The 72089-nt window shown below is 42.0% G+C and overlaps 1 protein-coding gene across 1 annotated transcript; it reads right to left on the reverse strand.

Moving 5' to 3' along the window:
• Window positions 1–28182: 28182 nt before the first annotated feature.
• Window positions 28183–33791, reverse strand: EN2 (engrailed homeobox 2). The gene is made up of 2 exons (XM_021009653.2): window positions 33020–33791; window positions 28183–28499 (listed from the first exon to the last, which is right to left on the reverse strand). Exons 1-2 carry the CDS (start codon window positions 33789–33791, stop codon window positions 28183–28185), a joined length of 1089 nt encoding a protein of 362 aa, XP_020865312.1.
• Between the last annotated feature and the right edge of the window lie 38298 nt (window positions 33792–72089).

A 72089-nucleotide genomic window follows, 5' to 3' on the forward strand; every position in this document is an offset into this window, starting at 1 on the left:
GGGAACTTAGAAGAGATACCGTGATAGGCCCTCCCTAGGGCCCTCCTTTCCATGATGAATTTCCCAAGGTTATGGAACTAGGACTTGAATTCCTGATTCCTAGTCTAGTACTCTTTTCACTCTATTCTACTCTAAGGTCACAAAACACCCTTGTCTGGTCATTCTCTTTCTTATCCCCTTTCTTATTTGTGAATGATGCTGACCTCTCACAAACAAGGTATCTGTCTTGAGATGAGTTCAAGTTTGACCTCTGACACATACTGGCTGTATGACCCTGTTCCAAACCGGTAGAGGGAGTTATGACTAATATGGAAACTGCTCCAAGTATGTAAGGTTGAACCTGACCCTGGAGGACACTAGATGAGCCTCTGCCCTCTGCCCCATTCCCTGAGCAGTCATCTCCAGAACTGACCATGGGTATGGAAACACTACTTTCCTTCCCAAATAGGACTGCCTGACAAATGCTTGCCTTGTGTGTCTGATAGGATTTTAAGTGGTCCTAGTGTAGACTCTAGAATGACCAAAAGATGATCAGGAAAGGACAGGGCTTTCCAATCCCCATGACCATGAATGACCAGATGACTTTACTGTACTTTTGCAAGAGCAGGTCTGGCAAGCAAGCTGTGGGCAAAATTGTGAAACCTGAAAAATATTTCTCAAGCAAAAGTCACCCTTGACACATGCACACATACTTATATACACACCTGTTGGCTCTTGACTGCCCACAGCCTCCAGTGGGCACCCAACCTGGACACCCAAACTCGCCACTACTGCTCCATCTCCCCTATTTTTCCCAACCCTGTCCCTATCAAATTTTTCTTGGTCTTTTCCCTCCTTGTCCCACTTTCTGCTAGGTCTGAGCTAATGTGATAAACTAATGTAGGGTATAGTGTTAGTTGGTCCCAATATTTTCTGGGCACATATGACTCTCAGCAATATGTAGAAAATATGCACATTATAACATGATTTAAGAAATATTAGGGAAATTCACAACTGCTCTTCTGGTTAAATCAGGGCAGCCTCTTCTGAGCTGGCAGTATCATCAGGCACTTTCTAAACTCCCAACTGCATCAAAATGTATCGAGGATGAATCTGCACTTTGGAGTGCAAGACCAGGTTGACTTTAAATCTGGATAGCAAGAGTTCTTAGCCTTTTTTGGGGTTATAGACCCCCTTTGCAGTCTGATAAAGACTATGGAGAGTTTTAAATGACTAAAATAAAATGTATAGGATTACTAAGGACATCAATTATATTGAAATACTATTTTCAAAATATTTTTTAAATGGCAAGTTCATTAACTTCTTAACCTTAACCCAGGTTAAGAACCCCTATTCTATCATGGATCCAGCCCTCTTCCTTGCTAACCTATTTTAGGTAGGAACACCCCCTGTGATACTGAAGGAAGAGCTACCTAAGTGGTATCAGTGCCTTGAGTGCTCAAATTTACATCTCTGCCAATACAAGATGTCCTTTTGCAGTTCAGCTTGGGACTTCATCTCAGGGATGCTTAAGAAGCTAATAGTCAGTGTAATTAGGGCTGTTGTTTTCCTGGACCCAAAGGCCATAGAGATGTTTATACCATCACAAAATTAAGAAGTATTACATTATTGTAGTACTACTATTATTGTAGTACTAGGACAATGGTCAAGGTCATTTAGCACAGCAGTTAAGTACTGCCACACAGATGTGGTCAAACATCTTTCTGCTAATAAAAAGCTGATTGTGTGGCCAAAGATGTGGTTTACATAAGTGCCAGAGGCAGAATTTATATCATAGATTGACAGCAGTTCCTCAGGATGATCATGTACTTCAAGGGCACACACTGCATGATGCATTTCTCCTCTTGCCCCCTTGCTCCCTCTATTTGTTAAAAGAAAATTCTAGCATTAAAAAAAAAGATGGCGTCTATGAGAAAGGAGGGAATCAAGACAGACCTTTTGGAGGCCATTTGAATTCATTTACACATTATAGGTATTACTTGTTACTAATACTAATTAGTGCTTAATAAATGTTTATTGACTGACTACTATTATTGCATATACTGTCAAACAGTCTGACTTCACCATTCTTGTTCTGCAGGATGCAACAACTCTCAGAAGCCAGGAAGGGAAGAAACTCTCTTGGCTTCTTCTGTCTAGAGAGAGAACTGAAATTTGCTCCCTTACCCAGATAGAAAGAAACACAAGCATCTGTTATGAAACCTAGAGTGTTTTCCAATGCCGTTCTAGTTTTTGATCCATGGATACAGAATTAGATTCAATTATTATCAAGGCAGCTGTGATGCAATAGAAATGTCATAGACTTTTTAAAATTTTAATTTAATTTTTTCAATAAAAGAAAATCTAACTTCTCTCCCATATACCCTTCCCCTCCCTCCTTTTCTCTCACCATTGAAAAAGAAAGAAAACAAACCTGTTGTAACAATATCCATAATCATGCTAAGCAAATTCCCACATTGGCTATGTCCAAAAAATATATATGTCTAGTCTGCACCTTGCTCTAATCCATCACCTCTTTATTAGGAGATAGATAGCATGTTTTATCAGGAGTCCTCTGGAATTATGGTTGGTCATTGTGTTGATCAAGTTCTTAAGTCTTTTAAAATGGCTTGTCTTTATGATGTTGTTGTTATTGTATAAATTGTTCTCCTGGTCCTGGTCACTTCACTAGGTATCTATTCATATGTCTTCCTAGTTTTCTATGAAATGTCTTTCTACATAATTTCTTAGAGTACAGTAGTATTCCATCACTTTCATATATCATAACTTCAGTCATTCTCCAATTGAAGGGCATCCCCTTAGTTTCCAGGGGGGGTTTTTTGCCATCACAAAAAGAGCTAATGTAAATATTTTTGAACGTATGGGTTCTTTCCCTCTTTTTTGATATCTTTAAGGTATAGATTTAGTAGTGCTATTGATGAATCAAAGGGTATGCAAGGTTTAGTACTTTGTGGGGCATAGTTCCAAGTTGCATTCCAGAAGAGTTAGACCAAGTCATAGTTGCACCAAAAATGCATCAATGCACCTGTTTCTCCACAATCTCTCCAATGTTTTCCTTTTTTGGTCAACTTTGTCAGTCTTATAGATGTGAGGTAGAGTCTCAAAGATGTTTTAATTTGCATTTCTGTAATTATTAGTAATTTGAAACATTTTTTTCATAACTTGAATTTCTTCCTCAGAAAACTACCTGATTATATCCTTTGAAAATTTATCAACTGGGGAATGGCTTTTATTCTTTTAAATTTAACCCCTTCACTTAACTGAAACTTCATTCTACAAAGTCACTTAACTCCAATTGACTTGAAAGAAAGGAAGGAAGGAAGGAAGGAAGGAAGGAAGGAAGGAACAAAGGAAGGAAGGAAAGGAGAAAGGAAGGGAGAAAACAAGCATTTATTAAGTGCCTATACTGTGCTAAGTACTTTACAGCTTTTATCTCATTTGATCTTCATGACAACCCTGGGGAGTAGGTGCTATTATGATCCCCATTTCACAATTATGGAAATGGAGGCAAACATAAATGAGGTGACTTGCCCAGATGAGGCCAGATTTGAACTCAGGTCTTCCTACACTAGATCCCTTTATTCACTGTGCCATCTGGCTGCCCCATGTTAGTAGTTTCAATGACAGACATCCAAAGTCCTATCAAATCTTGCTTTGTGGGGCAGCTAAGTGGCGCAGTGGATAGAACACCCACCCTGAAGTCAGGACGACCTGAGTTCAAATCCAGCCTCGGACCAAACACTTGACACTTACTAGCTGTGTGACCCTGGGCAAGTCACTTAACCCCAGTTGCCTAAAAAAAAAAATCTTGCTTTGTAATGCTTTTAGTATCTATTTGTTCCTTTCCATTTTCAATGTCCCTACCCATCCTACTTCAAGCCCTAAAAAATTTCACACCTGGGTAATTACAGTTGTTTCCTAAGGATTCCCTGTGGAAAACACACTTAATTAAAGGCAGAAGAACTTGGGTTGAAGTCCTTCCTTTGCTACTCACTAATAAACACAACTTGGCCAAGTCATCTCACCTTTCAGGGTCTCAGTTTCCTGTGGTCTATGAACTTGTGGTTTTAATTTTTTTTAGATTCCATTTTTTATTGTTTGTTAATTTCTAACTTTTTTTTAAATTTTGAGTTACAAATATCTCTCCTCTTTCCCCTCTCCTACCCATGAAGAGCAAGCAATATGATACCCATTATATATGCGAAGTCATGCAAAACATATTTCCACATTTGCCATTTTGCCCAAATAAATAAATAAATAAATAAATAAATAAAAAGGCAAGAAAAATAAAGAAAGTGGAAAACCATGTGTTTCAATTTGCACTCAGAGTTCATCAGTTCTCTTTCTGGAAGTGGAGACCATTTTTCATTGTGATTCCTTTGGAATTGTTTTGGATCATTATCTTGATCAGAGTAGCTAAGTCATCCACAGCTGATCATCATACAATGTTGCTGTTGCTGTGCACTATGTTTTCCTGGTTCTGCTCACTTCACTTTGCATCAGTTCATATGTCTTCCCCGGTTTTTCTGAACTCATCCACCTCATCATTTCTTAAAGCACAATAGTGTTCCATCACAATCACATACCACAACTTGTTTATCCATTCCCCAATTGATGGGCATCCCCTAAATTTCCAATTCTTTGCCACTTCAAAACAGCTGCTATAAATATTTTTGTACAAATAGATCCTTCTCCTTTTTCTTTGCTCTCTTCAGGATATAGATCTAGGAGTGTATCAAAGGGTATACACAGTTTGATAACACTTTGGGCATACATGAACTTATATTTTTTTTTTGGCTTTTTGGGTTTTTTTTTTTTTGGCTCAGCAGTGGGGTTAAGTGACTTGCCCAGGGTCACACAGCTAGTAAGTGTTATGTGTCTAAGGCTGGATTTGAACTCAGGTCCTCCTGAATCCAGGGCCAGTGCTCTATCCACTGCACCACCTAGCTGCCCCATGAACTTGTATTTTTAAAAATATTTTGATAACTGCATTTTCATATAATTGTTTTCCTCTGTGATCCAATGTATTTTATTTTGTACATTTAAAACCCTTATTCTGAGAAAGCTTCACCTGTCTGCCAGAGGGGTTCACGACACACACACAGAAAAGGTTAAGAACTAGATTAGATAACATTTTATGTCTTTTTTCAGCTCTAAATTCCTGTTGTCCTAACAGTTATCCTTTCCTTCAGTTTCTCCAGTCTATTGTGTATGTTGCCATCAGATCAATCTTCCTGAGGCACTACTTTGATCATGTCACTCCTCTCTGCTCTAATGCCAACCACCATTCCAAGTCTTCTGTGATTGGGATCCAATTTACCTTTCAGCTTATCCCTTATAAAAACCTTATGCTATAACCAATCTGGACTCTTTTCTTTTCAAATCCACTTTGTGCCTTCCTGACTCTGGGTCTTTGCTTATGCCATTTATCTCTCTGCTTTGAATACCCTATTTATACATTAAAATTCTATCCATCCTTCAGGGCTCAGCTCAAATGTCACCTACTCCATGATGCCTTCGAAGATCTCTCAAGCTAAAAATTCAAGAGCCCCCTTTAGTAATCCATGCCGTGATGCACAGTTAGTTTTTTTTAATCACTTATGTGATACTTATCACACATTCTACTCTGTACTGCAGCTATTTGTACAAGTCACTTTCTCCCTTACTATATGGTAAGCTCTTTGAATACAGGACAAATGTCTTACACAACTTTGTATATGCAGTGGCCTGCATGGTGCATTAAATCAAACGTTGTTGGTAGAATGACTGAATGAGTGATTCCACAATTCTACTTGACAAAAGCTTGCTAGGGAGAAGATGAATTGTAAGTGTTCTGAACAAGAAGTCCTTCTGAGTTACTCATGGCAGAACTGGATCTCATGTTCTAGTCCAAGAGAGGTGGACAAAAAGAGGGAAATTGGCAGGGAGTGGGGGAGGAGGAAATGAACCCAGAAAATCAGGTCACAGAGTGATAGGATTTTAGAGTTGGAAGGAACTTTAGAGGATCAACTAGTCCAACATCTTTGTTTTATAAACTGAGAAGTAAAGTTACTAACCCAGGGTCACACAGGTTATGTGACAGAACTAAAACTAAAATCCAAATTTTCTGGCTTCAGTTCCTGTGCTCTTTTCCCTCCCCTTCTACATAGTGGGTGCTTGGTATACTCAGTAGATATTTGCTAAATAAATGGATAAATGATCATTATCCCCACTCAGTCCTTCAATAACCCACAGCTCAAAACTCACAGCTCAAGAGTTTAGGGGTGAGACAAGAATAGAGAATCTTTTGAGCCAAGTGGGAAAAAAGAATCACCAAATTCTGTGGATTTGATTTGTCCATACCACCCCCCTGCTCCCATTGGGACAAAGAAACAAGAGTGGCAGTACCAGTTTCCAGGTTCCTTTGGTGGCATTGGGGAATGAATTCGATGGATAGCAGAACACCCTACTTAGATGTATGTCAACTCTTGGGTGAGCAGAACCTAACTTTGGTAGTGGGATGATACCTTGTAAAAATGTATACCATGATAAAAGCCAAAAGAGAACAAAAAAAAATTTTTTTAAAGGATACCAAGCAAGACCTTTGCTTCAAAAACAATGTTTTTTTCCCTTTATTGGGAAGACAAGGGAGACAACAGGTTTGACTTGATTCTTTGAGGTAGAAGAATCCCCAAATGATTAGTTCCAGATGATTTTTTAAAGATTCTCTCACTTTAAAGGCTTTCTATGTAAAAATGGAAATGAGAGAAGCACTTAGTTTGTTTCTCTAAGGTGGGGGGTAGAGTGGTGACAAAGGATGGAGAGAAAGACTATTAGTTCCTTTCCATGGGAAAACAATTCAGGATGATCTCTCCTATAGAGTGTGATTGAATATACTTTCAAATAGTGTCCACATGAGCAACCATTTGGGAGAATCCGAAGTAAGCGTCCTGCCATGTCATATTTGATGAATGCAGACTTAAAGACAGAAATCAATCCCTTTCTACCTATTCCTTCTTGATCATGTAAATTTCCATTTTCCTTTTGAAATGAAACATAGAGCACAGCATCCACCCTTACATGGCTAAACGTAAATATTCAGTGTGTGCACCATCCTTGAAAATGATTTTTTTATGAATTAAGATGTTATTCATTGCAGAGTGTTGCTTCCCACCAATACCCCCCCCTTTTTTTTTCTTTTCTTTTCCACTCTTTTGCATCTCCAGCTGTCTGGGCCCGATTCCATCTTGCTTATGTAGGCACAATTCCCATTAAGTTCCCAAAGAGGTCAGAATATGTAAGGGGCAGGATGGGCAGCATAGGGTTTGGTCACTTGCCCCTTTGCCCACTATCCATCAGTCAAATAGCCGTTTTTCCTTTTTTTTTCTTTGACAATATCTGCCCAGCACAAATGGAAGTGGAGATTTGGCGATTATCTGGTTAATTGGATCAAGGCTATGGCCTGGATTATGGGGTTTGGCTGTGCACATTGATCAGGTTAACTAGATCTCTGCCACGTCTCCCTTTTCCTTTGCATTGGGTAGCTGTGGCTTGTTGAGAGATTCTGTATAAATTTTTGGAAAGATCATTTATTCATGTTCATCTCACAGATCAGACTTCCCTTTTTGATGGAAAACTGAGAAACAAAAGACTCTGAAGCCATTTAATGAGTATTTGTTACAGTCCTGCAACATGTGAAGCACTATATCGAGAAGTCTGGTTATTTTAATTAGGGGCTTTCCTTTCAAGTAGACATACCCTCATAGGCAAAGAATATCAGGATATTTTGTAAATCTTAAGACCTTGGGATTACTTTAGTGTAAAGATGGGCATCTCTACTAACCTAAAGCTCTAGTAAATACAGAGCCTCCAGTATCCTGGCTTTATGACCCCATTTTAAGGATAATAGCGATCTGCCTTTAGGAATAGCTATCACTTGCTATTTGGGAGCCCTGATCATCCATCCCATATTCCATTTACATTTCTCTTACTATCCGTCTGATTTCCTCTGCAACCAAATGAATGACTCATCTAGTTAAAGTTCAAGGCAAACTAACTTGAGGGAGGAGGGGAGATGAATGTTTTAATACCTTTGATATGTTATGAGAACACAACCTACCATTCATCCTTGCCTGGTCCTGGGATGAGTCACAAATCTAGCAAGGAATATCTTCAAGTCTATAATGAGATTGTAAAAAGAATACCTTTTCTTGAAATCTCCAGGCAGGAAACATTCCCTCAAAGTTACATCAAATGTCTAACAAACTGAAAAGGAAGAACAATTCTTAATTTCTCTCCTTAGCATACCTTTTGTTGGAAATAGAAGCCACCCTAGGAAACATCTAACAAAAGAATCAAGGCAAACTTTAATCTTAAACTTCTTCTTTTGTGCCTTAAAGATGGGCTCAAACCCTGGCTAAGAGCCTTCAGAGTGTTAAATTCACAGCCCTTTCCCCAAAGGGTGTCATCTGTTTTCAAATACTGGAACCACGTTTCAGCAGTATGGAGCATGAACTTTTAGGTCATACATCTTCTGATATAACAATTATAATTCAAATCTTAAAAAGGTAAGAAGAAAGCCTTTTATGAGAAAAAAAATATTCCTCTTGAAATAGCCAGGCTCTGTCTGTATGAACATATTCAGTTGGACAACTGAGGCAATTATCTGGCTAATTTAGGTCAAAACTGTGTTGCAGATATCCCTTTGGAAATTAGATATTTCAGTCACAAAAATATTGGGGTCTGAATTAATGATCTAACTTCCTTAATTGTCCTATTGCCTTCAGAAATACTTCCAAAGAAACATTTTCTATTTGCATGAATAAAGGTATTTCTCATACCTGAAATTAATAACTTCATTCTTAATTTTGTCATTATACTTAATGCCCTAGTTATCTAAAAACTTTTTTTTAAACCTGAATTATGTGGATTATTTATCTTAAGGCTTTCATTTTCTTTTTTCTTTCAGAAATGCGGGTAAATTCTGAAAATTCTTTTCTAACATTCTGACATGTTCTTGAAAATATTACTATTTATTATTTTTATCTGTAATGACTGAATAAACGAACTAATAAAATAAATTATCTTAGCTTCCCTAACTCTCAGCATTGTATTACAGAAAAATTGGAAATTTTTTGTTCCTATATTTGCAATTATGATTAATGTACTAGTACATATATTTAAGAGCACAAATTAAGAGGGCTAGAATAAGGGTCTATGGAATCTGAACCCCGAATGCCAAGAAAGAAAGGGGCCCCAGGCTTCTCATACTGAACATTGTCATTTTATAGGTGTCTCATATTAGAACTTAAATCAGGCCCTCCCTACTTTTACATGTTAAATTTGATTAATGATTTATTGCTTTAATTAACATTTGATTTATGTATTCATTGTTCAAAGTATGAGGGGTGACCAAATTCCTAAGTACTCTGGACCCTCCAGTTGCTTAATTTGTTCTTGTATATGTGAAAGACACTGGCACTTTATTAAAATACCTAGACCTGATTTACCTAAAAATATTAATATTATTCAGTTGTTCTGACTAGGAAAGCGGCTAACTGAGAGAAATCTATTTAAATCTGCCTTTTCTCTGGCTCCCAACCAAGTACGTCCATGAGAATCTTGTATGAATATTAGGTCCTAGACTTAGCCTGTCGAGTTATGTTGGATAAAATTCAAGTTCCTGAATGTCTTAAAAACGTTTTTTGTTAAGCATATTTTTCAGGAGAGGGGACTGAGTGTCAATGCCAAAGCTTCAAAAGGTACAAAATCTCAAAATAAATTAAGATGTTGCTTGATTTTCTATTTTTTCTAGGGGTGGGAGAGAAACAATGAAACTTTAATTTATAAGAGAAGCAGCAGGAAATAGAAGAAAGAGGGCTGAATTTGGAGTCAGGGGACTAGGGTTCAGATCAAACAAATCACTTCATGTCTTTGGGCCTCAGCTTCCCTATCTGTAAAATGAGATGGTTGGGCTGGTGTGGCCTTCTGATGTTGCTTTCATCTCTAAGTATGTTTATAGAGTGCTTAAAAAATTATTTTACAATTTTAACAAGGCCCAAATGGATTCAGACTTTTCATTCGGATATTAATGATGCCAGTTCATTGTAGGCTGAGAGCTGGAAAGGGCCTCAGAGATCATCAGGCCCATCCTCGCATCATTAGATATATGAGGAAAATTGTGGCCCAAGATCAGACAGTTGGTAACTGGTGGAGCTGGAAATTGAGCCTGAATCCTAGAGAGACTCCAAATCCAGGACTCATTCCCCTAGATTATTACACTTTTCTATTGGTTAAAGTTTGTATCCGTTATACTTTGCAAAGCAAACACAAATCAATTCCATTGAACCTTTCCCACTGTCAGAGAATTTCAAAAATGCTCATTTTCGTAGTATACAACACAAGCAAACAGCCTTTCCCCCGCCCCCAAGGCCAGAGGGATAGATCACAGACAAGTAGCTATACTCTAGAATGATTCTGGACTCTGGGACTAAACTTGATTTATAGTCAAGCTCCATAGAATCTCAAGAATAGTTTCTATTCTTGGCTCAAAGATGGACAAGAAATCACAAAATAGGTGATAAGAGCTACTGTGACATTGGGTGTTTTTTCTACTACACTCTCATATCATTACCAAAATCATTTCTGGGGGCAGCTAGGTGGTGCAGTGGATAGAGCGCCGGCCCTGAAGTCAGGAGGACCCGAGTTCAAATCCGACCTCAGACCAAACACTTGACACTTATTAGCTGTGTGACCCTAGGCAAGTCACTTAACCCCAATTGCCCAAAAACAAAAACAAAAAAATCATTTCCGGTGCTTATATGTCTGCCCATGTTTCTATTCATTGATAACCTCTAGAGTCAGGACAATAGCACATACAAAAAATATTTTACACCCATCTTGACTTCTGTCAATGACTATGGCTTTCTGATACTACAAGATCTTGGAAACTCTAATACCAGGTCAACGCAACAAAAAGGGGAGGAGAGATTTGAAATTATCTAGTGAATCTGGACAATATAAACAGTCAGTGATGGATTCAATTCATAAAAAAAAAAAGTTGGTTTCTTTTTTTTTTTTTAAAGCACATATATATAAACACTATGGTAATCCAGAGAGATGCAAAAATGACACAAGCCCTTGCCCTAGCTCCCCACCCATTGGTCAAGCTGAAACAGAAGGCTTCCAAACTGAAATAAAGTAACTGGAGGAATCATCCAGTCCCACTGACTCATTTTGGGGATGAGAAAACTGAGGCCCCAGAGATATTAAGTGATTTGGTTAAGTAGTAGTTACCATGAAAAGAGGAGTAAGGGAACTTGGGTTCAAGTCCGGAACAGTGTAATCTTGGACAACTCTGGCCCTCAGTGTTTTCACCTCTAAAATCAGAAGGTTGGGCTCAGTGGCCCCTAAATTCTCTTCTAGCTTTCCATCCAAGATCCCAAGGCCATACAGTTAGTAACATAATCAAGGACTAGAATTTCGAGTCCCTCACTCCCAGTCTGGTGCTCATTCCAATAAACCAAAATTTCTGCTCCAATTATTTGGGGAAAACAGGCCAAATTCCCCTCCTTGATTCCTATTAAGTGGAGAGTTGTATTTGGGGAAGCTTCCAGTTCTGAAATGCAGGAAGCCTCTGATTCTGACATTTACAATTTGTTAGAACAGATCTGGGTCAGAAACCATGATTCCTAAAATAGCTAAGAAGCCATAAACAAAGAGTTTTTAAAAGCAGGGTATCTAGGCCCGAGATGGTGTGTTAGAATATGTTCCAAGATCTATTGTTGTGTTCATCATGATTTAACAGCCTTAAGAATGATTAAAAGAGCACATTTACTTTTGACACTCAGACGAAAACAATGGTAAATAGCACTAATGGATTCTGTGGTGGACAGAATTGGTTAAATTTACAGGTAACGCTGAACAAAGAGTATGGTAAACACCATTGAGAGCAGAAAATATAATTGGAAATATAGAGGTTAGAAATGTGAGAAGTAAACAACCAGCTGGAATTCGGAAAAGCAAAGTTAGTGAAGGATGATCATTTCTAATACTCCAGAGATCATCCCCAAAACACTGAGATGTAGGGATACAAATTCCAAGAGAGACTTAGGAGTTATAGTGGATAGGTTCACCTCAAGGCTTCAAGGAATCAAAATGGTAATACTGACATGGGCATGTGCAAATCACATTCGCCTTATAGAGTGAAAGTATTTTAAAGATCCATTTGGCATGCCTTCACCAATTGGGGACACTGTGGTATCTGAGAATGGAAAAAAAAGTCTTAAACTTTTTCCTAAAAAAAGTTACCAAAATTGTCTCTTTAAGCAGATATATCAGTAACAGTTGCCTTTGTCTTTTAATCATCAAGTAAATAACTTTCCAAAAGAGAGAACCCTTTATGCCACAATGACTGCTTGGGCAACACCCTTAGGTGGCCATCCTTGTCTACTCCAGTCTGTATAACAATGTTGAGGGTTTTGGGGGAAGGGAATCAGGAGGATGGGGGCAGGAGTAGACCATAAGGGTGAAATGTCAAGGGTCAGAAAGATAATTCTCACCCTTGGTCAGCAACTGGGTGTTTAGCAGAGGTGGGGAACCTGTGGCCTTCTAGGTCCTCAGCCTTTTGACTGAGTCCAAGTTTTACAAAATGAATTCTTTTATTAAAGATCATATAATTGTATTACATAATTATACATTATATTGTATAATATTACATCATATCATATCATATTATTGCCCACTCTTGGTAATGTTTCTGTAGGGCTGATAGAGAGTGATTCGATGTCTGCCAACAAGGCATTTCGCACCTTCCTAAATCTCTCTCCTGTGGGCCCTGAAATTCCCACTTACTGATTCATAGGCTCATAGATGTAGAGTTATATAAAACCTTAGAAGTCATCTAACCCAGTCTCCTTATTTTTACAGATGAGGGTACTAAGGCACAGATAGGTTAAGCGACCTGCCCACAGTCACACAGGTATTAACTGAGCTGGGATTCAAATAGAGCCCTTCTGATTCCAAACCCAGCACTCTTTCCTACTACACCACATTGTAAGTTAACTGCTACTCTCTTCTTTTGGGACTTTTCTAAAATACAAACACTCCTTTGGCGGAAAACACATGCAGTACTGTTGGTGGGAATGAGTTTGTCGGCTCACTTTCTTCCATGCTTAAGGGAGGCTGGAGGAATATCCAAAAACAACTCAGAGAGTAGAAGGAGGGGCTTGCCCAGAGAGAGAGAGGGAAAGCTGCCGAATGAATTCGAGAGCCCAGAGAAGGTAGAGGACACCAATCCTCAACTTCTCTGACCTACCTCACAATTTCCCAGCCACCAGCAAGGCGTCTCAGCGTGACCCCTGGGGGAGCTGGAATTGGAAGAGGACCCACCATCTTAGACGTTGTTGTGACCTGGTCCTTCCTCAGAACAGACCAAAGCTGTAGCCAACAAGGGGAAGGCAAGTCTCTCCTTTGTGTTCACACCAAGTGGGTACAAGCCTGATTGTGGGGCTGTCCCTCTATACACAACTGACGTGTGACATGTGAAGGCAACTGAGCAAAATACAAGGGTGATAACGTACATATATACAGATGACTCTCATAGCATATTGACAACTATCTCTATCCTAAGCAGAATGTAAGCTTCTTGAGAGCAGGGACTGTGTTCATTTTTGGCTCTGTGTCCCTAGCAACCAGCACAGCACTTGGCACGTAGTACGTGTTTAATAAATGCATGTTGAATTAAATTGACTTGCCCACTGGCTCTTTTCCATATTGTTCCTGGTTTATCAATTCAAGAAACATTTATTAATCACCTTTGATGTGTAACACGCTATTCTAAGCACTTGTCAATGAAAAGAATAATTTCCAATGAGTAAAAATTAAAAATTAAATCCTCTGTAAGCCATGTCAATGAATGTAGTCAACACATCAACTACTATTTCTTGACTATCCAGTATGTCTCTAGAACATTGTGTTGCCAATGGAGCATAAAGCAATTTTTTTCCAAAAATTTAGTCTTGTTATGGAAATAAGACTTAAATATCTGCAGCAATTGGATCACAGAACAAAACCACGTAGAGAACATTTTGTTGATGTTACGCGGTCCTATGCTCGACCAATCTAAAAAAAATACAAAAACAAAATACCCCAGAAAAGATCACCACAAAGTAGTTTGGAAGATTGCCTAAAAGGCAGAAGTTGAATATAGTAATTCCTTCAGTAATTATATAATTGAATATATAATTGGGCCCTATTCTGATGTCTTATGGTGAAGCCAAGGTGACCCTGAGTTGATGGAAGCAATACAAACAAAGCATACACTCTGGAAAATGTTACCAAGTTGGAATGGCTTCCATTATGGAAGTACAACCATTAGAGGGCCAGCCTGCCTAGGTTCAGGGGGGCCCCTCACCAGATTGGCTGAAATATTTTGATCACAGCAACTCATGAAAGTTAGCTACTAAGCTATAGCAGGATTTAGATCTGTATCCAGGGGAAGGAGAACCCACACTGATAAAATCTTGGATATTTGGAGAATAATATTATTGGGAAGCTCTAACAAACTAAATATTAGGGTAACTTGACAACCCAAACAGAAGTATCACACTATTGTTTGCCTTTCAAGAGAAATGATTGGTGGACGCTCTGTAATTAACATGACTATTATTCCAAGACACACAAAAGAACTATATAAATACAACTACAAACCACTGTTTACAGAAATAAAGACCTAAGTAATTGGAGAACTATTCATTGCTCCTAGGTAGAAGCCAACTTAATTTATTTTTTTCAATGCCGTACCAATCAAAGGATTGCTTTATAGAGCTAGAAAAGATAATAATGAAATTCATAGAAAGACCTAAAAGGTCAAGAATCTCAAGGGAAATAAAAGAAAAAAGAGTGGGAACAAAGGGGCCAGGAAGCACCACCTCTCAAACTACACTACAAAACAATAATTCTCAAAACATGATTATTAACATAATAAAAATTAACATTTATGTAACACGATGTATCAGGCACTGTGCTAAGCATTTCACAATTATCTCATTTCACCCTCACGATAACTCTGGGAGGTAGGTGCTATTATTATCCCCATTTTACTGATGAGGAGGCTGAGGCAGACAGACGTTAAGTGACTTGCCCAGAGTCACCCAGCTAGGAAGTATCTGAGGCTAGATTTGAACTGTATTCCTGACTCTAGATCCAGCACTCTGAACTATGGCGCCACCTACCTCCTTCTGATGTAAGGCAACTTTATTAATATAATGTTGAATAACATTTTACATTTTTATAGCAATCAGTCAAGCATTTATTAATCACCTACAATGTACCAAGCACTGAGCTAAGTTCTGGGGTCACAAGAACAAAAGCAGAATGGTCCCTCCCCTCGAGGGCCTTGAAATCTTTTGGAGGAAACAACATCTATGCATATAAGTAAATAAAACATCAGATATGTACAATATAAATGCAAAGTAATTGGGGGCACACTAGTAGCTGGGGGATTAGAGAAAGGCCCCATGTAGGAGATAAAGTATGACGGAATTCCAAAAGTTGTAGCCAGACAGGAAGTGCCTTCCAGGTATGGTGAATAGTCTATAACACAGAGGGGTATTTGCAGCCTCGAGGCTACATGTGGCCTTCCAGGTCCTTGGGTGCAGCCTTTTGACAGAGTCCAAATTTTAGAGATAAATCCTTTTATTAAGGGGAGTTTGAGTTCAAAAGGCCGCACTGGAGGACTCAGAGGCCACAGGTTCCCCACCCCTGGTCTATACAAAGACCTGAAGGTAGAAGATGGAAGGTTTTGTACGCAGACCAGCTAGGGCCAGGCTGGCTAGAAAGTAGAATACATGAACAAGAAGACTGTGTAATAAGCCTGGAAAAGGTAGAATGAAGCCAAATGGTGAGTGGCTTTAGATGCCAAGCAGAGGAGTGTAGATATTTTACTCTAGAGGCAATAGAGAGTTAAGAGAGGTTTTTGAGCCAGAGAATGAGAATGGTCAGACCTGTCAGGAAAATCACTTTGGTAGCTATGCAGAAGGATTGGAAAGGGGAAAGATTTTGCAGGAGGGAAACCAATTAGGAGTCCATTGCAACAACATGTTGCACATGAGAAGCAGCTGCTGGAAACTATGGTCATACTTAGCATGGTTAATACAACATAAGGAGTATTATTAAATTGCCTCACATTTTCACAGTAATTCAGAGAATGCTTTTACAAATGTTTTCCCATTTGATTCTTGCAACAGTGTGAGGTATTATTATCTCCATTTTACAGAAGAGGAAACAGGCTCAGAGAGGCTGAGCCGTTTCTCCATCATCCAGCCCACATTCAAATCCAGGACATCTGACTCCAGGTCGGGTGCTCTTTCCAGTAGTGGTATCTGGCAATTTAAACCTGGAGGACAAAACAGGAAAAGAGTCTACTTCTTACGACTCCTGCTCACAAAGCTGAAATTTTGAGAGCTAAAATGTATTATTTACTTACATCAATTATCATTGTTTCTGCTTGCTCAGGAACCTTTAGATACATTAATAAAGTTACACTTTGGAAGGGGGTGTGGGGAGCCATTCCTAACCCTTGAAAACTAGGGCCTTGTTAAACACCCTGACAAACTTTGAAACAATTCCTTGAAGCTCAAGGTACCAGAGAGCTCTGAAAGGAAGGGAAAAGGCTATTGGCTTTACCAGTGAGCCTTGCCAATCATCACAACGGTTTAGTATTAGTCTCTGAAGAAAGCTATGCGTTGGCTTTCCCTGCTGAAGCATATGAACCACATGTTTCTACAGGGACTGGGTTCAAGAAGAGCAAAGGATGATCTTTAGAATGAAGGGATGTAATGCATATTTTGGTTGGAGTCGGGTATTATGCCTGAGGCAGTGGGAATTCTAACACACACAAACAGAAATACAGAAATTGCCTTTTAGATAGCTGCCATCAGCAATATTTAACAGGCAGGCTCTCACCGTGTAGTTTAACCTTGTGTAACCTTACAGAGAAGCCACGATAAAGAGAAATGTATGAAATAGATAGGTACACAGGCATGTACTGATAATTCACATATTATAACAAGTATCGCATCTATTACATACAACATAAAGAATGTCTATTTATGTACACACACAAAAATAATTTCACCCATTATAACATAATCGCTGGACCTATGAGTTGGGAGTTATTTTGTGGAAGAGGTAATTTACATGGGGAGGTGAGACTTTAAGCAGCAAGAGTCTGAGCGCTTTGTGCACGTCAGAATGGGGCCAAATGCACTGTTGGCGTCCAACAAATAATTAATAGTAATGAAAACTGGCATTGTAAAAATTAAAGTGAGGGCGCTGATAAAAAGGAATTGGCTTGGCTGTCAAACCTTAGGCTTAAAGGGGAACAGATTGCTTTGGAGAATCTTTTAATTAATTTCAGTTTCCCTGCTTCTTTCCCCAAATTGAGAAGAGTTCCTTGCCGGGCCCTTCATTTACTAAGCAGAGGAGGCAAAGGCTAGGGGAGGGGGCAGGTTGTGGTAAGGCTAGGCCCTTACCATCCTGGGAACCTTTGAAATGCCTCCCCTCCTTTCAAAGAGAGTGGAAGGTGGGGGTGATGCGGGATTGTCCGGGGGTTCATTTTGTAAATTTACTTTTATGAAGTATGAATACGCCAGGAGGTCTGCCTCATTCCTAGCTAAAGTAAAGATGGATCTCTACAGTCTGACAAAGTTCAGCCACTGAGCTGCAGCATTAACTTGTATTCTAACAAGATTAAAATATATTTGTCCTGGGGATTAGCATACTTAAGTCCCCTTTTGCCTTTTTAGCAGTGGTAGGGCACTTTGATCTGTGTTGCATGGCAAGAGCAAGGCTTGGGCCCAGCCATCCGAGTGCCAACTGTGAAATCGGCCTGATGTCATCCCCATTCTTCATCTTTTACATCTTTCACCAGTTTAATTATATTTCCGCCACAAAGCTCTGGAGCTTCATTGCATATTCAAGTTTGACTAGGAAGCATTTAAAAAAAAAAGTATGGATGAAATAGTCCTGTGGGGGGAAGGGACAGAGAGCTGCAAATCTTATTGAGAAAAGGCAACAAGGTCTAACATTTGATTTGTCTCTAATAGATTTTCTCACCTGTGTGGAGAGGTCTGTTTAACTTTTCTGTGGATGTGCACTCTGCGGTGGAGGGCACAAAGTGCGCTGTAACTGGTATGCCCTAGGAGTGAGGTTGGGTTGGCTTATGACTCCAGTGGGCTTGCATGACACTCATTCTTTAACCCAGTGTTTTTGTTTCCTTAAGGCTGGGGGATCTTAGGGTTGGGTAGTCTTCCTGCCTCTGTCCTGCACAAAGACATTCTTCCCTCCACCCCCAACCCTACACCCCTTCACTGTTAATAAGGATTCATCCACTGGCAGAATTGTTAACTTTAAACCAAAATGCGGTGAGATCATAGAGGTACTAGGCTTTAACCAGGACCCCAAATGGAATACATCCGCCTTTTCTTGCCTGACTCCCTGAGAATATTTTAAAAATTAAACCCTAGTGTCTACGGCCTCTTTACAAAGAGACCCTTTGCATCACCCTTAAGAGCTGACCAATGGACAGGATGAGATATGGGGCTGATTCAGGCTGGCATTTCTTTGGCTCTTTCATGAAAAGAAATTCCATCAGAAATTTTTGACTAGAATGAAAAGAAAAAGAAAAAAAGAGAGAAAGGAAAGGAAGTCTTTTGTAAGGTCTTACATAAAGGCAGATCAGCCGGTCAATTCTTAGTCAGTCTGGAGTGGGTATCACCTCAGAGGTAGAGATATGTTTTGGGGGAGAGGAAATGAACCACCTGCAGTGATGCTGGGGGGCTTTGACCTTCACCCCAGTCTTCTGGATGCAGACTCCATTCATACTAAGTTAGAGTGTCTCTGAGACACAGGCCATTCTCCCTGAGGCTCATCGAGTCAGGGACCGTTGGGCGTTACTTCCACATACAAGCTGGACAGAATAGAAATGCAGATCAGGTTCTTTAGCATTTGAGAGCGGGTCAATGCTGGGAAATGCTCTTCTCAGACAGCCCCTTTTGTCTGTGATTTTCCAGTGTTTTCCACTTTCTAGATATGAGCATAGACAGGTAATGGGAGAATGGATGCAATAAGTTTATGCTCACATGTGATCATTTAGGGGAAAGAAGAAACAACCTGAGAGGCCTTTCACATGTTCTAAATTAATGAGAATTTTACTTTGAATCATCACTCCCATTTAAAATCTGCAGTTAACAATGCATTGCTTTTTAAATTGAATTGATATAATTATAAAATTATCTCCACATAATTAACTCAGGATTATGTTTGATTCTATTTAGCATGTAATCAAAGCCCATTATGTTTTAGCTATAGGAGCAGCATTAATTTTAAAGGGTTGCTTAGACTCATTGCTATTTAGACAAAATAGCTTATCATGCCATTAGTGCACCCATGCATTCCTTGAAGAAAAGATATCCAGTAGGCTAACATACATGTATATAAACAGCCTTATACATGCCAATGTAACTATGCATTCTTTGACTTTCTAGGTTTCACTACATAACTTCATTTGTTTGTTAGTAAAAGGCTGCCTGGGAGGACTCTAACACTGTGTTTGGGTTCAGTTTGCATAATGACTCAGCTATAATCTTTCAGTTAGTTTATTTTCACCTAGAGGAGGACATAGTTCTTTGGCTTCTGTCTGGTGGGCATATAGAAGAGAACTTTTTTTTTTTATCCTGGCTCAGGAGAAGTTTGCAGAGAAAAATCTCTGAATGAAGAGAGGGCAAGTGTGTTAATATTCATCACATAAATAAAGGGAAAAAAATAACATTGCAATAAAGGTCTTCCTGGTTGAAATGTACTGTTTGTTGTCTTTCATTCCTCGTTAAAAATTTTATAGTCATATAATTGTCTTCTCTAGTAGATACTACATTCTCTAATGCATTTCTAAAAGAAGTGCTTTGATGGACATTGTTAACAAGAGATCTGGGGAATAAGTGATGGGATACAGAATTCTCTGAGCATAGCATGGGTTGCAGGAGCATGGAAAAGAATTCTAAGGAATTATGCTGGACCTATAGTAAAGGTTCTTAACTTTTTTTGTGTGTTGTAGACCACTCTGGCAGTCTGGTATAGACTATGGATCCCTTCCCAGTATACTCTTTTTAAATGAATAAAGTATAATATATGAGTTTACAAAGGAAGCTAATTGTATTACAATATAGTTTCCAAACAACAACAACAACAACTTTTTAAGCTCGTGGACTCCAGGTTAAGAAACCCTGGTCTATAGGATCAAAAGGCACCTCGCTGAAAAAAGTAAAGTTAAGGCAATCATCAGAATGAACAATATTCAGGAAACTAAACAATCAGATTATCTCCCTAAAGTTTGCTTCTAAGTCTTCAACCTGTTTCCAAATGCTCTGATGTTTGGCAGCCTACAGATCAATTTTCCAAGCAATTTGATTGAATTTTTCCATTCTTTGATCAAATGTTTTGGCGTTAGGCAAAATAGCCTGAATGGTAAGTATTGGAAAGGAAATTATTGATTGGGGGAATTTTGACTATATTATTATCTTCATCATTAACAACAACAACAATATTGTAAACTGTTCAATGATTTGTCAGGCAGAGAGAACCTTTAATTTTGTTCTTATGAGCTCTGTCAGTTCCACCACTACCTCTGAACCAAATAATGCAAGATTTTCAAAGCCCAAGAGTACATGGACTTTGGGAAGGAAGTGGAAAGAGTGAGACTTTGAAAACTCCACAAAACCTCTGAATCACAGAGTTTTAGCTGAAGTGAAATGACAGCTAAAACAAGAAACCAAATTTAGACTGGATGTCCATTCACCAGAAAAGGAAGGGCAAAGATCTGAAGGAGACAGAGAAGCCATTATGAAGTTAAGAGGATACTGTCTAATCACACACACACACACACACACACACACACACACACACACACACACACACAACTTCTTCTGAGTATCTTGGCAACTGGATTCAGGGACTACCCATTCAAACTGAAAAAAAAAGGCATATATGAAGGAAAGGAAGTGGAGGGGGACAAAGGATAGGGAAAGAAAGAGGGCAAACTACCACAGTGTACCTTCATAGTCCCTTTTACAGAAGAAGGAGAAAGAATAGGGGAATTAGATATGAGACCACCCAAAGGAATAGATACATATGGACAAAGACATAGACCTACAAAGTGTAGGTTACACTCATGGTGTAGAAATTTACTTTGTTCAAAATAGAGGCTCTATCTACTATCCTTCCTTTTAAACCTTCTAATGTTAACTCCTATATCTGAAATGACACACTCAACATGTACAATGCAAGACTGTGGAAAGATCAATGAATTTGGAACTGAATGGTCTGTGTGCAAATCTTAGTAACTGTGTGACCTTGGACAAGTCATTTAAACTCTTTAATACTTATTTTCATTTGTTAAATAAGGTTAAAATTCAGGACCTCTACAATCCTATAAGACTCTTAAAAAATTAGACTGAAGTTCCTTCCATCATCCCGTTCCAGAAGAAGTTTTTAAAAAAAAAAGAGGAGGAGGAAGGAGGAGAAATTCTATTGACGCATTTTTCTGGCCTATTCCAACCCACCACTTTATTTTTAATCTCTCCTTGGTGAGAAATGTGTGGTGGGAGAGGGGTATCCCAGTAGAGATTATGTTGCCTGGGGGTGGCAATAGGAAACTGTGGGAACCACAGTCTTTAGAGTTCGGCATGTCTTTGTTTCTGGTCTGGTCTCTGGCAAATGGGGGGGGCGCGTGGGGAGGGGGGAGACCAGAAGGTAAAGGATAGGGGTTGTAGAGTTGGAGCCCAATCAAAGTTTTCCCTAGCTAAGAAAAACTAGACATCCTCTGTTCAGGGCCCAGAGACAGGGAAAGGGGCAAAGGTACTTTTTGATTGGGAGAGAACAGGTCACTGTTCTTCTCAACTGAAATAGCCTTTGTCTTGGAGACGGGTGGGGGCAGAAGGTGAGGAGAGAGAAAAACGGAGGCGAGGAGAGGCTCTTCTTACCTGTTGAGTCACATCATTCCAAATAGAGCTGCCCCTCCTTTGTGATCCCCAAATCTTTCTTCGAGGGTCTCCAGCCTAAATCGGGAGTCAGGATCCATTGGGCCCTGCTGCGGCCGTGATGAGCACCGTCATCCAAACGCATAATGATGAGAATATTAATAACAACAACAATAATAACACTATCATTATCGGCTGCACGTGCAAGAGCAGGGAGTGCTGGCGCACCACGCTTGATTAAATCAAGTAATTACGAGGCAGTTTAATGAAATATTATTACATTTGTAGGGGATTTTGAAAGTGGTCTTTTTTTTTAAAGGGCTGGCAGCGTTGATGTAATGAAGTATTTGAGATTATTAATAAAAAATGATCTACACGAAACCTAACCCATCCAGCACGGGCTGGCATGCACTCACACCACGTGTTTTCTTTCCCAGACCCTAAATTAAAATTAATTTCTTCCCTGGGCCATGAGTTCCTCCGGGCACCAACCAAAACCTTCAAAAACTCTGGCCTCCTTTTGCGGGGAAGGACTTCCCCAAACCTCTGGTCGCCCGCCCTCCTTTTTGCTATTTCGTGGCCTAAAAATGATTCTCCCTTCCAGCTAAGAGATGGGACAAAGGATGGGAGGGAAAAGTGTCACTGTGGATGGGGTGGGGGGAGGGAGGAAAGGAGGAAGAGGAGGAAAAAGGTGGGTGGTGTCCGTGCGTAAGGTTGTTTTCTTCTCTAGCCCAACGCAAATCTGCTTTTCAAAATTGAGCTGTGGTCCTTTGTCAACAATTGCTATTAACCTTCTTCCGTTGAGCAGCTCAGACTCACAGGCGCGAGTTGCTGGCGGAGCCCAGACCATCCCAGGGGCGCTTTTGGGAGCTGGTTGGGCGGGGGAGTGAGTGTTGAGGTCGGATATTAAATCAGCGGGAGACAGAATTACTTTTTAGCAGAACCCGAGCGAGCAAAATACTCCTTCTCAACCCCCCACCCGTCCGCCCCCCTCCATCTCTGCCTCCCCCCAACTCAGATATGCATTACACCCTCAATGGCGAGGACATTTGCATATATAGTGCCTGGATATTTGTTTTGTATGCTGTATGCCTGGGCACACCTGTGATATCCTGCGTTGGAGCTGCTATCGATTTGCACTTTTCAGTCAAGGAAAGAAAAAAAATACAGCATGCTTTCGTACTTAGACACAGGCTCAACTAAGCGTCTCTATTTCTTTTTCTTTGGGAAAATAAAGCGCATCTGTTTTGGACCACGTCGGTAAAGTAATAAGCTATCTTTATTCTGAGGCCCTGAATATCTCCAACTAGCTTTGTCAAACCCCTACTTACTGGTCTATCTCCTGTTGAGATGCAGCAGCAGCTAACACGTGGTTAGATGGGGCGGGGGCTGGAAGACCGTGCTGAAGGACGGTGGAGGTGGGGGTGGGAGCTCGAGAACCAGGATAGGGACCAGTCAACTGCGCCCATCCATCTCTACAGAGGAAGACGCTTCAGTGCAGGGACAGAGTGATGGTGCCCCATGCACATCGTCTTAAGTCCTCTCCCATACCTGCCGTCTGGCTCTATGTACTACTATGTGGAAGGGTGGTGGGTACACTGAGGGACGTCCTTGGGATCTAACGGTTCCCCTGTTCTTCTCAAGTCGAGCCTCCCGAGGTTTTTGCGGAATTAAACGACACGCGCAGCACGACGAATGTCTGCATGCACTCCCATCTGGCCAGTGACACGTACAGGCAGGCCTGGCGGCCCTAAGAGACAGAAGGGCGCTAGTTTTTAGGAGGGCTAGAGACCCAGTAAAGTGAGTCCTTTAAGGTTCCAGAGGCAGTGGCAATAAATTCCTTAAAAAAAGCTTTCATTTTGCTCACACACACTCATGCATTCGCAGCCTTTGGTACTAGTTTTGTATGAAAACAGAAAAAAAAATGAGAGAGAGAGAGAGAGAGAGAACCTATTAAGAGAACCCCTCTTTTACAGTATGCAATGGATTACCAGATTAAAGGACTGGAGGATTAGCAAAAATGAAAGCAAAGGAGTAGATTGAATTTAAAAACCTAAAAAGGAAGCAGTTTGGGGTTTTCAACAGAAAGGCCAGATCCAGGACCTTTCTATCACTTTAAGAGAGAACTGGCTTTCCATTCGAAAGGGTAGCTAGAACTGCCCTGTTTTCTGGTGTGGCTTTGCTTTCTTTCCATTGCTGGTTTAAATGGCAGGAATTATGGGGTTGTATTACATACAATTATTCTTATTGGCAGCAGTGGTGCTGGTTCTTAAAAAGTCCAAAAGTTCCAATCCATTGCCTTAAGTTTAAAAAAGATTTTTTAAGGTCCCCAAACCTTTAGACCCTGTACTCCCCCAGCTACCTAACTGGGCAGCTAGTCTGGAGACTGGACAGATTGCTGTAGACGACAGGTGTAATCCAGGCCTCCCTTATTATCCCCGGGCCTCCAGAGAACCTCACTGTATCCCCGTTTGACCCAGGCATGTTCCCAAAGGCCCTGAACACAAGACACGTTCAATACATTGGAAACCTAATCTCTTCGCTCTTTGTTTCCCACACTACCAAATATTCACTTTCTCCACATACACACACCTTTCCCTACTCTCTAGTTTTTCCTGCCTCTCCAGTCTCCCTTCCTATTTCCTCAGTTTATCTCTCCTTATGCCTCATTTAAATCAATAAAAATATTTCATCTAACTGGCATGGATATAGTGCTTTAAGATTTGCAAAATGCCGTCATGCATTTACTTGCTTAATCTATCTACCAAAAGTTTTAAAAATGTTTTCTTTTGCCTCCTTTGAGGTTAAATCTAACAACTACCAGCACCTTATGTAGAACTGGCTGCCCTGGGAAATCAATGCCTGAGCTTCCATCTGACAGCAGAACTAGCTAAATAGCTTCACAGTGCCAGATCTGAACCCAAATCACCAAAACTTTGTCTTTGACAGAATGAGTTGTCCTTTACTCATTTAAATGTATGTATATAGCTTTAAAGGAAAATATGCTTGAGACGGGGCAAAGTCTGGATAACAAGAAACTAGACATACAAAGAAGTATCTTCCTTTTCTAGGAATGGGGGTGGGGTGGTGTGACGACTTACACTACTCTCTTAGATTGAACAGACTACTCGGTACAAACAGCAACTGATGTTTTCTATCTCAAAGTTTAAACCTAGAGGAAACAGAATATTTCCCCTGATAATTTCAGAGGTCTTTTTGAAGGTATCCCCCCCTCAAAAAAAAATTAAAAAATCAACTCAACAACATAATGATTGTCTCTGTCCAGGCACCAGCCTGTCCAGATGCACAATAACTGGCTTGAGGTACCTTCACCCAAATGTCTTCAAAAAAAAAATGCAAGCAAGATTCCTTTTGAAGCTGAAAAGGGAGACCTGTTGAGCTCTGTGGGATTAAACATTTTTTTAAAATGCAGTATCCTATTTTAAGCATTTCCTCCCGGTAAAGGAATGGGGATTTAAAATACTTTGGCAGTTCTGTGTTCACATTTGAGGTGTCAAAAGTGTCTTCCTTATTCAAGAAATTGATTAAATGTCTGGCTGCAAAATTATCCACCCCCTACACTTCAATGGCACCAATAGAAATCTCTTTACACCTCCACATTGATCATCCGGGTTCCGCACTCGGTTCACAAGACTCAGAAATACACTTTAGAAGGACTAAAGTCCTTCCACATGCCGCATTGTGTATTTTATAATAAAGTGTTTTTATTTAATGTAATCTTCAAGAATTTAAACACACAAAAATGCAGTGAGAATATTCACAATCTTGATACCACAGTTGTAAATAGAAACATTCATTTTTCATAAGATTATAAATATTTGATACTGCAATTGTAAAATGCACATGTTTTATAAACTGAGGGGGGAAAAATCTTTGCTTCCTGCTAAAAAGGCATGTCATCTTGTCTCCTAAGCAGCAGATGATTATTCACAGAATTTAAAATTACAGCTTCTGTTTTATAGTTTTCTTTTTTTTCTTTTAAGGTTTATACTAATATGTACAACGTGTCTATTATAGCTGCGAAATAAAGAGGTTTAAGGCAAAGAGATCTAAGAGAACCCTCCATTATCAGGGATACAACCCTGAATCATTGAACAACACACACATACACACCCTCCCCTGTCTGGGTTCCACAGGTTGACATTTGGACACAATTCTTTCCCCTCATACCAAACAGAAGACAGTGTCAAAATATACATATAATGTGTGTATATATAATATATTAAAATTGATGGGATAGGGGATATATTTGTTTATTACATTATATCACATCTTTAAATCAGAAGAAAATGTATTTTTTAGCTAGAAGTGTTTCCTCCCCCCCCAAAAAAAACCCAAAAGTGACAAGGAATGATTATTTACACTGACTTTACTTTCCTATAGATCTGTGGAGTACTACAGTTAAGTTCCCCTGAAAATCACAACAGTTGCACTTTCCAAACTTTGGGCTGACGTAACTATATTTGTATTCATAGTGGGGAAAATAACACTCCATAGCAAACGGAAGGTACTAGGATTTGTTTTGATTAAATTAAAATACTAACTACCTGTTTTGGAGCCTGCAGAGTGCAGCGGGCAATGTTTGTGTTTTGGGGCCCTATCAAGTTGACAGCCTGTAAAGTCTGGCACAGGAATTTCTGGATCCCAAAGGCGTCAGGGTTGCTTTTAGCCCAGGGCTTGGAGCGGGAAGAGGCAGGGAAAGACCAGTGTGTGTAAGTGTGAAAGTGGGGAGTGAGCCAGAAGAAAAGTTTCACCCCAGAAGCTCCCTAGATCACCAATCTTGGCTACCCCACATATCTACATACACAAAGCCTAAAATCACTAGATATGAACCTATCATTACTCCCAGAAAATAGACCCCGAGCTCAGCAGATGGTGGGCAGAGCAGGGGGAAAAATTTTTATTTTCCAAACTGTATGGGAGCTAAGATGGGGAACTAGCAGCTTGTGTGAGTGTGTGATGTGTTATATCTGTGTATGTAAGAGAAAGACAGACAGGCACAGAGACGGAGAGAAGGAGAAAGAGAGAGATTGAGAGAGACGAGGGATGAGAGATTGAGAGATGAGAAAACACACATGGAAGGACCAGGGCCTCAGAAAAAGGGGTGTGCGGAGAGGAGAGAACAAGAGAGAGTAGAGGAGCAGAGAGAGAGGGCAAGGAAGAGTATCCACGTTGAACAGAGTGAAAGAAGGAGAAGGAGGATGTAAAATGTTTTTTCTTCCTCTCCCCCATTCGCCTAACTTCCCACTGCATGGCCCCGGAAGTCGTGATGCTGACTTCACACAAGACAAGATATCAGGACCTCGTCCAAACAGTCCTGAGAAAGGAAAATAGGGAAGGAAAGTCCCCCAAGCGGCTTCTCGGTGCACTCCCACCTTCTCCCTTCTCTGCCTAGCACCACTGGACCCTAGAGCCCACAAACTCGGGGACAGGGGTGGGGGAGGGGGGAGGGGACCCGAGGGCAGGGGGCTGAGCCGGGACAACCCAACCCGAAAGAAGGAGCAGTTAAGAACAAAGTTAGAGAAGCTCCCCATGCCCCAGGCGCTAGGGGGTGGGGCGGGGGACGAAGACTAGGTCCTAGAGAGTATCCTTTCCTGCTTTTGTCCCCCACCCCAAAAGCCAACACAAAGAAAGTGTAGAACTCATAGAACAAATAGGAGCTATTTATTCGGTTCACAGTTGTGTGAAATGCAGCAATAAAAATCTTTGGACTTCAGCAAGTTGTTTTAATCTTTTTTTTTTCTTCTCTTGAATTAAAAAAAAATAGTGTATAATGTCCCTTAAGGGCGCTTAGGGAATTTAAAAAAAGATGTAACTCTAAGCACCCCAAAAAAGTCATAAAGATAATATCTAAAATCCCATAAACACAAAAAAACTCAAAAAAATACTTTATAATCAGATATTTCAGATTTTACAACACCTGTAAATTATATACATAGAATATTGCAGAATCATACCGAATACACAATATCTTCACTATTAATGCTGGTATAATCTTTTTACACTGGCCCTTTTTTTTTTTTATTAAATTATTGCATTGTTTAACTTGGACTGAAAATTGGATTCCCCGGGTCCCTCTCCCTCCCCGCTCTGTATCCTCCCCACCCCCCACGCCACCCCCTTCCCCACCGCCCCCCTCTTCCTTCCTCTACTCGCTGTCCGACTTGCCATCTTTCGCCGTGGTCGAATGGTTGTACAGTCCCTGCGCCATGAGATGAACAGCCAGCGTATTCTTGTTGCCCGTGGCCTTCTTTATCTTGGCCCGCTTGTTCTGAAACCAGATCTTGATCTGGGACTCGTTGAGGCTGAGCTCTTGGGCCAGACTTTGCCTCCGCTGCTCGGTCAAGTACCTGTTTGTCTGAAATTCCGCTTTCAGTCTTTGCAGCTGTTCGGCAGTGAAGGCGGTCCGGGGCCGCTTGTCCTCTTTGTTCGGATTCTTCTTCTTTGGTTTTCGAGACCTGGGACCTGAAGAAGGAGTCCAGGGTGGCGGGGATGGGGCAGTGACGGGATGTAGGAGTAGGGAAAATAGAGAAAGAGAGAGAGAGAGAGAGAGAAGCCAATGACCAACTATCCCCTATTGCTGAATAATTGAGGGGGTGTTGCAAGTTAGAAAAGAGAAACAAAAGCGAGCCCCCGAACACCAACCAACAGTCGAACTAGCCCTTTGCAAATAAATTTGGAGAGATGAAATCTAGGGGTATGGCTTAATTTTGTATGGGGACTGGGTGAGTGAAGAGACTGTGAGGGAAGAGGTGATTGCGTGCAAAGGGGAGTAATGAGTGGCTGGGGGTAGTGAGAAGAGAGAGGAGTAGGGATTAGGGTCACAGGAGGAGGAGGGGTCCCGAATGGAAGGATCTTCAGCTAAAAGTTACATTAGAGGAGAGTTGTGGAAGAAATCAAAGTCGTACTCTTTCCTGACCTTGTTGGATGATAACAAGAGGAAAGGAGGAAGGAGAGAAAGAGGGGAGGTGGGGAGAGAGAAAGAGACAGACAGAGAGACAGAGACAGAGACCGGTGGGAGCGTGGGGTGGAAGTGGGGTAGCTAAGAGAGGAAGGAGATCTTAAGCGTAATGGGAGAATGACTGCCCTGAGGATCTCACAGTCTCTTTGCAAAGAGCAAAAAGGGGTGGTGGGTCCCCAGTGAAGGGAGATATGAAAAAGAAGAGGACCCAGGGCATTTCCTACTTCTAACTAAATCCTCTTGCTTCCCCTAGGGAGGCACAATCCGCTCAAGTTCACTGTTTCATTTAATGACCCTGGTAGCCGTGGACTCCGAAGCTTTCCAGGGCCTAGACAGCTAATGGTTCCATAGCAATTCCCTCCCAAGAGTCTTTCTGGGTCCTGGGGCACCTGAGATGGGTAGGGGTATAACACAGACCAATTCCCAGCTCCCAGAACAGCCAAGTGTTTCCTCAGCCCTGTTCCTTTTTCTCGTCGACTCCCCTCCCTCTTGCTGAAAAACAAGCTTACCTACAGGTGCTACCTTCTTGACTTCTCTCCTCTCAGACCAGGATAAACACCTCATGGCTGGGACATTTGACAGTCCTGAAGGTGATCTACAAGTGCTCACCACAGCCCAGTCTGCCCCCACCTTCTCCCATTACTCTGGTGTCTTCAAACTTCACAAGGTTCTGATTTAGTGATAATGGGATTCTCCTAGGGAGGGGGGTGTCATTTGTTCCTTTAAAAATCTTGATGTAGGGCAACTTAACTAAAACTTAAGGTGGCTATAAAGTTACACACACACACACACACACACACACACAGAAAAGGACATCAAGGGGAAGGGAAAGAAGAAAAAAGAGTGGGAAGGAAGGGAAAGGAAAGGAAAAGTAGGGAAGAGGAAAAGGGATTTCTTTTTTTGGTTGGTGACAAGTAGTCAAAATGCTGGGCCAGTTCTTGGATGAAAGAAAATAGATAAGGGTAGAAAAGGGACAGAAAAGGAGCTTTTGGACATAAAGTGTCCTTATGCCAGATTTTATAAATCTCAACATTTGTTTATAAACTTTAGTGCATGACTATTCCCCCAGAGCTTGGTCAAGCAAGTTTTATGAAGCTAGACAGGAAAAAGGCTGGGGGAAAAATTTGATTTCATTTTCAATATCCAAGGAAGGACCAGCATTCTCTCAACACTTATTCCTCTCCCCATCTTTTTCCTTCCCAACCTCTACCCCTCCACTGCCACAGGGACCCCATTACAGGGCTTTCAGTGAACTGTCTAGGACAGTATATCTAATAATAAAAAACTAATTTTCACAAAGAATAAGGACAAATTTTGACCTTGGGTGGAGCTCTCTTTTCAGGGAGGGGAAAACTCTGCACCCCAAGGAAATGGGAGGACAGGATGAAGATAAGAGAAGGGAAGGATAAATATTGGCATGGGAGAAGGAGGTCAAGTAGACAGACAGCAGAGATCTCAGAATGCTTTAATTTTGGTAACTCGTAAAAATTAAACTGTGTTTCTCTCTGAATCAAGTTAAAGATGGGAGGGGAAGGAGAGGAGGAAGGGAAGGAGGAAGAGAGGAAGAAAGGATGGTGAAAGCAGTTCTACTCTGACACTCTTGAATTTTCAAAATCGAATACACAAGAAAGGTGGAGTGAGAATTGCTTTCCAGCTTGGCCTTGTTTGCTAATCATCTTCCCTTTCACTTTCCCAGGCTAAAGTGGTAGTATCTGGATAGAGATGTGGAAAATAAAAGTAGCCATTTTCTGCCCCCCCCAATTTGATCTCAAAAAGTCCATGTGAATGCAGTTTCTATGGTTTGGGGTGGGAGGGCAGTTATCTTTTTGCCTTTCTCTCTCCCCTCCTCATCTCTTACACAAATCTATCCTCAAAAGTTCCTTATATAGGTACAGACATATCCACCCCCATAGCTACATGCATATTTTAAAAGAACAACAACAAAAGAAGAAGCTCCCCCCACCCCCAACCCTCACATCAAATCCAGTCCCATTCTGAAATCTCCAAGTTCTCTCTCCACTCATGAAAAGTAATGAAGGAGCTAAGAAAGAGACATCGGTCCCTCCTTAAAACGAAGGGTGGAGGGGTAACTGGGGGAGGGAGCGTAGATAAAGATAAGAAGCAAACTCTTCCCTTATCCATGTCATATGCATTTATTAAATATAAGCATTGTTGTTTAGGTTTTAAAATGGAGGGTGGTTGTTAATACTGAATTATCCTGGTGACAATTTCTTGAGGCTCCTTGCTGAGTTGGAAAGGAAAAATCCTGATTTTTATTTTTTTGGTCTGGGCACAAAGCACAGGCGAGGAGGTTTCTCACCCTGGCCTGTGCCATTGTGAGGATATATGTTAATTAAATATTAACAAAGGAAGGGAGTCGAGAACAATGGAGTAAATTTCAATTCTGGCTGGTAATATTATTTTACCCTAATTATTCATTTTTAGGATGAGGGAAGGGGTGTCGAAGAATTCTTTTCAAATGTTGCAAACTCGTTCTTAGGTAAACTAAAACACACTTTCCCCAAAAAGTCAATATAATTGGTAGGGTACTGAAGAGGGGGGTATCTAATACAACAGGGGACACATTATTATAAATATTATTTTATTATGAATACTATTTACAAATGGAGATTATTTCCTGTAGCTTTTCCCAGACCTGAAACTACATTTCAGATGCTTAATGATTTCAAAGTTCCTATGGATTTTTTGAAGAAGGAAAAAAAATGTATGGAATACAGACCCTTCTAACTTCCCCCAAGCTTCTCACTTACACATATTTGTCTCCCACCATCCTATTTCTCAGTAGTGTAAAACAGCAAAGAAATCTTTTTGGACGGAAGGTTCTTTTCTAAAGGATTTTAGAAACTGTGAAAGAGTCCCAGACAGCCAGCCGCCTGCCCCCACCTAATTCTCCCCTTTTCCAGTCTGAATGGAAGTTGTCCTTCCCCTTAACCGAAATCTGAGCCATCTTTATCCCGGGGAGTGAAAATAAAAGATGATAAAAAGCAGAGAAAAGGACATCACTTCTGTTTCTAACCCTTGCACCCTTTCCTTACACATCCCCCACAGGTTCATACTCGGTGCCCGCTCTGTCTAGGCCTAAAGAAAAGAGTGCCTATATACGTAGAGTTTCAACAGTTTTGGTGTCTTAACCCCAACCAAATCACCCAATTATTGGATTGGGAAGAAGGGTGGAGGGAGGGGAATCCAGATTCTGGAGCTAGTCTGAGCTCACTTGGAAGAAGACGGAACAGGAGAGTAAGGGGATGGTTGCAAAGAAAAAACTCTTTTATCTGGGCCTCTTCCTTATTTTCCCGTTTTCTCTCTTTCTCTGTTTATAAATGACCAGAAACATAACCCTCAAACAGATCTTGCCTGCTGACTCAGGCTTCAAAGCAATTTTATACTTCAAGGATGAGATCTAGTGGAAGTGATTAGAAAAGGAAGGCCCCTTTCAGGACCTCTCCCCCTTCCTTTCCACCCTCCCCCACCCCCACCCCACCCCCAGTCTGTATTTACAGTCTCATCCTTTCCTCTCTGCTCCTCGCCACTCCCCAGAAAAGCCCGCCGGGGGGGGATAAAACCTCCATCCACTCAAAATCCATTTGTGGGTTAAGTTTTCCTCGCCCTCTCTTGCCGCTCTGGACTTCGCCTCTAGTTTTCAATTTAGGTCGAGTGTGTGTGCTTTCACTACCACTCCCCCTTCCCCACTGGGCAGTAATTTAGACCCTTTCCAGTTTCCACTCCCAAACTACCAATCTTTTTTTTTTTCCGAAAGAACAGCTACAAGAGACAGTGGTGGCCCAGCCATTTGGCTGGGATTAAAGAGAAAGGAAGGAGTCAAGGGAGCCTGGTGCAGGGATGAGGGAAGGAAGGAGGGAGCCAGATGAAGGGTGAAGGGATGGAGGGAGTAGAGAGTGGCTGAGGAGGGGTGACGGATTCCAAAGGTTTCAAATTTGCCAGATTGACACCTTGGGGCTCAATGGTAGCAGAAGTAGTATCGGAAAAGAAACGTCGTCTTTACCTGAAGAAGGCCTGTCCGAGTAACGGGTGCAGTAAACCCAGGCGGGCCAGAGCATGGGTTGATTGCCGGGGTTGGAGCTGGCTTGGGAGCTGTCCGAGTCCGAGCTCACTGACAGATCGCCGCCGCTCAAGCCCCTAGACTTCAGGGCTCCTTCCAATGGTCCCCCTGGCTCTCCTCCCTTCTTGACCCCGCCTCCGTGCAAGGAGAGCGCTTTGGAGCCGCCTTCGCCGTCCCCGGGAGAGCCTCCCCCGCCTCCGGGCAGCTGCCCGCCCGCTCCCGGCGCCGAGGTGGAGCTCCGATGCTCCCGGTTGGAGAGAAGCCGATCCGGGCTGCCTCCGCTGCCCCCGCCACCTCCTCCTCCTCCTCCACCGCCGCCACCTCCTCCTCCTCCTCCCTCTCCTCCTCCTGCACTTCCTCCTCCTCCTCCTTCTTCTCCTCCTCCTCCTCCTCTTCCTCCCCCTCCGCTGCTGCAGCAGGTCCCGGCTTCCTTTCTTCTGCCGAACTCCGGCCGCAAGATGTTGTCGATGAAAAAGTTAGTAATCCGGTGCGGATGCTGGTGGTTCCCGGGCGCCTGCAACACCACGGGCAATATCAGAGCCCTCCTCCGGCCAGTGTCTCCATCGCTGGGGCTGCCGCCGCCGCCGCCGCCGCCCGATTCCTGCTGCTGCTGCGGCTGCTGTTGCTGCCTCTGGTCCTCACTCGCTGCCGCCGCCGCAGTAGCTGCTGCTGCTGCTGCCGCTGCTTCGCTGTGGCTCTGCTCATTCTCCTCCATGCTGTACACAACAAATCCCAAAATGTTTCTCTCCGGGTTAAAAAAAAAAAGCTACACTCCCACCCCCTCCAAAAAATCCCACCCCCTCCCCTTCGCACATACAGCCCCACACCCGTCCGCCTTCCTCCTCTCTTCAGTATCTTCAGTGTATGTTTCTGAAGCCGCCTCTGGCTGCTGTGGCCACTGCGGCGGGTCCTGTTGTTAAAGGAGTGTCTGGCTCCACTCGGAGCGATAGCCACGTTCACATCCACATCCAGAGAGTTGGTTTGGTGAGGGGGGGGGAATACCCACCCGCGGAGACACCGAGAGATTTGGAAGATAGGGTATTATTTTTTTTTAAAACAACAACCTAACAGGCACCCACGGCACCGTAACAATAGTCGGAGTCGTGTTAACAGAGACGCCGATAATTCTTCTCCCCCTTCACCCCCTCCGCTTTTAAAAAACCTTCCTTTCCTCTCTGTCTCTGTGTATCTTTCCTTTTTTCTTCCTCCTCGTCCTCCTTTCTGCTGCCGCGCTATCACTGCCGGTCAAGGTTTTAATTCTGGACACCAAAGCATCTTTTTCTCCCAAAGGCATTCATCACTCCACTTTCCTGCCCACCTCCCAGCTCCCACCCACCCCACCCATCCCTATCCCCTCCCCCTTACCCCAGCTCCCGGTAAGAGCGCAGTCTCCTAAAAGGTGAGGATCGGTCAGAGGGAAAGCCACCGCAGCTGCACGCACGCACATGGAGGAGCGCGAGTCAAAATAACCACAACAAGATGCAATATTCCACCTACACGCAGCACCCCCTGCTCGCGGACAGAGACGAGCGCAAGAAGCATGAGTAGAGCCTGCTGCCGCCTCGCTTTCCCCCCTTTGAGTTCAATATTCCAAGTTGCACGGGCGAGGGGAAGGGGGAAAGGGAGGGGGGGGCGAGTGGGTGGGTGTGGGGGGGATGTCTCCTCTGTTTCTCCCTCTCCCTGTTTCTCCCAGTCTCGGTCTTTCTCTGGGTGTCCTTTTATCTAGTGTGGGTGTAAATTTGGAAGCCACTTAACTGAACCTGAAATACTTTCACTCTGGATTTTTGTTCTTATTTTTAATAGAACCCCTCAAGTGACGTTGCAAGCCCGGTATCCTAGACACGTGCCTGCGGCCAATGGCAAAGCCGCCGCGTCCACACGTGACGCCGCGGCTGGCTGGTAAGTGACAGGAGAGAACGCGGCAGCAACCTCCCCCTTTCCCTCAGTGTCCCCCTCCCACCACCCCCTCTCATTCTCAATCTCCTCCTCCTCTCCCCGCCTTGCCTCCATCTCCCTTAAAGCTACAGCACCTTCTCCACTCAAGAGTGCATTAAAATGGGGATGGCCGGAAAGCGGTCCCCTAAAGCAAGGATGGACCCCAAGACCACTGGTCTCTCAAGCCAGTTGGCTGATTATCCCTTAAGCTTTATCCCGCTTATTGATAATTTTAAAAAATCAAAGCAAAGCTCCATTAGGCATTTATGTACACATACGATATAAGAATCTATTTTTAAATTTCCATATTGTTTACCGTGTGCGGGGGGAATCCCACAATTCCTTGCACAAAATGCATAAATAATATTAAATGAGCCGCGGCGATACAAAGGGACTTTTGTGTGGCGGTTTTATTTGTTGGAACGGAGTGAAATTGTCACTTACTTTTTTTTTTCTGCCCTAACCTCGGCTTCTTCCAGTTCTAAAATGCAGGGTAGACTCGAATCTTTCCCCAACCTACCCCCTCATATACTTATTATAAGTATGAGCGTACGAATAGACGGTAGAATTCCACCTGGAGTTCTCTTATCTTCAAGAAACATGTATATAGATCAGGAGGAGACCGATGGAGGGCTGTGGGGCATGATTCGAGAAATAAAGTAGTTGTGGATGGAAGGTAAGATCGTTCTTTTGGAAAGAGGAAGCGCGCTTTTGATCACTCGTCTCCGCCTCCAGAACACTCTGAAGAGAGAATTCACAGGAAGACAGCTGTCTCTAAAAGTTCAAGGTGGGGGGGGGGGTTTCTTTTCCTCTTCACCAAAAATCTGCGGAAGATCCACTGACCTCTTAGCTATCCTCCCCAGTTGACTAGCTGTCTGGCCATTCATTTGCTTGTCTTTGTCGTAAAGTCCCAGAAACTATTTTGCTGAAGAGCCAGGCCAATTTGGAAAAAGAATTAGAAATGAAATGATACTGTAACAGAGCGGGAGGAAACTCCCATGTAGTTTTATATTGTTTTCCGTCTCCCCCCTGTTTTCCCCCCCTTTTTTATCCAAACTTTCTTCTCAATTGGTCTATCCCTATTAAGAATGTCCGCTTTCTCCATCCATATACTCTACTGTGCTCTTCTCTTCTCCCTCCACCTTTAAGCCTCCCCTCTTTCGCTTCCTCTTCTATTCCTTCTTTTTTCTTCCTTCTCTCTCCTCCTAGGCCATTCTCTTCTGTCCAAATAATTCGCCCAGACAACATGCCAAAAAAGCACACCAGATGTAGTTAGTCCAACTAATACTAATCTTGAAATATTTGGTTAATCTTGAATTTGAGGAAGTTACAAAGATTCAAAAAGGGCTATGAGGTTTGCTGGCTTTTAACACAGAGATACAAACACACTTACCATGTTCTGAGCGAAGACCAGGAAGGCTGTGCCAAATCAGTGAGCCAAACAAATGAAGGAATTCCTCTGGCACAGCAATGGAGAAGGGCCGGAGGAGGCAAGCAAAGAAGCTTTGGAGAAACTAGGAGCTGTGAGAGCTGCAAGGAACGGAGGCCAAAGTGCAAGGATCCCTCTGGGCCTGAGCTAGGACTAGAAGGGCCAGAGGGTCCAGAAACTGTTGGGGGAAGAGGTTAGGGGTGTGTGTTGGTGGGGGGGGGAGTGGCAGGGAGAAACAATGTAAGACTATCAGACAGGCAGGATTAATTTAGTGCCACTTCTGCTTTTCCACGTGTGTGTGCAAAGGTGTATATGTTGCCAAACTTTGCCCTCCTCCTTTCCTCTCTTCGACTCTCCTCCCCTCTCCCCGTTCCCGATCTGGTCCCTTCATCCCTTCCCCCCTACCCCCTGGGTTCCTGAAAGCCAAACAGGCTAGAGCTGCGGGAGCTTTCGGAGTGGACAAGATGCAACAGTTACAAAGGAAAATAAACAGGCAGTGGCAAAAGTGTTGAAACAAGGTGGTTGGGGGTGGGTGGTGGGGGTGGGCGAAGGAGATAGGAAGGAGGGGTGGAATGGGAGGGAGGAGGGACTGGAAGCCGCTCAGTCCGGGTTCATGGGGCCCACCAACTGCTGGGACTGAAACCGGCTGGTCGGCCCAGTCTGCGGAGCATCGCCGCTGCTGCAGGTGGGCTGAAGTGGCCTCCCTAGCGAGTATTCAGAGGTTCAGGACCCCAGAATGAAAAGTTGGGAGGGGGTAAGGAATGGGCCCAACTGCAACACCCCTTCACAAGTGTAAGCACTCAGATACCCACAAGCGCTTCCTCCTCTCCCTTTCAAGGGACCCAGACCAAATTCCATCCCTAGGCCACAAGGCTTGCCGTAGTTTTCTCCTCACACCCCCAGGTGACTCAGGAGATCAAACCTCAACCTAAGACTTATTTTTCCATCAACTTTGATAGTTTGCATGTGGAAGGGGAAAGAATTTGAGGGCGTGGCCTTTCTTTACAGCCCTTTCGGAAGAATTTCTTGCACTCCCCAGGTAAATAGCTGCTCATTTGAGCTAGGAAAGATGTAGGAATTAACTTATAATAGTATACATCTCGGGAAATCAGCTCAGGTATTGCCGAGCCAAAGGTGGTTTTGCTCCAGCAAGCTACACAAGGTTAATTTCTCCAACTGCCCCCATGAAAAACGATTAGTCTGTCTCCCAAGAAATGTTTTCCAATTACTTGGGAGCCCTTTCCCTGCGACTACCCCTACCCCGTAATTAAACGTGTTCAAGATGTTACAGTTCAACTATTTCCTTTACAGGAGGGCCTAAATTATTGGCTAAAGCTTAAACTACCTGGAAAACAGTTAACTCCTTTTAAGCTACACCGCCCCATGTTGATAGTAGCCTTTGAGGGGCGGGTTCTTTTCTTTTGCTGTGGAGGTAGCTTTATTTAGGGAAAGAACATGGTCCAAGCATGAGTTGTCAGGCTTGGAAGGAGGAAATGGGTGGAGAGAGGGAGGAGGAGGGGGAGAGAGAGAGAGAGAGAGAGAGAGAGAGAGAGAGAGAGAGAGAGAGAGAGAGAGAGAGAGAGAGAGAGAGAGAGAGAGAGAGAGAGAGAGAGAGAGAGAGAGAGAGATTCCTTAGGTCAAGCAAATGAATCCATAATAAGATTGGGTGTCTCTTCCAATAGCGAGTGCATCCTCTTAACTTACCTGGGCTGGGCAGTAGCTATAGAAAATCGGATTGTCTGAGGCTGTCGAAAATACTACATTTTTTAAAGTACAGAGCGAGCAACCTATTTTATAAATGTGTTTGTGACACAGAGAGGAGTCCCATTAATGGTGGGTACTTTGGAGACAATTTCCCCACCTATCAGATCTAGAGACTCTGTCTCCTTTTAACCGACTTCAGCTGTATTTCGAGGTTGCTTTGCTCCTGCTTAGAATGCACCAAAGTATCAGTGCTGCTGCTCGAGGGTTCCCAGCAGCTAGGAAATGCTTTTGGACTTTTCTAGAAGCAGATGAGATCGTTTATAGCGCCATCCATTAATCCTGCATGTCTCTACATGAAATCTGATTTTACCATAATTTTCCTGTGAATATAAAAGAAGGGGACATTCTCATATCAAGTATATTTCCTTACTCATGCCAGGGGAGCAGGAAACTACACTAAAATATTCAAGCACAGTGTTGTTGTTGTTGTTTTTCTTTGCTTTTCCGTTTCTATATTCGGAAGCCAGAAATTTGAGATGGGGAGAAAAAGGAAACTTTAAAATGAAATATTAATAATAAAATATTTATTGATATTCACAAAATTAAAACTGAATACACTGGCATGAAAGTAACATTCTGGATTTTACTAACATGCTAGTGGACATGTAAGAATGTCTGGCTGCTGTACTAGTTTCCTTTTTTCATAAAAGGAGGAAGAAGCAGGATGATTTGTCTGACCACTCAGCTAACCTCATCTCCCACAGCTTATCTGGGGTGATGGTGAAAGTTGGAAGTAATGAAAGTAATTAGAGAAGCCAGGCTCTTGCCGTGGTTGTCAGTCACCCAGTTGGTCTAGATGCCCTGATAATTTGGAGAGCAAAATTATGACAGAAACAATGGCAGTCAGGCCAAGCTGGGTAGTTCCTGGGTTCCCCAGAGTCTAGGAGCCCAGATCTGTGTGTGCAGGAACTAGAGCAAAGAAGAGAAAAGCAACAGAGTTGAGGCAAAAAGATATATATTCTCTGTCTGTCTTTTTCTTTCCCCAACCTGAACTTGACACACACACCTCAAAAAAAAAAATGAAAAAAATTATTGCTTGGGAAGAGGAAGAGAGAAAGGAAGTTAGGGGACCAGGGAAGAGGATGGGCAGCCAGGTGAGGAAAACTGGCACACGACCCCATGCACAGGGTTGAATGATTTCCCCCAACATGCTTCTAAGCCCAGTTCTGGGATTCCTGTCTCCCTCCTAACTCAAAACAAAGAAGAGAGCAACTCTCAACCATCCAACAGATATACCCCAGGATGGGTTCCCAGTTTAGAGGAGCGGAGTAGTCAAAGCATCTAAGAAAGGGGCTCACGAAAGAAATGATTAAAGTCAGATGAGGCAAGTCTTTGAAGGAGCTCAAATGTTCATTCGTATATATAACACCCACCACCACCACCATTTTGTTCCCTCTCTGCTATTTGGACAGTATCTTTTCTTTTTTAGTGAACCTCCCAAAGTATCCTGTTTGGATTACCTTTAGTTTTGAGGAAAAAGGTGGGAAAGAGACAGGGGCAGAGAGATTTCATATTGTTCTGCCTAGAAGTCTAGATGGGGAGTGAGGCACTGAGGACATTTATTAAGCAAATTCTCAATGCCTGGAGATGCTGTGAGGCACCTGGGAACTGCCAGTCTGACCTGGCTCAAGGAAAAGAAAAACAACTTGAAATTTGTACTTCCTTGCTGACCCTCTAGAATTGTGTATATTAGGAAGGAGGCAAGGTTGGAGATGGGGAGAGGAAGAAGACTGTAGATGAAAAATGCACAAGTCTTTACTTCAGGGTTTTAAATGAAACAAAACTCTGGAGGAGAATACCACAGTATTGGCAGTAGACTTTATATTCCAAGCCTCGTGCCCTCCCCCCCCGCCCCCAGGTTCCTGAACACGAATAATTGACAAGAACTCCATTATCTAACTAGACAGTGCCTCCCCAACCTCTTTCCTTGCTGTAAAACACTGGGATTTGCCCCCTGACCACAGACAATTCTCCCATGGGGCTCTCTTTAGACTATCAAGGAAAGGCCACAGAGACATACTTCAGGTCTCTCTATCAGTCAGTCTATACCGGTAAACTCTAGTATCTTCTCATTATTTCTTCTTCCCCCTAACCTAAAGCATTGCCCTTTTGCACTCCCAACAGGAATTTTGGCACTGCTGAGAACTGAATGTGAACGTTGCATTCTCATTCTGACCATGGCCACTCTGTTGTGCTTGGATGCCCAAAGATTTTCCCAAGAGCAGAAGAGGGGCATGGCAGTGGACTCTATTCAATGAACAACTTCTCTTCATTGTCATGTACATTTAACTTTAAGCTTTGGAAAGACTTGTACTAACAGTTTCCCCATTTCCACTTGCATTCTATGAACCAAAGAAAATGATACACCAAGGCTACCTGTAAAATACATGTTCCAGTTGTCAAAGGCAATACAGGATCTAGGTTTTTATATTCAAGCTGACTTTTTTCTGTTGTTCCTTTAAAGGCCTGTGCTTATCAACATGTCGAAGCAGAAGAAAAAAATAAGGAAACAGACAAAAAGATAATCTGCTCAAAAAGAAGTTAGCCAGCTCAAACCTTCCTATCTTTCCAAATGATTGAACCAATAGCAGCCATTTTTTTAACCTTTCTACCACTCCAGGATTACTGAAAAGAAACCAGATTTTTTTTTAATAAAAGAGCCTTTGACAAACTCTACCCCACATTGTGTAACTTGGCATTTATTTTTCCTTTTCACGGTCTTAGATATAGCCCAATTGCTATAGGTCAAATTCCCCAAATAGCCTAATGATCACAGGTGGTTAGTAGAGTTCCTGTATCCCATCCTAAGTTCAAGTGCTTTCTCTTCTGTAAAAATCCTGGAGTCTTCAGAAGTTCCCTGTTGAGTGAACAGAGAATTCTGTTCAGGTTCCAATAACACCATCAACGGGACTTTCAGAAGTTAAAACAACTACAGGCTTCAGTCACCTCTGAGAAATTGAGTCCATCACAGTCAAGCTAACTATAAACAAGTTAATGTAAATCAGAAACTTTTATTTTTAAAGCCCCAGAATGACATTTAACTCTGGAAATCAGGGTTCAAATAGGAGTTGTCTATGTCCTAAATAGTTGGTGGCTTTTTTTAAAACTTATTTGTATTAAAAGTCATGCCAGAATGTTATAAAAAGGAACTACAGTAAGTATCTTTTCAGATAACAGAAATTAAATTACAAGTTAAGTGCTAATTGTTCACTATAATTTAATTTCTTGTTTGGTAAAATAATCCGTCAACACTTTTCAGCCAATGAATGTAAGTATGTTATAGAACATTTTCTACAAGTAAAATTAATGTATTTCACATATAGGGATGCATTGTGTAATATGCATAGATGCACTAAACAAGTTTAATACTATACTGTGTCTATAAAGGCCTATGTCTGGGGTTTGTTTAGTTTTACAAGTATTCAGGAAATTAGCTTTGTGAGCTCAAGGGCTACTAAGCTGAAATATGGACTTACCTATGCTGTAGATTTATTCACAAAATTACTGATTTATAAAAGTATTTATAAAAGTCAAATTCCCTTCTCCAAATAACTTGCTATTCTTTCTTTCCCACTTCTCTCACTGTATAAGATATAGCTCGAGTAACTCTCACATTCCCTCGTTTCACATTCCCAAATCCCTAATCTTTCCAGCAAAAGCCACATTTTAGGAAAAGTCCAGGCAAACGATATTTAGAAGTGTAGCATTTGTCGAAGATTTCTCTCTTTCAAAACACATCTGCTCAGAGTTCAAATTCAAATATTTCATTTCACCTCAGGCAACCATTTACTATTTTATTTTATAAAGTTTCAAGGTTCTGTTTGTGTATGACTTGGCTTAGTTAATCCCCTCAGACACAACAGCTTGTGTTGTGACGGTAAAGTTCAGCAACTCTATACCCTTCGCAGTATTAACACGAACTGGGAGAGGGAAATGGGATACGTGTGAAGATTTCCCACGTATGCAGTTAATTCCCTTAAATTCCTCAGGATTTACACCTCCCCATCTACTCGGAGCGGAAAAATAGGAACTCTTCTAATTAACTGAGTGATTTTCGCTGTAAGTTCCCATTAGGTGGAGTTAACTTTTATGGTCTCCCAATCTTCTTTACAGATGTTCGGGGGGAAAGCAAAGAAGGGGGGTAATTCTGAATGTGCTTATTACTCGACCGTGAATGTGGATTAAAAGTAGTATGCTCTTCACATTTAAAGAATTTGGGAGCCGAGGTGGAGAGGGAAGCTTGAGAAAGTGTTTTTGCTGCTGCTGGTGTGTGTGTGTGCGCGCGTGTAAGTGAGTGAGTGTGAATGTGTGTGAGATCTAGGTCTACTTCATTTGCGAATGAAATATTTTGCAGCCAGCCAGCCTCCAAGGCCTCAGTATAGAAATAGACCAAATAACGAGGTCTGGTTTAATTTAAGTATTTTTCAGGGCAAATTTTCCTTTTTTCCGACCAAGTAGAACCCCTGAACAAGAATTCGAAACTGTTAATGCGGTCTTGGTCTGGCCGAGTTTGGGTTGAGGAGGAAAAATTTGGGGTCCCTACTACTGGGACCCCTACTTTCACTTGATCCACTAAAAAAGACGAAACAAAAGAAATTGGTCACCCCCAGGCTGCACTTTGTTAAGTAAATAACCGGGGTACAAGAAAAGGTCCTTACGGTAGAGCCCCGGGACTGCAGACAAGTAGGTATTGATAGGCCAGCAACCAAGCTCCCGAATTCGCGCAACTTTCCGGGGTGTAGAGGAAGGGAAACGGGGCGTCTCTTCCTTTACATTCTAGCCTGGTTCCCGGACTTGGCTCAGGTGACTCGGTTTTAAAGTGGAAGAGGAGGAGAAGGAGAAAAGAGGAGGAAGACGAGGGACGAGGAGGGGGAGGGGTGAGGAAGACGCGTAGGGGAAAGAATAGAAGAGGAAAGGGTGAGTAAAAGAAAGGAGGAAGACGACCAAGTAGCCCAAGACTCACCCCACTTTCCAGTAGTCTGGGGGGGTTCCAGAAAGGAGGTTGGGGAAGTTTCATTGTAGATTTTCGGGGCTGGGGGGAGCGCAGGAGCGTGGTCTACGTGGAAGAGGGGAAGTGGGAGGCTACCCTTCCCCCACATAAAGAGGGTGAGCTCGAGCCCCCTCCTGGTTTATATTAAATTTTGAAGTAATTTTTTTTAATGACCTCCACGAGAAGTCCTTTTCAGCTTCATCTAAGACTACAAATATAGCTGTAATCCCTTTTGCTTCTACTGCTTTTTCCTTTCGGACCGACCAACTCCGGGGACTGTTCTGGTGCATGGGTGGGTTTTTGCTTAGAGTGACCAAGAATCGGCATCTCTGTCAATAGCCCCCCCAGCCCCCGCCCCCTCCAAGAAAAGGGCCTCACCAGGCTAGGTTGGTTAAGAGTCCACTCTAGAGAAAGTCTACTGTCGCAGCCCCGAAATTCTCGTGAGAGCAACCGGGGTCCCCAGAGGCCTTCCTCCCCAATACTGCCCTTCATTTCCCTCTTAAGAACTTCCCAAGCTAGTGGGTTTAGAGCTAGGATAGAGCCACTTGCTCTCTCTCCCTCTACAGCTGAAGGTCTTCGCGACCCTCCCTCTCAACGGTCCCTTTGCGGGGCTCAGGAACTCCCGAAGTACAGTTTGGAAAGACTCGCGGACCATTGCACTCCGCTCCCCAGCCCGTGTGAACTGCATAATAACCAGGTACTCGGAAAACCAAGTGCACTGGCAAATATTCGGGTCACTTACTGAACTTAAAAAAAAAAACTGAAGGGGGGAAGCAAAAGGGCGATCATGGGAACTTTAATACGAGACAAAGTACCCTGGTCCCTCTCCCACACCAGGATGGACCCACACGAAAAAGCCTGAGTATAGTTTCCTCCAGTAGTACTGAAGGTGATGGGGCCCTGCAAGGTGGGGTACCTAGCACTCGGAGCCCACGCATACACCCTTTTCTACAGCTGAGCTTCCTTGCGTAGCCATGCTTACTTCCTCTCAAACGTTGTTATTTGGTTTTGTTTGAGTGGGTAAGGCGGACCCCTGGCCCCCACGTTTAAACCTCAGACCTGCCACTTGCAACTCAAGACAACGTCTCCCCCCAAAAAAAAAATTCAAAATCTCGACCCTTTTCCCTCCAGCAGCTTCACTCTTTCTTTCTGTGAGGACACTTCTCTCCTAAGGGAAAGCTTCCTTCTCTCTTGGGCCCTCCATCCCTACGGCCCCTGGGTGCCGGGGCCTGGGCGCCAGGGAGGGAGAGGAGCAGGGCTTGGTATGTGACAGCATGTAGCGGCATCCTAGCCTAATGCAATATTCATGGACCGGCGTCACCGGCGAGCCCTGCCTCCTGGCTCGGCTGCGGCTGCTCCTCGGACAGCCCCGGAGGCGGCGGCGGGAGCAGCGAGCAGCGGCGGCGGCTCCGTCACTGCACGGCCGCCTCGGTCAGGGCATAGCTGCGCTCTTTTGCCAGCTCACAGATCAGAGAGCTGAGATCGCTACTACACCGATGTGGTCCAGTGAATCGCGGCAATATCGGTGGGATTACAAAGCCGGGGTCACAGTCAGAACCCGCCAGTTCCGCGCCCAGGCCTCGAAGAGAAAGCGAGGACCAGGCAGAACTTCAAAGTCAGGTTGTCGGATTCTCTAAAAAGGTTATGAGTTCTCAAGGCGTTCAGATTGCCTTTTTTTTTTTTTAAATCCCAACCCCCACCCTCCCAACTCCGTTTCAGAATCCGTCCGCCTGTGTCCCTTCAGCCCACGCCTTCAACATTTCGACATTTCCAGAGGGCGATCGGAGCTGGAGACTTAATCCTGCTTCTCTCAGCGCGAGTCCCCAAGGTTCCCTGCCTTCCTCAGGATGGATTTATCTTGTCCTCACTGGACTCGCTTCACTAAGTATAGCTGGGTTAGCCAAAGGTCTCCCTCACTAACACCTCCATTCTCCCCCCGCCCCAATTCTTCCCCCATCCCCAGTTCGAGCTACCTTTTTAAAATTAAAGTCTTTCAACTTCGCCAGCCGGTCCTGGCTTTGTTGTAGCTGGGGATTGCACCCATCCCTCCTGGGTATTCCCACGGATTGGGTTGAAAAGGCGCCCTATAATGTAATACGCTATAATACACACACGCGCGGTTTCACAAACAGAAGCAGACTTCTAAACCCACAGACTTCTCTCCATTGAGGGTTTGGGGATTGTTTTGGGGAAGCACACATACACACACACACACACACCCACACACACACACCATACTCACAACACACCACAACGCACCACACTTTCTAGCTTCGTGGTTATAGTTGCCAGAGGGGGTGGAGTGGGGATGGGAGAAGAGGGAGGAGATGTGTTTAATTCCTTGGCTTTTCTTTTCCTAGAGGAGAAGGCAGTAGGAAAGATCCTAAAGGAAAAGAGGTCAAGAGGTGAGGAGGGATTAGGGCCCTATGATCCCTCCCCTTCCTCACAGGTCTGGTGAATGGGGAGGGGGGTGAGCTAATTTTTTTTTTTAAGAAAAGACAAAGGGGGGGAGGAGGGGGGAACCAATCGTCTAAAATGCCTCGAAGGAGAATGAGCTTAAAAAGAAATTGGGGAAGATGACATGGTCTAGGGAGGAAGGAAAATGAAAAAGGGGGGAAAAGTGTGACCAAAAAGAAAGGAGATGGGATTTTCATCCCAGAAGTTTTTGCCTCCAGCTACCTACCCTAACAACCTCTGAGCAGTCACACCCTAGACCGTTTTCCAATATAAAGCGAGAAAATGAGTTCTTTCCCAGCCCCAATAAAGTAGTAAACACCTCCATCACCTTTCCATACTTTGGCACGCACACTCCCCTGGGGTTTGCTCCTTTTAGTTCAGAGGACTAGCAAGAAAGCTATACTAACCATTTTCCGCTGAATGGACTATTTCTCCATGTCCTCAAACCAGGCTTAGCTCTCCATTTCCACCTTCCTCAAGAGGTAGGGAGGGCTGGAGCAGGGCAGGGAATGCTGCCGAGCTAGTTCCTAGAAGAGGTCCTGGATCATAGATATAAGAATTGGAGGGACCTTAGAGGTCATATAGTCCAGCCCCCTTGTTTTACAGATAAAAAAACCTGAAGCACAGATTCCTTGACAAATACCATAGAAGTGGAATTCAAGCCCAGGGTGTGGAACTCCAGAACCAGCACTCTTTCCATACACGGTACCTAAGAACTCTTCGGATAGAACTGGAACAGTTTCCACCACTGAAAGGGTTCAGGAGTTCAGGGCCTGAAGTGAAACTCAAGAGATAGCAAAAAGGAAAAATACAGTCTGCTGTTATTCCAAATGTAGAGGTGAATGATCTTAAGATATTTTCAGAAGGATTTCATTTTGTACCCTGTTTCTTTTCCTTATTAATAAATGCCTCTTCTAAGAGCTACTGCTATAATAATTTTTGTTTTTGTTCAGTCGTGTCCGACTCTTCGTGACCCTGTCAACCTCTGTCCGTTGGTTTTCTTGGCAAAGATACTGGAGTAGTCTGCCATTTCCTTCTCCAGTGGCAAACAGAGGTTAAGTGACTTGTCCAAGGTCCCACAGCTAGGAAGTTTCTGAGAGTGAATTTGAACTCAGCTCTTCCTGACTCCAAGCCCAGACCTCTGTATCCATGTCACCATGCCTGCCATTTACAGAATACTTCAAGGTTTGCACAGCACTTTACAAATATTATTTGATCCACACAAAAACCCTGTGAGGCAGGTGCTATTATTACTCCCATTTTACAGATAGGGAAATTCAGGTAGACAGAGGTTAAGTGACTTGTCCAGGATGCCACCAGCTAGTAAATGTCTGAGACTGAAGCCTCTAAATAAGTGTCCCAAAGAAAAGGATGATTTAAATTGAGGCCCTTCAAACTACATATTCCACAAGACAAAGACCTTGAGCTTTTGCTTTGCCTTATAAAGGCCAGAGGGCACCTAATGTGCACATTCAGATATTTGGTGGATGATGGTGATAATGGTAGTGGTTTATATTGACACTCATAGAATCAAAGAAAGTTAGAGGTTGTAGGGATCTTGGGAATAATTTGATCCAAACTCCTCATCTTATAGGCAAGGAAACTGAGAGGAAATAGTTATTTTAGTAGTAAATTGATACCACCAGAAAGGTAAAGCAGCTACCATCCATACAATGGTTAATGGTAGAACTGGGGTTAGGACCCAGGCCTCCTGACTCTCAGTCCAGTACTCTTTCCGTAACACTGTTCAAATTCTATCTATCCTTACTCCTGGAGCTACCTGATGACATAAGACCCCTTTGTATTCCTTACTCCTTCAGGGTCTAATGAAAGGCCACTGTGCATAGGGACAAGTCTCAATTTCTTTTTCTGAATAGGATGTATACTTTCCATCTAACACATCTATTATTCTTCTCTCCAGCTGCCTACCACTCAACTGCATCTGGATTTCTCATTGGCATCTCAAACAAAACATGTCTAAACGTGTTATCTTCCCATCTAAACCTACCTTTACACCAAACGTCCCTATTTTTATTGAGGGAACCACCATCCCCCAGACACCCCTATGTTCAAACAGTTGCCAAGCCCTGCCAATCCTATCTCCCCAAAACCTCTCTCGGCCTTTCTGCTCACAAAACCAACATCCTAGTTCATGTTCTCACCACATTTTGCCTGGACTATTTTAATAGCCTCCTAATTGGCTTCCAAGCTACCAATTTCAACTGTCTCCAATGAGTTCTCCCTACATCTGCCAATATAATCTGCCTAAGGCACCTTCTGACCATGTCACTGCCCTATTCAAAAACCTTCAGGGTCTTTCATGGCCTCTAGGGTAAAATACCAATTCCTCAGCCAGGCGTTTAAGCTTCTTCAGTCTAGGTCTGCCACCTAAAGGTCCTCAGAATTGTATCTCTGTATACCTACGCACCTGAACTGTAATTTATCCTTTGCTTGAAGACCTCAAATGCAGGGCAACCCACTATGTTCCTTTTTTTGGGATAACTTAAATTGTTAAGAAGTTTCTTTCCTACATCAAGGCGAAATGTGTTTCTTTATGTCTTCCAAGGCAGTCTATTACACTTTTGGACACCTCTGATCATTAGGGAATTTTTCCTTACATTGAACTGAAATATGCTGCCCTATGACATCTACCCAATGTTCCTAGCTCTTGCCTCTCAGAGAAGCTAGATGTGGTTTTGTGTGTGTGTGTGTTCTCTCCTCTCTCTTATCTCCCCTCCCTCCGCCTCCCCCTCTTCTTCCCTCCCTCCCTCCCTCTCTCTCTCCCCCCTCCCCCTTCTTTTCCCTCCCCCTCCCTCTCCCTCCCTGCCCCTCTCTCCCCTCCCCTCTCTCTTTCCGTCTCTTTGAAGGCAGCATCCTTATCCTTAGATCACCTTTTGAAGCCTAAAATAGTCAATAATCAAAAAGTTCAACTGTTTGACACCAACCAGGTCAAACACAATTACTGTAAATAAAGAACCATTGACAACAGAGTTCAAAGGCCAATCAAGGATGAGATCTAGATTCTCAGTATTGCTTATGGAAGCAACAAGAAGGCAAAACACATTACCTAGTTGATTCAGGAATTTTTTGATATTCAGAAATTTTTTGATACATAATATAAAAAAAGCTAAATGTGTTCCTGGTGCACAAAAAAAGGAAACAAAAAAAGAAAGGAAAAAGAAAGAAAGAAAATCTTACTATGGAGATATTGTTCACAATGTTGCCTCTAAGAATCATAAAGACATTATGGAAAGGACAACTCTGGTGGTCATTACACATTAGACTGAAGAAGGAAGAAAATAAAGTAAGCTGCTTTGCACATTTCAATTTACATTAAATAATACTTTTAATTACAAAAATGAAGAAAGTTTATGAAGAGCAAAGACTACTCTCATCATAGGGATGGTAAGTGAGCACCACAGAGTAACCTCCTGTTTTATCACCCCAAAAGAATCATGAGTTACCATAATATTGTGTAAGAGTATGCTTCTGATATATCTCATTCACTCAGTAGTTAAAAATGGAGTAAAATAAGTAATTACTACAAGTATTTGCCATTTAGAGTTCATGATGAATAAGGGCCCTAAAATCTCTGACTAGCATGGGATAACAATCTTCTTGCCTCCAGCCTATACCGACTCAAAGTAGTCCTTCATAATGCTGTCCTACTAATCTTTCTAAATCACTGCTCTGATAATCTCTACTTACAGACCTTTGGTGGTTCTCCACTACCAGCTAAAGTACAAAATGCTTATTCTATTATTCAAAGCCCTCTACAATCTACTTCATTCCTTTCCTGCTTTATTGTTTATATTCCTCCCATCTAGAAATTCTTTACTCCAGTCAAATTGTACTATACCACTCCCTTTTCTCTCTTCTTGTCCTTATTGGTTCTGTCTCCTCGTGTTGGCTCTCTTGGTATAGATGTTCCTTCCATCTATGTCAATTGTAACAAACTGGTAGATGGTCTTTGACCATAACTAGGCTGCTCTTTGGATGACCAATACATAATCATTAATGTAAAGCACACAAAGCCTTTCCATCAAGGTAGGACTTGTCAGAAATTGGATTTTATTGCCATAGCTTTTGAGAATTAAGGGACATCTCTATTGCCTGATGAGCCATCTGAGAAGGATTTCAGTCGAAGTTGCCTCTCTCCCATCTTCCTCCTTCTCTAATTGAAATCTTTCCTTTGATTTTATTTCATAGGTCTTTGATCCAAGTGACATATTCAATTTAAGGTGCCATGAGACATCCATTGTTGTTGTTCAGCGTTTTCAGTCATATCTGACTCTCCACGACCCCATTCGGGGTTTTCTTGGAGTGGCTTGTAGTTTCCTTCTCCAGCTCATTTTACAGATGAGGAAGCTGAGACAAACAGGGTGAAGTGACTTGCCTAGGGTCACACAGCTAGTAAGCATCTGAGGCTGAATTTGAGCTCAGGTTTTCCTCACTCCAGCCCTGGCACTCTATCCACTGCACCACCTAACTGCTCTAATGGGACATCTAGGTGAAAGTACATAGTAGCAAATTTGAATTATTGGGCTGGAACTCTAGGGAAACTGGGGAGGGGGGGAAGGGAACATAACAGATTTGAAGGGATGTGCATCAGATAAAATACACATAATCACAAAGGAAACCAATTACGTTGAAATGTAGTTATTAAAATATAAAAAATAAACAAAGTCACTCAAGGACTCCAGGTTAAGAACCCTTGCTGCAGGTGTCACTTAAGCTGAGCTCTGAGGGAAGCTAGGAATTTTATAAGATGGAGTTGAGAAAGGATTGCATCCCGGGCAAGGGGCCAGTCTGTGCAAAGAGTTTGATTTTCAAATGCAGTCTTCTGTCTAGCAATGGCAGGTTGTGGATTTCTATTTTTCCAGTTATCTTTTCCTGAAAACCAAAACAAACCAAACAAAATTTCTTCCCTCTACTGTCTCTGTGACATTAAAGAAATCATTTTCTGCCGCAAAGGATCCTACATTGGACGCTTGGATAGATTGCTTTATACTTCAAAGAAAGACATGTGCTGAAGGAGTAAAACAGGTTTAAAACAGCTGCTATTTGCTTCCAGTGGGGCTCGTATCAGAAATGCAGGAGATGCCAGCTTCAGCTACCTTTTCACTGCCAAGTCATAATCTGTAAGCTCCATCAGTATATTTGGTTGGGCCACGAAGCAGACTCCATTACTGAAAGACAAGCTGCACTTTCTCAAGGGATTCAACACTGGGCTGGAGCGAGACCAAGGCCTCATTCTGCCACTTACAGGGAGCCTTGGCCGGATGACAGCGGATGCCAGGACAAACTTTCCCCAGGCTTCTCAACTGCAATACGGACCCTGCATAGGCTGCTCATTTAGCTCCGTGAGGCAATGTGGAATAGGAAAAAGCTTGTAGGCTACAACCTCCTCTCTGCCACTAATTCCCTTAGGTGGCTCCCTTCACTTATTATTTTCCTCATCTGTTAAATAAAGATGGCACTACATGCCCTGCCTGCCTCCAATAGTTGTTAAGATCAACTCAGGTAACATGGATTTTCAGAGGTAGCACAAAGCATTTAAGGCGTAGTGGATTGAGGAGCAGAAATTGGAATCAGAAAAACATATTCGGTAGGTCAGCCAGTCAACAAAGGTGTCATTAATTGCTTATTATATGCCAAGCTCTGTGCTAAGTCTGGGAGATACAAAGAAAGGTGTAAACAGTTCCTGCACACAAGGAACTGCATTCCAGTGGAGAAGAGGGTCAGCAAGGCACTAGGTACATAGAAGATGTATTTGAAGTAAATGCAGAGTCGTGTCAGAGGGAAGGCCCTGAGTGGGAGGAGGGAAGGGCTGGGAAAGCCCTCCTGCAGAAAATGGGATTTGAACTGAGTGCTGAAGGAGAATAGGAGGCAAATGTCAGATGGGAGGGCATTCTAGGTATGAGGGACAAAGGAATCAGAAGCTGGGTTCATGCCCTGCTTCTGACTCTAACTTTGTGACTGTTTGTGACCTCAATGCTCCAAGCAAATCTCTCACATTGCACAACTAGGTGATGCAGTGGATAGAGCCCCAGGCTCTATCCCTGGAGTCAGGAAGTCCTGAGTTCAAGTCCAGATTTAGACACTTACTAACAGTCACTTCATGCCTGCCTGCCTCGGTTTCCTCAACTGTAAAACAGAGAGAATTGCACTTATACACAGGGGTTTTGTGATGATCAAGTGAAATAATATTTGTAAAGTGCTTACTTAGCTCTTTGCCTGGCACATCGTAGGCACTTACAAATGCTTGTTCCCTTCTGAGACTATAAGTCACAGATGAATTGCTGATCTGCATCACTGGAAAAAATTTCCACATTGGGAATTCTTTACTTGGATAAAGATACAGTTTTGGGTCCCCCTATCCCCAAATAAATAAAAATTAAAGGGGGTGGGTACTTAGCAGAAAACTACAATTTAAAAATGCTCAACTAGAATGATCACTATAGGGATCACAGAATTTCGGAAACGGAAGTGACCCTTCAGGGGCCATCTAGTTCAACCTATATTTGAATAAACGAATGAATGAATGAATGAATGAATGAATGAATGAGTGAATGAACGAAAAGGATTTTATTAAGTACTTACTATGTTACCGGCACTGGGCTCCAAGTAAATACTCTCTATAGTAGATTGTTAAATCATCAATCTACATTTCCCATTATAGCCCGTTTTGACTTTGGTATAGTTCTAATTGTTTAAAGGATTTCTCTTTACAATAAGATGATACTTGCCTCATTGCAACTTCCACACAATAATGCTGTTTTCCTTTTAGGGCCAAAGAAAACAAATTGATTCCCTCTTCCTAATTCCCCTACTCCCAAACAACTCACACTCACAAATTAGACCCCCAAGTTAACTACCTCAGGTTCAAGTTTCTTTGAGGATTCCATTCTATTGTGGGTCCCATCCGTAACCTTATCACTAAAGCCCCCACTGATGTTGGTCTTTCTATAATCATCAAGAGAACACAATTAACTCAAAGCAAAGACATTTGTCAAAGTAGCATAGTGAGAAAAGTAGAAATAAAGCATCCCCTCAATCCAAACCTGGGGCATACTATCCCAAAAAGACACACACAATCAGAAACACATAGATATCATAACACATAGATAAATATATTTGTCCTATCAAAGATCTTGCCCTGCTGAATACCAGCACTGGATCACACCCACCATCCATTGCTTTTCTCCTATTCACACACTGCTTAAAGTAGCTAGGGAGAATAACAAAACTATGTAGAGTTGGTCCACTACAAATTTGTGTTATACAATCTCTACTAGGCCCTCACTGCAGCAATGGAATCCTTTTATTTTGCTTGCACACAGACAGACAGACATACACACACACACACACACACACACACACACACACACACACACACATTTCATTATCTTACTCAGCACAGCAGATTTTTCAAACCTTTTGAGGTAGAATGAAATGTCCCATAGCTTCCCCCACCCCTTACCCTCTCAGCTGGGAACCTTACTTCATGTTTCACTGAAAAAATTGAAGTTATTTGCAGAGGCTCCCTCTTTTCCCCTCCTCTGCTCATATAATTGAGATGTTTTCTGCCACTATCTCCTTTTTCACCACATCTCACGTGAAAAGTAGGCACTTCCTCTTGACAAAGCAAATCCTTCTATATGTTCAAACAGTACCATTCCATCCTCTCTTCTCTAGCATATTGTGCCCTCTATCATCCCTACTCTCTCAGTAATCTGAAATCTCTTCTTGTCTAATGCCTTCTTTCGTATTGCCTATGAACATACTCATGTCTCCTCCATTAAAAAAAAAAACACAACCAAACCTTATCTGATCTCTTCATCCCCACTAGCTATCTTCCTATATCTCTTCTCCCTTTTGTGCCTAAACACCTTGTATACCACAGGTGCTTCTATTTCCTTTCCTCTCATTCTCTTCATAACTCTTTGCAATCTGGCTTCCAACCACATCATTCAACTAAAACTGTTCTTTTCAAAAGTTATTCATAATTGGGGGGAAGCTAGGTGGCGCAGTGGATGGAGCACCAGCCCTGAAGTCAGGAGGACCTGAGTTCAAATGTGACCTCAGACCAAACACTTGATACTTACTAGCTGTGTGACCCTGGGCAAGTCACTTAACCCCAATTGCCTAAGAAAGAAAGAAAGAAAGAAAGAAAGAAAGAAAGAAAGAAAGAAAGAAAGAAAGAAAGAAAAAAAAAAAAAAGAAAGAAAAGAAAGTTATTCATAATCTCTTAAATGCCAAATCTTATTACCCTTTCTTAATTCTCCTCCTTCTTGACTGCTCTGCAGACTTTGACACTATTAATCAGCCTCTTTTCCTCGATGGTCTCTTCCATTCGGGTTTTTATGACACCATTCTTTCTTGATTCTCCTCTCCTGTCTCTGAATGTACCTTCTCAACCCTGTTTGCTAGATCTTCATCCAGGTCATACCTGCTAAATGAGGCTGTTCCCCCAAGGCTCCTTCCTGAGACCTCTTCTCTTCTCCTTCTTTACTGTTTTACTTGGCGATCACATCACCTTACATAGATTCAATTATGCTTTCTATGCAGATGATTCTTAGATCTACTATTCAGTCATTACCTCTCTCCTGACCTCCAGTCTCATATCTCCAACTAAATTCAATATGACCAAAACTAAACTTATTATCTTCTCCTCCTAATTCTCTTCTTTTCCTAACTTCCCTATTATTGTTGCCACCATCCTCTCAGTCACCTGGGCTCACAACCTCAGTGTCATCCTCAATTCCTTACTCTCTCCCATCCTGTCTATCCAATCAATTTTCAAGTCTGTGATTTCTACCTTTATGACGTCTCTCATATAAACTATTTTCTCTCCTTTGACACTGCCACTACCCTAGGAGCAGGATCTTATCACCTCACACTTGGACTACTGCAGTAGCCTTCTGATTGGTCTCCCTGCCTCAAGCCTTTCCCCACTCTAGTCCAACTTTTCACTTAGCTGTTAGATTCCTAAAGTAAATTTGACAATATCACTCCCCCCCATTCAATAAATTAAACAAATTCTAGTGACTTCCTATTACCTACAGGATCAAATATAAAATCCTCTGGCTCCGAAGTCCTTCGTAACCTGACCTCTTCCCACTTGGCCAGTCTTTTTACATCTTAATCCTTTCCACATACACATACACATACACATACACATACATATACATAAATATATATAATATATACACATATAGATCTACATATATAGAGATATGTCTATATATAGAGACAGATATATATATATATAGAGATAGATATCTAAATAAATATTCTAAATATTTAGATAAATTCTATCTAGATATCTATGTAGAAATCTCTCTCTATACACACACATATATACATACAAACACACATGTGTACAAACATACTCATTCTCCCCTCGTTAGACTGTGAGATCCTTGAGAGCAGGGTCTTTCTTTTTCGTTTCCTTTCTTTGTATCCCCAACACTTAGCACAGTTCTTGGCCTATAGAAAGCACTTAATCAATGCTTGTTGATGGACTGAAACATTTTGCACATTTGACAATACTCTATTATTATTTCAAGTTATTATCTTCCCAAATTCAATTACCTTGAGCAATGTGATCCCTGAACATTCCTGTTTATTATCTTCATGAACTATATGAGGGGAATGCATTTTCTTTTACCTTTTTTAGGAGGCAATGGGGATTAAGTTATTTTCCAGGGTCACACAGTGCATAAGTGTCTGAGAAAGAATTTGAACTCAGGTCCTCCTGACTCCAGGGCTGGTGCTCTATCCACCGTGCCACCTAGCTGCCCCCAAGGGAGCGTGTCCTCATTTTAAAATTTCTTGAGTTTATTTCAATCCATGGAAATCAATAAATCACTTCATGAATTATGCTTCTATTGTTGCTACTACTAACAAGACTAATGACTTGTTTGCTCAAGAGCAGCCTTATACCTGGATGAGAAGGGTAAGCACGTGGAAGTGTTAGTGATGTTTAGACCCCTATATTCCCATTCAGGATGTGGAAAATTCAAATATCCTTGTGGCAATTCAAAAACTTATATTTACAAAGATCTGAAATCAAGGTAAACTCTTTTACTTGAACAAATAACTTTTTTTGGGGAAAAGTATGAACTAAAACTTTTTGCCATTGCTTTTTGCTCAATTATATGCATTCTGTTTTTCTTTGTAATATGATTGCTAGGAACTTCTTGAAAATGAGAAGGCAACAGATAGTACAATTTGTAAAATTTAGCTGCTATGGGGTGGAGGTAGGCAGTGTGTGAAATGGATTTTTTCATTTTGATCAATCTATCACTGTAAATTAGAGCCATTTTATTGAATGCTTCATGTTCCTCCAGATTTGAAAGTAATCCTGAGAAAGTCACCCTCAGACAGAAGGCTACTAGTTCAACCAGATAAAGTTGTTTGTGCTATAGAAAAATATACAATGTCTGGTTCTAGTTGCTTTGCCTGGGCAGCTATTTTATCTGATTTTGTTCTTAGAGCCATTCACGTATGAGTTAATAATAGCAAATGTTTGATTTGAGCATTTGGGAAATGATCTTTAGATGATGGCTTAGACCGGAAAAGAATTGCTATTTTTCCTCAAACTGTTTAACTTTTCACAGGTTTACATAGGCAAAAATGCTCTGCCTTCCCACCATCCCATATCTCCTGCCCTGGATTTATTTACAGAAACTGATGGCTTTTCTGATGTAGACACTAAAATCCTTGGTATTTCTCCTTCTTGAGTTCATGAGATTCCCCATTTGGGTTGACCTGGATCTGAGGTTCCTAACCTTTTTGGGAATCTGATGAAGCCTATGGACTGCTTCTCCAAATACCATTTTAAATGCATAAAATAAAATACATAGGGTTACAAAGGAAATGGATTATATTGAAATATACATACTAAGATTTATTTTTAAGTTAATAGTCTGTAGGTTAAGAACCCGGGATTTAAAGAGAAGCATAGGAATGCATTATTTTTAAAAGTCCTCATCTCACAGACTTGCCAAGAATCAGTAGCTATATATACAAAAGGATTTATTGACAAGAAGCTATTTGCCATATTATGCAGATGTAAATTCACTTTCACCAGAAATATCTAGATTGTTGTAGCAGCAATATCTACCCCACAAAGGCTAAGCTAGTTTTTCCTTAAAAGGCAAAAAACCATCCTTGAGACATAATTGGTGCAGGAGGAGTAAGGCTCAACCCACTGACATAAGCTTCTTAGTAATCTAAGTAGAAAAATGTAGTTCAGTCTTGACACTTGACACATTTCTGACCATGGCAGGGTTAGCTGCAGGGTAGCTGTGCTCAGCTGAATCAGTGCTATATAGTTGTTCAGTCATTTTAATTTCGTCCAATTCTTCATGACCCCATTTAGGGTTTTCTTGGCAAAGATACTGGAATGGTTTGTTGTTTTCTTCTCCATCTCATCTTACAGATGAGGAAACTGAGGCAAATAGAGTGAAATGACTTGCCCGGGGTCACACAAGTGTTAAGTGTTTGAGGTCAGCTTTGAACTCAAGAAGATGAATCTTTCTGACTTTAGGCCTAACACTCTATCCACTTGGCCACCAGCTGCCCAAATCAATACTATATCCTTGTTAAATATACATGGTTGGATGCTGGATGATCTATGAGTATCTCCAATCCTGAACCTGAACCATCAGACCAGCCTGATTCAGACCTGACCTAGAATACAGATAATGGAAACAGATGGTTGTTTTATTTAGAGGGGTAACCAGGATGGCCCAACCAATTTGTTAAGCTTATAGAGAATTGAGGTTGCTTGGAATTTTGGTTGTATATTCCTGGGAGGGTGGTGGACGCACCTATTGGCACCTTCTTCAGAAAGACTGAGGACATACTTAGGACCTTGGTACTAAGTGACACATTTACATTTCATTAAAAATAAGTAAGTCTCTGCTCTGAAGAATTATTTGATAGGACCAACTGAAAGAAGATAGTTCAGATCTATAACAGCCAATCAAATCCACCCCAAAGCTGAGACTTTATCATGCATCTCCTTGAGGATCAAAACATCTTAAAGAATCCAGACCTAGGGATAGCTAGGTGGCACAGTGGGAAAGAGAACCAGCCCTGGAATTAGAAGTACCTGAGTTCTAATCTGGCCTTAGGCACTTACTAACAGTGTGACCCTGGGCAAGTCACTTAACCCCAATTGCCTCCTTCCCCCCCCCAAAAAAAAGAATCCAGGACTCACAAACAGAGGGCCTTGGAATCACTTTGGGATCTCTCCAGTTGTCAGAGGTTACCTAAAGTTCTTCCCTTTATAGATCCTAAATTTACCTCTTGCCACCTCCCAGTCATTAGGTCTTCCCTCCAGGACCAAGAAGAGTAAGTCTAATGTCTCTTCCATCTTCCAGTCTTTCAAATGTTTAAAGATAATTATCATGTCTTCACCCCTTCCTCTCCCCAGTCTTGTATTCTCCAGGCTAAATTTCCATAAATCTTTCAAGTAATCCAAATATAAGCATGTTAACACATACAGATCAGATGAGGCCCGATGAAGCAGTAGGTAAGTTTTCAAAGGTCTGATGAGGTTTTAGCAGACAACAAGTTCAATAGGAGTAAACCACACAGCTTGGAGATCAATATAGCTAATGCAATTTTGGTTGGAATTAAGAGAGGAGGAGTCTCCAGAATGAGAGAGGTCATCATCCCTCTGTACTCTCTGCCCTGGTCAGACCAGATCTGGAGTATTATTTCCCATTCTGGACACTCTGTTCAAGAAAGGACATGCAAGGACATTGAGAAGCTGGAGAGTCTCCAAAAGAGTTACCAGGATGGTCGAAAGAGTTTTGAGACAAAACCATATCAGAACTGATTGAAAAAAAGTGGGGATGTTTATACTGGAGAAGAAAATATTTGGGGGCAGGGGGAGGAACATGATACCTGTTGTCCAGTATTTGGAAGGATGCCATGTGGAAGATAGATTGAATTTTTTTCTTGGCCCCAGAGGGTAGAATTAAGAGCAATGGGTGGAAGTTACAGGGAGGTTGTATTTTCCAAGAATCCCACATAATCTAATAACTAAGAGGAATGTCAGAAGTCATTTAGTCTAACCCATACTTGACCAAAAGTCCCTTCTGCCAACTTCCCCAACAAGGGTTGTCCAACCTTACTTGAAAGTGAGAAATTTTATTACCTCCCAAGGCAGCCCATTCCTCTTTTGAATAACTATCCTTCATTCTTAGTAACATTTTCTTAATAACATCTTAAATTTGCCACTATGGAAATTTATTTGCTCCTAGTTTTGATTTTTGGGGCCAAGCAAAGTCTGATTATTCTTCCTCCTGATACTTGTTAAATACCCAAAGATGGCTATCATGCCCATTGATGTATTCAAATGAAGGTTGAATGATCCTTGTTTGGCATTCTATGAAGAATTCTTGATCAAGTACAAGTTAAACTAGATGGTCCCTTTTAACTCTGATATTCTACAATTTTGTAATGGAGCTGAAAGGGGCCATAGAGTCACGTAGGTCAGCCATTCTTTTTCTGTGTAACCTTTTTATCAGAGGTTCCTATATGACATAAAGAACTCGTGCATATTTTGAGTTTTTAAAATTAATTTTTATAAGCATTTGTTATCTCTTCCTCCCCTCAACTGAACAATAAAAAAAGAAAACCCTCACAACAAATACATATAGCCTGGCAAAAACAAATCCCCATAGTAGCCATGTCAAAAAATGTTATGTATCATTTTGCATTTTAAGTCCATCACCTCTCTGGTAGGAGATGTATGGCATGTTTCATTTTCAATTGGTCTTGTGGTTTGATCAGAGTTCTAAAGTCTTTCTAAGTTGGTTTCCTTTATAATGTTGTTGTCATTATATAAAATTTCCCTATCTAGTTCTATTCACTTCACTCTGCATCAGTTCATAAAGGTCCCAGGAGTCCAATCATCTTCTGAACTAAGAAAACTTCCACAGAGCTGGGCTTGCACTCTATCCCCTCTCGGTGGGACATGTGCTCTGACCCCTGGCTAATAGACATAGGCTTTGTTGAAAAGAGTCAGCAAAACTGCTGACAACCATTGATGAGAGAAATCTTCCTTCTCTCTTACCTTGCTAGAAGTTCAAGAGAGAGAAAATGTTGGATGAGTTTGTAAGAAAAACCGAAAAGAAGTCCAAAGCCATTTTTGTCTTTTTCCTCTTATAGAGCAGAAATTAGATGGCTCTTCCTAACTCAGGCCCAATGACCTCTGATGCCATCCCTGTCAGTGATGACTAAATAGGAGTTGCTGCCTCTTGGTTCATGCCTGTCATCAAGGATTGATAGCACTTGTCTCACAGAGAGGGACTGTGCCTAGGTCCATGGAAGGTGCCCCAACTCATCAGCTCAAGAGATTGATCTGACCACTCTGACTACCCTCATTATGCTCACTTTTCCTATTCTTTGACCTCACCTGAACATTTTGGCAACTTCACTATCTCATATGTTTTGTCACTCTTTACAAGCACACAATTCACAAATCTCAAATAGTGAACAAGTTTATTCAGAAGTCAAAGAAAAGAAATAGGACTTGTATCATAGCTCAGAGAAAATAATTCTTATGAGTGCCCAACTCTTCCCTAGATATCTGAATAGCTTCAGTCACTTACATTGTGCCCTGATTTAGGACCCTAACCTCTAGTGTGGCTTCTGAGTATATGTCCCCTACTAGGGCTCTCTATAGGCCTAGATGGGTTGGCCACATTTACTCAGCAGCAGTAGCAGCATCTATATACAAAGGACTTTTTAAGTAGCATCTCATTTGAGCCTTATAACTACCCTAGCAGGCAGGTGCTCTCTCCATTTTACAGATGAGGAAAATGAGGCAAACAGAGGTTAAGTGACTTGCCCCGGATCACACAGTTAGTAAGTGTCCGAGGCCAGATTTGAACTCAGGTCTTACTGACTTGAGGTCCAGTGTTCACTACAACAGCTAGCATCCTCATCCGGGTTTCCCTTCACAGTTCCCTGGCTTTCTATGGAGCACTATTCTTTTACTCAGCCTGCAAGTTTTTCAGAGTTGACAGAAGATGGCAGTGATCATTGCTTCCCCTATTGGTTCTGTTGCTGTATTTACACTTCACCAATTGATGGTATCAGTCCTTTCCTGCCATGTCAGCTAATGGCATCCCAGTCAAAAGGCTAGTCTTAAAGTTAGGGGATACTTTAATGTTCTCTCATCTTGGCTAGACACACTTGGCCTTGCTGTTCAAGCTTCAAACACAATACCAAACAAGGGATCCTGTTCTGGGTAGTTCTGTTCAGCTTTGACTTCATTTGACTTCCTCAGTCATCGAGAACAACCTTTGCTACCATTACCTATCTCCCGACACTTCCAAGTTGGTCTTCTTCCTCGTATTGATCCATGCAACAGATCAGAATTTGGAGTCTATCAGAACTCTCAGTCATGTTCTTGGGCCAAGGATAGACTCAGAAACATGCATATCAAGTCATGAAGTTATGAGTGACAGTTCAATTAGAAGGCTAGATGGGATATTTGGGTCCTCTTCCCTTCCTCCTTGCATCCTATGACCTAGCAGGATTTGGTTACCATATTCTCTTGCATCCTCTTCCATAGCTGATGCCTATAATTCAGCACTCGTATGACTTTATGCATATGCCCACCTAGCTGCCCATGTGCTGGACACCAACTGAATATGGAACCAGTCACAGGCCTAATATAAGGATATATAACTTGAGATGGGAGGTCTCTTATACACTAACCCGTCATTCCTGCAACAAGTAATTTGGACTAGATGATGGACTTTGTGAGGCTATTATAGGTGTGGGTAAAAAGGTAGACTGGGTCTCTTAATTCTGACCTTGGGCCAAAACAGTGAGGATTAGCCTGCTATGTACTCTGAATTAGGAATCTGGGGGGGGGGAGGGGAGGCTACATGACTGATGGCTACACAACTTGAATACCTTGGTAACCTTTTTTTCCCCATCTCCATCAAGTGATTCAGACTTTGTAGTATGCATAATTCATTTTCTGAACCCAGAAAGGGACCTGAGGCAGCTAGTGGTGTATAAAACTTGGCATGGAGTCAGGAAGACCTGAGTTCAAATTTGGCATCAGACAGTTGCTAGCTGTGTAACCTGGGGTGGGCCACTTGACCTCAGTTTACTCATCTGTAAAATGGGAATAATAATATCACCTGTCTCCCAGGGTTTTTATAAGGATCAAATGAGATTGTATTTGTATTTAGCACAGGGCTGGCACACAGTAGGTATGTAACAAATACTTGTTTCCTTCCTTATTACTTGGACCATACAGGCTCCTATATTGAGTTGAGTCAGGGTAAAGGTCATAGTTTTATGTCCTTTTTTGCCAGTACATAGGTGGTGTACCTCCTGCTTCTATCAGCAAATTCCAGAGATCTAAAGATTTAGCAAAGCTTCTGATTTCTGTCAAATAAAAGTGCCAAGCCTGGAGTCAGGAAGATTCATCTTCCTGAATTCAAATCTGGCCTCAGACACTTACTAGGTGGATGACTCCAGGCAAGTCACTTCACCCTGTTTGCCTCGGTTTCCTCAACTGTAAAATGAGCTGGAGAAGGAAATGGCAAACCACTCCAGCATTTTTGCCAAGAAAACCCCAAATGTGTCATGAAGAGTGAGACACAACTGAAGATGAATAACACCAACAAACACCCACCAGGTTGCCAGTCATCCAATTTTGCAGTCTTGGAGTCATCCTCCACCCTTACCCCCCCCCCCCCATCCTGACAATTTCCAATTCTTGCTCATTCTACATAAACAGCATCTCCATCCTTTTTACTCTTCTCTTCACTTACATGACCCCCCAATCTGCTCCCCTCTTCTCTCACCTAGACTATTGGCAGTAGCCTCCTAATTGGTCTCCTTGCTTCTCCTCTCCAATTCATCCCCCTGCATAGCTGCCACACTGATATTTCTAAAACATATCATCTACATAAAATATACACTTATAAAATATGTAACTATGTCATTCTCCTACTCAAGAAGCTTCTATGGCTACCTGTTGCTCATATGACAAAATTGCAAGGCCTCTGTCATTTAAAGCCCTTCATAATCTGGCTCCAACCTATCTTTCTACCTGCATTTCATATAATTTCCCCTTACATACTGTACATTACACCCACTTACACATCCACTTACTAGTCCCCAACTCTTTGCCTTTGAACAAGTTCTCCCCCATGCCTGGAATGCTCTCAATCCTCTCCTTTGTCTCTTTGAAATTCCTTACTTCCTTCTTTCAACTCAGGTATCACCTCCTACAGGATGACTTCACTGATTTTTCCTAATCAAGTCATTAGTCTCCCTCCTCTAAAAAAAAAAATACTTTGTATGTAATTTGTATTTAGGACCATAAATTTAGACCTGGAAGGACCATGTAGCCCACCCAATCATTTTACAGATACATGAGGAAACTGAGGCCAGTAAAGATAAGTAGCTAGTCTGAGGCCACAAAGGTAGTAAACATCAGAAGTAGAATTTAGAATCTGGTCCTTTGATGACTGAGTCAATACTCTTCTCCCTGGACACACTCTATGTGTTTATTTTATATACCCAATAGAAAGTAAGCTGCTCAAGCATCAGAACTAATTCTTGGTTTGGACCCTCAGAGCCTACCTTGCACATAGTAGGTGCCTAATAAACGCTTATTGCATTGAATGTGTCCTATTGATTAATTTTTGGGGTCTTTCCAGTCCTTGGAGCTAGCCCAAGCAATATCATCTTTGTTGGTCTGATGGAGGTTAATTGAAACCTCAAAGATATTTTAATTTTAATACTCTTTTCATTATATTCTACTTGTCTTTTGTGCTCAAATGTATCTTCTCTCCCTCCCTGCATGTGACAGAAGGGATCATTCTCCCTTACCGTTTACTTCCTTGGACTTTTGACTTCATATTTCCTATGGCATAGTGCAGTGGAGAGTTATCCTTGAAGCCAGGATTAGCTGGGTTCAGGTCCTGCCCCTGACACAGATGGCTGTGAGACCCTGGACAAATTATTTGACCTCTCTTCAGTCAACTCCATAAGATTATGGGTCAGAGAAAAGGTACCAATTTGTATTGGCAGAAGGAGTTTCCTCACCAGTGAGTTCTTTATACCAGTGAAAGCAGAGGACTAATTCCTATCACTATGTATTACAGTTTATGCACAGGAAGTGATTAATTTGCAGATAGTTATACCTATCTGTAAATGGGGAGGGCGGGGAAGCACCTACTATGTGCCGCTCACTATGCTTGTTGTGGTTCAGTCACGTCCGACTCTTCCTGAGTTTTGCCATTTCCTTCTCCAGATTGTTTCACAGTTGAGGAAATTGAGGCAAAGGGGGTTAAGTGACTTGCCCAGGGTCACACAGCTGTTAAGTGTCTAAGGCCGGATTTGAACTCAGCTCCTCCTGACTCCAGGCCCAGCCTTCCATTCACTTCACCACCTATGTGCCCTAGGAACCATGCTAAATGCTTTACAAATATCTCATTTGATCTTCACAATAATCCTAGGAGGTAGGTGCTGTTATAATCTACATTTTACAGTTTAAGAAACTGAGGTAGTCAGAGGTTAAATGATCTGAGTCATGCAACTGATAACTGTCTGAGGCCAGATTTGAACTTGGGCCTTCCTGACTCCAGGCCCAACATTCTGTCCACTGGGCCACATAACCTTGCTGAGACTCCAATGACCCATTGAGATAATGTACACAAAGCAGTGTGAAAACCTTCAAGTGCTTTTATATATGTTACTTCTTATTATTATTTAGGACTATTAAAACATCTTTTTTCTTTGTCTTAAGGTAAACAGGATAAACAACCCCTGCCCAAGTAGGGACTGATTCTGCCCAGCTTTCTTTGCCTTTCACAATCATCAAAGCCAAGTCCCAGAAGTCTGATTGTCTCACAAGTACTATCTTAGTTAGTTACTTAGTTTATTCTATTTAGAACCAGTAAGAGACAGCTTGACATTTGCATTCCTAATAGACTTATTTCTCTTTTATAGATGAGCTGGTTTCTCTGAATTTGTTCTGGGGATTATTAGCAAATTGGCAGCCCTCCTTTTCTTTCCTCTCTTATTTTGCAAGGAGCACATTTGAAAAGTTATATATCTATCTATATGTTTGTATGTATGTATGTATGTATGTATGTATTATAAAATCTATGGAGCACTGGATAGAGGGCTGGGCCTGGAGTCAGAAGTTCAAAAGTGTAGGAAATTCACCCCCCATCCCACCCCTACCACTCCCTTCTCTTTCCTACCTCTCTCTTTCCTTCATCCCATCAAGGGAATAGGAACATTCCTAAAGGAAGGGGCTGGGAGATATTGTGAGAAAAAAATGATCCATGACTCTCGTAAGGTGGATCTGGTTTTGGAGGACAAACAGAAGTCATTTAGTTCCAAATGGTGGTAGGTGATCAAACTGCATAACATAGCCTTGGGATAACAATGAAATGGGCTACAAACTTACTGTGTGAGTCTCAACAGTTTACAATTCTCTCTTCCACATCGCAACTGTCCCCATTGAGGTTTCGATATATTTCCCGTTGGCATAAGAAATTAAAGGGGAATATTTTGGGTGAGCTTTGCAGAAGCCACAGACAACATGAAAAGACCAGCGGATGACACAGAACCTATGACCAAAAATTTAACCCAAATATTACAATAAGGTATTGTAAATACCCCATAAAAGAAAAAGAAAAAAAATTCAGACATCCTCTCTGATACAAAGGGAGGGCCATGGATTTTCCAGATCAAGAAGGGGAGGGGGCACTCCGCTAACCCCCGAGATGTAGAAGTGGGTACTGTACTTTGTGAGCCTCAGGAGAGGTTCTTTGGGTCTCAATTTGCTCATCTGTATAGTGAGGAAGTTCAACTAGACTTCCCAACTCCGAAATTCTAGGCTTACTGTACTTGGTAAGGAAAACTGACTTTCTCATGTGGCTAGTAGCCTGGCTTTGAAGAGAATTTCAAAGGAAGAGTTCCAGAGGTGCAGCATCCCCGTAGTGGCAGCAACCCTGGAATGCCTGTATGATCTTCCACAGTGACTACTTGGAAGGGGGCAATCCTCATTTGAATGTATCAGTTCTGGCAGATTTGTTTAGGGGGGCAATGCTCATTTAAATTAATAAATTCCAGTCTTGCTGTTTATTATCACACTGTTTTTCTTAACCTGTTAAAACAGTAAATGATTTTCTACACCGCACATGACCTTGATTTGACCTAGCAGTTAGTAAGGGCTACAGGTCAACATTAACCGTACAGTTTTTATCTCCTTTTCTGGAAGTATATTCAGTAATCACTTAGTCTAGAGAGTTGTGGCCGCTTATCTGGGGTGTCACAGTCTCTCTCTACCTACACTGACTTGGAGAAAAGCTTGAAAGAATAAAACAAGCTTATTTAAATGCATCCTTCCCCCACCCCCCAAGGCAAGTTCTCTGTTGACTGATTAAAGTCTACTCCTTCAGCACTTTTCTCTTTTTTTAAAGTCAGTCTCCTTGCCAAGAAAGTTTCCCAAAGTTTCTGAGGCTTTAATTATTAGGCAGATTGGAAATAAATGAGGAGTTCTGTGCTTTGGAATACAGACAGCTCTATCGACTATGTCAGCCCTTCCAAACAGTCTGTGCAGAAAGGCAAGAAAACCTGTCTCGCTTTCTACCACCCTTCATATCACAGGTATGGCTCTTAAGGAAGGACTCCAAGTTAAAAAACACCAACTACTCTGATTGGAAAATAGACCTCCTTCTTTACCCAGAACTGCCCATCTGGAAGTGATCTAAGCTCCATTGTATCAGGAGGCTTCCAGGAAAACCAGGGATCTCAGTCTCCATGTTGAGGTTAATGAAGGGATCTCACTTCATGTGACAGGTACATCTAATTCTCAGCTGTCTTTAGCCTCTTTAGCCATTAAATCTGAATGTTAGAATCATAGTCATAATTCTCTGTTGTTCCTTAATAGAATGTTAGGTTCTCAAGGGCAGGAACCATCTTTTCTGTCTGCACTTCAGCACTTAACACAGTCCTTGAGACATAAGGGCTGTTAGGCCTGGAGTCAGAAAGATCTCAGTTCAAATCCACCCTCAGACACTTACTAGCTGTGTGAACCTAGGAAAGTCACTTAACTTTGGTTTCCTCAATTGTAAAATGGGGATAATAACAGCAGCCACCTCCCATGCTTGTCATGAGGATCAAATGAGATCTTTGGAAAGCACTTTGCACACTTTCTCGCACATAATTTGTTGCTGTTGTTGTTGAATCATGTCCAATTCTTCATGGCCCCATTTGGGTTTTCTTGGTGAAGATACTGGAGTGGTTTGTCCTTTCTGTCTTCAGCTCTTTTTACAGATGAGGAAACTGAGGCAAACAAGGTTAAGTGACTTGCCCAGGGTCACACAGCTAGTAAGTGTTTGAGGTTGGATTTGAACTCAGAAAGATGAGTATTCCTAACTCCAGACCTACCACTCTATCCACTGTGCCATCTAGCTGCTCCAGTATATATATACATATATATGTTAACTATTATTATTACTACCATTGTAACTATAGTAAGCAACTAATGAATGCTTTTTCATTTATTCATAGAATTGTTAGGAACCTTAGAGGTCATCCACTCTGACCTCTGAGGTCTCTTTCAGCTGTAGGTCTATGTTATATGTGTTGTATTATTATTCTTTTGTTGTTATTGTTCAGTGGTTTTCAGTTGTGTGGGACTCTTTCTGATGACATTTGGGGTTTTCTTTGTTTTTCTTTTTCTTTTTTATATTTGGCTAGGCAATGGGGTTAAGTGACCTGCCCAGGGTCACACAGCTAGTAAGTGTTACATGTCTGAGGCTGGATTTGAACTTAGGTCCTCCTGAATCCAGAGCCGGTGCCCTATCCACTGTGCCACCTAACTGTGCCATTTGGGGTTTTCTTGGCAAGGATACTGGAATGGTTTGTCATTTCCTTCTCTAGCTCATTTTACAGATGAGGAAACAGAGATCAACAGGGTTAAGTGACTTACCCAGGGTCACATAGCTGATAAGTGTCTAAGGGTGAATTTGAACTCAGATCCTCCTGACTCCAGACCCAGAGCTCTCTCCACTGTACCACCATATTATTCTCCTGAGAAGAAAACAGAGGCACAAACATGACAACATTTGTAAACCGGTGGATAAGACCTTTTCCCCTGACTGATACTCTTTCCATCATACCTCAATGCTTTCACGTAGCCAAAAAGGAAGTCCAATTTGTAATTCAGGCTCAGGGGCTATTATCCCAACTCACACTAGGACTAACAGATCTTGTCCTCAGAGCATGACTGGCTACATTTCGCCTCAAGGCTCTAGGGTAGCCCTGTAGGGTTGGGGGGTGGTTTTATAGTACAGTTGTTTATAAACCTCCATCCAGTGTTTTTCCCTCAATAATAATAATTTGATCAGTAAACATTTTCCCAGTATCAATAAAGAAATTAACATCAGGTAGCTTTTAGAAAGATATAGCAAGGTTCAACAATGTCCTAAACAATGTCCTCTCATACCTCGGTCGTTGGAAAGAACAGGCTCAGACTTGAAAAGTGGTTGCTACAGAACATTCTCTCTCAAAAGTTCTTTTCTCCCTCCACGGAATCATCGACAAGTTCACTTCTGGATACAGCATAAGCTAGTAGACTGTTGCTCTCTTGCTCAGCTGGACGGGCCCTTTGCTGGACTGGGTCAAGCAGGTCACTCACTCCTCAGGGATGTTTCCTCACCAGATTCTGCTGCTGCAGCTGCTGACAGACCCTGCCACTGCCTCCAAATGCTGCACCTTTGATGGCTTTTCTGATCTTTTAAATCTCACAAGGTCATAGCATGACTTGCTCTGTCTCACAGTACTCATTTACCTACGGTCAGAAGGGGAAAGAAAAGAACAGTGCATTCATGGCCACATGGCAGTCAGGTGAATAAAAAGAGGAAGAAAGCAGCTGGGGCTGGCTACTGCTGCCATCTCTTCCCCAAGGTCTGAAGCATTTCATCCTCTTCACTCTAGGGAAGAGAAAGTTGATCCTTTTGAATCTTTTATAGGCCCCTTCAGTTCCAGCTTAGAAACCAATTAATAGGTTTTTCATCACCACGCAGTAAACTGATAAAAATTGTAAGAAGATGCCTCAGTGTCCTCTTAAAAGGGGAGGAAAAAAGCCTCTATGCAGATTTTGTGCCTGCTCCAAAGACTGGGCCCTCATTGGCCCAATTATAGACATGATAATACAAAATATTTTGTAGCTGTTCAGTTGTGTCCAACTCTTCATGGTCCCATTTGGGATTTTCTTGGCAAAGATACTGAAGTGGTTTTCCATTTCCAGCTCATTTTACAGATGAGGAAATGGAGGCAAAAAGGGTTAAGTGACTTGCATAGGGTCACACAGCTAGTAAGTGTCCAACATTGGAGTTGATCTCAGGAAGAGGAGTCTTCCTGACTCCAGGCCCAGCATCCTATCCACTGCACCATCTAGCAGCCCATATGAAACATAGCTATTCTTTAACCACATGAATAAATGGAAATAAATGGTACAGATAGTCCAAACATATTTGTTATTTTTGAAAGCTTCAAGTATACTTTTTTACATTGGATTTACTTTTTAGAGAAAATTTTGCTGAGGGTTATTTTTGAAACTAAGTTTTATTGACGTTTTTTGTCTCTATATCACAGTATTTTCTGAAGAAAAAAAAACCTCCCCAATATTCCTTCCTCCATAATCTCTATACCCTAGGCAGGCTCTATTGAACCCTCCTTTGTGAAAAAGAAACAAAATAACACAAATACATCCAATACAGTGTCTGCCTCTGAATATGCATACAGCATTCTCTCCTGGTAGTCCCCTACTTCTCTGCCCTGAAGGGAGGTATATTTCATGATGTTTTCTGGAACCTTCATTTTTTTCCAATTATGCAACGTTGAGTTTCTTTTTAGCGATCTTTTAATTTATATTGTGATAGTCACATTAATTGCCTTTCTTGAGTACCCACAGCAATGAGAATGAGAGTGATCAGAAGGATTAGTAAATAGAGAGGACAAAGCCAGTTCAAGATACAAGCTCTGGCACCAAGGGAGTGAAGCTATGCACAAATAACTGAGAGCTGAGTATGAAGATAAAGGCTTTTTCTCAGGAGCATTCTAAAGGTGGAATGGACTAAGGGGAAGGTAAAATGTAGGGGAAAGAACACTGAATTTGGAGCAAAAAGACTTGCATTTGGTTCTTTTTTTTTTTTGGAGGCAATCTGGGTTGAGTGATTTGTGCAGGGTCACATAGCTAGTCTGAATCCAGATTTGAATTCAGGTCTTCCTAACTCTGGGGCCAGTACTCTAACCACTTGGCCTTCTATGTTTGAATCTTGATCCTGTCTCTTACTGATTGGGTAAGCTGCTTCTCTTTCTGGGGCCTCTATTTCCTCGCCTTTAAAATGAGTGGACTGGATGGACCACATCTAAGGTCCTTCCCAGCTCCATGTCCAGACCATGAGTCTATGGGCCTATGAGGAGGAGGCATGTTGGTGATGGTGGTTGAGGAATATGGTTGAGGCCTGAGGAAAGAGGAAAGAAGCTTGAAATAGTCACCATAGGAAATGAGATAAGGAGGATTGTTGGGTGCTTAGCACACAGTAAGTGCTTAATACTTGCTTTATTGGTCTGTCAGGCAGCTTAAAAGACCCAGCTAAGGTCGTTTACCATAAACTTATGTTGAATGAAATTGGCTTGCATTGGTTACTTTTTCCAATAATGAACAATAGCTTGGGAGCAGGGTCTGAGAAACCTGATGGCACATAGGATTTGGGATAATCTGGGATAAGGATTTACAGATTGGATATGGCATTAGGTCAGGGTGCTAAAGATTCTAGAGTAAAATATTAACACAGCATGCCATGTGGTCAAGGCTAGGATAGAGATGAGTGAAGCTCAAGTGGGAGAGGTGAGCTAGGAGAATAGAGTTGGTAAGGAAGGGTCAGAGGTGAGGGAAAGAGGAGGCTTTGTGAAAAGGAGAGGGTGGAAGAAGTGGGAGGATATATTAGAAGATGTGGTCAGTTAATGGAATTTCAAATTTCTTAGAGCTAGTACAATTATAAGACATGGTGAGGTCTAAGATTATGCTGATATGTAGGAGAAGTGGGGTGGAGGCAATGGGGAGCTAGTGAATGTTTAACACCTGACTCTGGGAAAATAAAAATGTGAACAGGATTCCCTTTCAAATTTAATGTGCATTATTAAACTTTCTCCATCACTTTTAAAAATCTAGACAATCTACAAAACAATAAATCAAGAACTGATTTGTAGCTTTTACCAGTTGCTGAGATGTACATACTAAATGTTCACAACAGATATTTAACAATTGACTCTCTCATACCTGTACAAGCTGGCTCCAGTGTATCTCTGGGTGAAGGAGTAGATTTGGGATTAAGGTGTTAAATCACTATGTGGCCATATTATTTGAAGGGTTGTCAATACAAATATTAAAATCCCCAAGGATTATGGTAGGAAATGATATAAACGGGAAGACTGTGAATCAGGTCCTGATTCCACTGCCAAAGTTAGTAGAATGACTTAGGGAGACTGGTGGGTGATAGAAACAAGGATAGGGAGAAGATGCTATAAATACATTGAATGTGCTTCAGAAAAGAGAAGTTTATTGAGGAATGGTAACAGAGGAATAGTCTGGATGTGGCTGTGAGGAACAAAGAATATGTCAACCTCTCCTCTGGTTCTGTTTGAGGGGGAGGGATAGGAAAAGAGAACCTCACTGCAGAAGATGTGGCATCTTCAGGCAAAAACCAGGATTTAGTTTAAGCAAAGAGGTAGAAGAACTATTGGTTGAAGAGTTCAAGAATGTTGACAGAGTGAGAATTGAACATTGGACTCTGAAGGGGAAAGTGTAACAGAAAAACTGGGTGATGGTGGCCCGGGAAAGGAACAGGATGGATTATAAAGAGAATCAGGGCTTGGGAAGTGCTAGATTGGGCACACAGCTTTGCAACTAGCTTGGTAAGACCAAATTCCATACTGAGGAACCAATACAATGGAAGGTAAATCAATGTGACATTCTCTGTTGCAGAACTTAAGTGATAGGGAATTTGAAGAATTAAACTGCCCCAGGATTGAAAATAGAATTTGGAACATTGGTATTTTAGTAGGTGTCATCATAGGATTTCGCCTGCCGATGACCATCTAGTTCTTAATGGTGAGGGTGGAGTTTCTAGGTTTTGAGCAGCCACTGAAGTGGAGACCTACATTTAGTTCAATCCTATCACGTCTTGTTCAAGGTCATAGAATCAAATTTTTTGACTCAGGATTAGAACTTAACTCTCCTACTTCCTACTATGTCTATTATGCTATTTGGTGCCAGCTGCACCTGTTATATAGGCTAGAACGATTAAGCACATAGGATCATCTCACTTCTCAGGATCATCACCATTGGTTTT

This window comes from Phascolarctos cinereus, unplaced genomic scaffold (assembly GCF_003287225.1).
Source record: "Phascolarctos cinereus isolate Bilbo 61053 unplaced genomic scaffold, phaCin_HiC Scaffold_1;HRSCAF=81, whole genome shotgun sequence".
Classification (NCBI taxonomy): domain Eukaryota; kingdom Metazoa; phylum Chordata; class Mammalia; order Diprotodontia; family Phascolarctidae; genus Phascolarctos; species Phascolarctos cinereus.

Excerpts from the sequence above, each read along its gene's own strand:
- EN2 (XM_021009653.2), bottom strand. The coding sequence starts at position 33,791 with ATGGAGGAGAATGAGCAGAGCCACAGCGAAGCAGCGGCAGCAGCAGCA. Across the intron at positions 28,500-33,019 it reads CTCGGACAGGCCTTCTTCAG|GTCCCAGGTCTCGAAAACCA; the intron begins GTAAAGACGACG and ends CTCCTTCTTCAG.